This window comes from Gossypium arboreum, chromosome 8 (genome assembly GCF_025698485.1).
Source record: "Gossypium arboreum isolate Shixiya-1 chromosome 8, ASM2569848v2, whole genome shotgun sequence".
In the NCBI taxonomy this organism is placed as follows: Eukaryota; Viridiplantae; Streptophyta; class Magnoliopsida; order Malvales; family Malvaceae; genus Gossypium; species Gossypium arboreum.
Window position 1 is genome coordinate 138,638,625 of NC_069077.1, and position 71,908 is coordinate 138,710,532.

At 32.3% G+C, this 71,908-nt stretch overlaps 6 protein-coding genes across 12 annotated transcripts in view; 5 read left to right on the forward strand and 1 right to left on the reverse strand.

The window, feature by feature from the left end:
* Positions 1-934: 934 nt before the first annotated feature.
* LOC108468571 (eukaryotic translation initiation factor 4G-like) lies at positions 935-8,788 on the reverse strand. The gene is made up of 10 exons (XM_017769453.2): positions 8,466-8,788; positions 8,125-8,365; positions 7,844-7,977; positions 7,590-7,739; positions 7,339-7,406; positions 7,194-7,250; positions 5,548-6,972; positions 2,439-5,461; positions 1,604-1,798; positions 935-1,474 (listed from the first exon to the last, which is right to left on the reverse strand). Exons 2-10 carry the CDS (start codon positions 8,298-8,300, stop codon positions 1,144-1,146), a joined length of 5,559 nt encoding a protein of 1,852 aa, XP_017624942.1. The 5' UTR covers positions 8,301-8,365; positions 8,466-8,788; the 3' UTR covers positions 935-1,143.
* Positions 8,789-30,661: 21,873 nt separating this feature from the next.
* Positions 30,662-33,650, forward strand: LOC108469087 (probable serine/threonine-protein kinase PBL19). Its single transcript, XM_017769977.2, has 4 exons — positions 30,662-31,395; positions 32,368-32,628; positions 32,740-32,862; positions 32,953-33,650. The coding sequence occupies exons 1-4, from the start codon at positions 31,042-31,044 to the stop codon at positions 33,493-33,495; spliced, it is 1,281 nt and encodes a 426-aa protein (XP_017625466.1). The 5' UTR covers positions 30,662-31,041; the 3' UTR covers positions 33,496-33,650.
* A 1,816-nt stretch (positions 33,651-35,466) lies between these two features.
* On the forward strand, positions 35,467-38,566 carry LOC108467551 (ras-related protein RABH1b-like). Its single transcript, XM_017768207.2, has 6 exons — positions 35,467-35,884; positions 36,063-36,133; positions 36,823-36,911; positions 37,046-37,157; positions 37,351-37,441; positions 38,100-38,566. Exons 1-6 carry the CDS (start codon positions 35,768-35,770, stop codon positions 38,244-38,246), a joined length of 627 nt encoding a protein of 208 aa, XP_017623696.1. The 5' UTR covers positions 35,467-35,767; the 3' UTR covers positions 38,247-38,566.
* Positions 38,567-40,922: 2,356 nt separating this feature from the next.
* LOC108468569 (cation/H(+) antiporter 28-like) lies at positions 40,923-45,407 on the forward strand. The gene is made up of 4 exons (XM_017769452.2): positions 40,923-41,216; positions 41,327-42,325; positions 43,192-43,782; positions 44,640-45,407. The coding sequence occupies exons 1-4, from the start codon at positions 41,016-41,018 to the stop codon at positions 45,246-45,248; spliced, it is 2,400 nt and encodes a 799-aa protein (XP_017624941.1). The 5' UTR covers positions 40,923-41,015; the 3' UTR covers positions 45,249-45,407.
* Positions 45,408-52,380: 6,973 nt separating this feature from the next.
* LOC108470146 (uncharacterized) lies at positions 52,381-59,158 on the forward strand. Of its 6 annotated transcripts, XR_001869273.2 has the most exons (15): positions 52,381-52,473; positions 52,589-52,904; positions 53,911-54,088; positions 54,198-54,247; positions 54,337-54,429; positions 54,513-54,601; positions 54,720-54,798; positions 55,031-55,113; positions 55,593-55,671; positions 55,772-56,486; positions 56,843-56,917; positions 57,050-57,692; positions 58,010-58,177; positions 58,319-58,433; positions 58,508-59,158. XR_001869273.2 is itself a non-coding variant. In XM_017771387.2 (14 exons), the coding sequence occupies exons 1-13, from the start codon at positions 52,442-52,444 to the stop codon at positions 58,149-58,151; spliced, it is 2,574 nt and encodes an 857-aa protein (XP_017626876.1). In that variant the 5' UTR covers positions 52,381-52,441; the 3' UTR covers positions 58,152-58,177; positions 58,319-59,158. The 6 variants fall into 6 exon arrangements, 2 of the variants coding, with proteins under 2 accessions (XP_017626876.1, XP_017626877.1); XR_008287208.1 differs by having other exon boundaries at positions 58,010-58,616; positions 58,691-59,158; XR_008287209.1 differs by having other exon boundaries at positions 58,010-58,616; positions 58,707-59,158.
* A 10,243-nt stretch (positions 59,159-69,401) lies between these two features.
* The window catches only part of LOC108470229 (zinc finger CCCH domain-containing protein 30-like), a 3,855-nt gene continuing 1,348 nt past the window's right edge, over positions 69,402-71,908 (forward strand). The window contains exons 1-2 of one of the 2 annotated variants that reach the window (XM_017771511.2): positions 69,402-69,764; positions 70,697-71,908. The exon at positions 70,697-71,908 is cut by the window's right edge and continues 1,348 nt beyond it. In XM_017771511.2, the coding sequence (XP_017627000.1) occupies positions 70,708-71,908 (1,201 nt within the window). In that variant the 5' untranslated portion in view covers positions 69,402-69,764; positions 70,697-70,707. Of the gene's footprint in view, positions 69,765-70,272; positions 70,417-70,696 lie in introns of those variants that run through there. The other variant, XM_053031380.1, reaches the window with a different exon arrangement.

Below are 71,908 nucleotides of genomic sequence, written 5' to 3' on the forward strand. Positions count from 1 at the left end.
GGCTCATTTGACTCTTTTCAAATAGCTTTATGTTTTATACTGTCGTCTTCATACATGCCTTGATCTCTCATGGAGAAGCTGTAATTTACATGTCTGCAGTTCCATGCCTGACATGAAAGATGGATAGAGTATAAAAGCATGTGTTCATAATACATGATGATGCAGATGGAACCATTTTTCTAGTTCCCATCTGATCTTTGAGTACAGTTTTGTAAAGATGAGCTAGATCATGTAACATAAGTGCTGATGAGCAGGTGGTGAAACCACATCATGTCAATGCTCTAGGGGAACTAAATTGGTTTTTCAATGAAGACAATCATGCATACATGTCTTAAATTTTTTTTTTTTTTTTATACTAGTTTGTCAGAGTTGAGTAAATGTTAATTTGCTGCTTCGGCTGCAGGCAACAGTCATATGCAACAGATACTTGCTTAACCTGTACACTTCGTAGGTATCATTTTAGCACTCCGATGTCATGTAATAAAAAACTCTGGACATGATTTGTACATATGATTAGGCAAACCCTAACAGTTGTGATGTGGTTTTAGATAGCTGAATTCTTAGTTTCAATAATCTAAAGATATCAATTTTAGTGATCAAAGATCAAATCTGACAGACCTCAAATATAAAATAAGTTGCTGAAGAGAAGAGAATACCAGTTCGTTTCTTTTCCTTTGTTGGATGAACTCTTGGTTCTTGTAGTAAAAAATCAAGTTCTGCATCAGATAGCAATCCTAATAAAAATTCAAGTTTGAATGATCAGAGATCAAACCTGACAACCAGGATGCTCAATTCTGTCTTAGGTTGTTTTTAAAATGCTGAACTCTTAGTTGTCGTAATCAAAGATCGAATTCCTGTGTTAAAAGATCAAACCTGACAATCTCAAATATCAAAAAAGTAAGTTGAGGCAGAGAAAGAGAATGGCAACTCTGGATGCTAAATTCTGATCTTTCTTAATTACAGTGAAATATTTTCAAGAAGTATAATTAATGTAAAAAATATGGAGAAGAAGAATCCCATATGTAAAACCCCAGCCACGCACATAAAAAGAATTTTTTTGCGACTAGACTAAAGCGCTAGACATGAATTTCTTTCTAGTAACAAAATACAGAGGGGCATCAGTCACTAATCTATACTAAACAATTAAATAAACTTTTCTAAAATGCTTGATTTGTTAGAATGTGGAGGTCGAAAGTCCTCCAATCGCAGACACGAACTTGCTCGAATTTCATTCAAGACAGTTTCTCCTTTCTCTGTGTTAATTACCCCCAAGGTGCTTCCAAGAACATCAGCAGCCAGCCCTGTTTCTAGTAGACGCCCTGGCTCCTCTCCCCCATCATATATTAAACGTCCAATCTCACTCAGGGTAACCACATTTTCTACTATGATTTTGGCAAGGATATGACCAAGAAATTCAGCAGCTTTCGGAGCATCATTCACTACATCCTCCAATGTGCTGAGAACAGATTCAAACCTAAATGGACAAAAAAAAAAAAAAACTCATAAAATAATGACCTCTGAAGGTTATAACCAATCAATAGATATCTACGTTAAATGGATACTTCATTCTCCCTAGGTACATATTGTTAAATAATTCTCATACCCTTTAACAAGTTGATCTTGGCTCAACACACCATCATGGGACCTTGCCAGATTGACAAGTAGCTTTGCCAAAAGATGCCGTTCCATATCTTTCCTCTCGAAAGAGTCTGTTACCCAAAGAGCAATCATTGTCGGATGGAAGCTCTGAGAGTTCAAATCTTTGATGCACAAAGCAACTTCTTTCTCATCCCTAGCACTGAAAGAATTAAAAGAGAAAAGTGCTCAGTACTTGATAAAAGCAACCTGATATTAACATCAAAGGCTGAATAAAAAAAGGAGGGCAGCAGTATAAACATGAAATATGTACTAAAATTCTTAAGTTTACCATCAACGACTGCACTACTTAGCTTAAATCGGGCCATCAGAATCAGTATCAAAATCATGGAAGATATAACCAACATACTTTGATTTTTTATTTTTTTTTAAAGACTCAATTTAAATCAAAATCCTATTAAGTTCCAGAAATTAGATAACTTACTATAACTTTTCAAGTTCACCATCATCAACTGCAGTACGCATTTAAATCAAGGCATCAGTATCAATATTAAAATCATGTAATTAGCCACATATTTTCAGTAAAACAACTTTCAAAACTCAATGTCCTTTGAGTTTTACAAACAACTAAAACTCTTGAAAATTTTGCTTCTAAATAAGTGACAAGACTGCATTGGAACAATTTAGTTGTAGTCACATCATTAGATTAACTACCAGCATATTTGATATTAAAGATCCTAAAGCCAAACACATTTTAGGAGCAGTTTTATATTTCAAGTTTCTGCCTGACTAAAATGTATAGTCCATAAATGCAAATGAATGTATTTGCATTTACATACATTTAAGGAGTATTTTGAGCGAAGCCTGATGTTTGGCCTCGTGCAGGAGATGCTGCAAGAGGTCTATTTGGGTTCCTCAAATCCCTATTACTGAAACTCATGCCAGGTTCCTGGGAACTCAACTGGTCATAAGCAGCTGGCGCTGCAAATCTCTCTCTCATATCTCTTGGCATGAATTCCTCTCTAGAACCATAATTAGCCCGCTCTGGTAGAGAACTAAAACCATTCAAACCAGCAGCCAATCTTCTTGAATCTCCAGAAATAGGAGAAACATCAGCTAAGGGAGTACTTGGCATTGCTGGCGGTCCTCTAAAATCCATCCCTCTAGCTAGGCCACGCTGATGGCCCAAAGCAATAGAATCATCACCGACTGGTCTTTGAGGCAAGGGAACTAACAAATTCCTAGTCTCAATACGCAGCCTGTCATCCATGCGAGCATCCTGAGCCCCAAAACCACGGAGCTGAGTTGGTGACCCACGGAAACTACCTACCTGAGGACCAGGAGAAGATAACACAGATGCTCGTGGGCCAAAATCCGAGGGTGCCCTTCTTGCAGCAGGATTGATGCCCGGACCATGAGCAAGCCTACTGGCTTGTGCTTGTCGCTCTTGAGCGACATCTCTGTGCACTTCTTCAATCTTTTTAGGCCCGTCAACTTTCCTCCTCTGCTGCCACTTATTCTTTCTCAGATCAATAGCATCTTTCAACATGAACCTAACCCTAGAAGATAATTTCACATTGTTTGACAACTTAGCCATCCTCTCAAAATAGGCATCCATAGACACCTTTGCTTTGGGATGGTCTATCATTTCTCCAATCGTACTCATTAATTTGCACAAAGCCTCAATATCTTCTTCATCAGGATTCTCATATTCACCAAGTAATTTCTTGATGCATTCATGCATGATTTTCTCAGTTAACATTTTCTTCTTGTACACCTCTCCAATAAGTCTGATGTTACCCAACATTCGTCTCCGTGCCTTGATTCTCTTCTCCTCTCTTTCCTCCTCAGACCGTTTAGCCTCACCCACTTCCTCAACTTTATTTGCTTCTTCTTGCTCTCTCTCCCCTCTTTCAAATTCCTCCTGGCACTTGTTCAGCAGCAATCTCTTGAAAGTAATCTTTTCATTGCCTTCACTAAAATCAGGCAACTCTCCTGCCAGATGATAACAGAAGTTCGCATACATTTCACAGAAAGTAGGCTCCATCAAAGCTTTGTCAAAGATTTGTGAGATGACACCTGTGAGTGTAACTGCATTGTCAATGTTCACTGCTTTTACTTGCTCAAAGAGTTTCTCAAAGTTTTGGGGAGTTAGTTTGTTCAAAATGGCTTTTAGTTGCCTTTGCTTTAAGGTTTCCTCATCAGTAACTTTACCCATTTCATACTTTCTTGCAGCTCTGTGCATCATCTGTAATGGTGTTTGTGGTGAAGAAATCAACCCCTTCTGCGAATAGTTAGCAACAGGCTGCCACCTGTCAGTATCAGGACTATTTCTTGGCATCCCTCCTTGCAGACCCATAGGGTGCATTGGTCCAGCAAGGATCCCTCCAACAAATGGCAGCGATGTTTGAGCTCGTGGGTGCCTTACAATGCCAAAGTTACCTCCCTGGGCAGGCTGAAAACTTGCAGCAGCACCATAACTAGGATCAAGACGCATATCCCTTCCTGACCTAAAAGAACCAGATAGTTTCACACATCTCTCGTTATCAACCATTCCACTACCACGTCGATCTAATCGAGATCCACTAGATTGCCTATCCATTTTTCTTCTAGGACTAGGATATGAATCACGATCAACAAGGTGCGAGCCATTGACATTGGGAGTCATCAAGGGCGCAATATCTGAAGCAATCTCAAAACCTTGTGGAAGATCAGTACACTGCTCGGCAAACTTAAGAAGGAAATCTCTGGAATACTTCTTTGATATATTCCCACTTCCATCTTTCTCGATATTTATTAACCCTTCATGAGCCTTCTCGCCATTATTAGAAGTTTCTAATTTTGGTGCACAGCTGTCAGCAGCATCTTCCCAATCATCAAGTTGAGCCTTATCCTGTGCAAGTTTCTCACTTCCTGTAGAATCCACCTGAGGGGACTCATGAGATACCAGCTTCAAATCAACCCCAGTGCAATTGCTCTCTGCACTTGCTGAAGGTACGACTGTCTCTTTCTTTTCCTCGGGAATTTTAAAAGCTATGTAGCGATCAGAAGTTGTCCCGGCAGCATCAGCCTTCTCAAGAAATTCTTGTCTTTTTTTCCTCCATCTAACTGAAGTACTCTTTGTCCTACTGAGATCTGGTGCAGGTTTGTCCTTTGAACTAGGTACAGGAACACCACCTCCTTCATATTTTGATGATGAATCGAAGAGACCAGTAGTTGTGACCAGAGTAGACTGCTGGTCAGATGCACCAGATTTAGTAACAGTGACCTCATTGCTATCGACGGCTTTTGCAGATGCATTGGAACCAAAGGTGATTACAACATGTGAACTTTCAAGATCTGTAGATTTGGATACTTTAGAGGAAGAAAAATCCATACTATCAGAGACTCTCTTATTTTCAATGCTAGCCCCAACGTCTTCATCAAGCATTGGACGTGCAGTAACAAAGGTAGGAACAATATAACTGGTAGTTGATACCTCCAAAGCAGAATTCTGATCGGATTCAAGCTCCATAGATTTCAAGGGATCCTTAATTCTATTAATTTCAGGTTTCAGTTGCTCATCAAGCTTGGAAGAACCATCTATATTAGCATGCTGAACCACGTCCAAGCAATCAACATTACTGCCAGTACCAGAAACTTCAGATGAATCAAAGGTTAAGCCGTCTCTCTTCCTGTCTGTCCTCAGATCTATAGAAGAAGTTGAAGAACCATTAATTGATAACTTCTTGGTAGGTTGTGGCAAAACATAAGCAGCTGATGATGATGTTAAAGCTGTTTTGGCCCTTATAGTGTCAGAGACTGCACTGTCGGAGGAAATACTGTGTTCTGCAGTGTGGGAAGCCGAGTAGGATGTTGACATGGACTGTCAAACAATGTGTAAAAAAACATATAAATAGATGCAAAAAAAAAAATTACACGTGCAACAACAAATAAAGAGAATGAAAATACCTGATTTGGTGGCTGAATATGTCCTTCCTTACCCGGCTTCTTCTGATAATCTTTTACAGAGTTAGAATAGGTCAAACTGTCCCTCCCGCTGTCATTACCGACAACAACCCGGCCTGACTCCTCAGACATAGCAGCTGGAGCAGAAGATACGAACTCATCCAAGTTAGTTGCTTGAACTCTTTTTGTTGCTGTAGCTGGCAATGAATTGGATGCTAATGATTCACTTTCACATTTTGGCTGCTGTACAGAGCTCTCTTGACAAGTATCCAAATCTCTTTGAGCCTGAGATAAGCTACCGTCACTAGATGGTACTGAAGGTTTTAGTAATCCAACCTTTTCAACAGCGGGCAAATTAATTGATAAAGATGAATCTATCACCTTTTCTCCAGCAGAAACAATTGCTGGCTTGACTGTAACCAGTGTTATGCCTGATGAAGCAGAGGATGCTACATCGTGAACATCACATGCCAGTTCCACACTTGGTGATTCTAAAGTACCATGTTTAAGATTTACAGATTTATTAACTGGAAGTGAACCATGGGCAGCTGCTGAGTTCATATAAGAAATGTTTTGATGACTCTGGCCAACAGGATAATTAAATCTCAGCCCTTGGGCATTTGGTGCTACTGCTATCTGGCTACTAGACAGTTGCAGAGTATTTGGTGGTGGATAAAAGATGGAATTGGTATTGTAAGGATCGGAATAATAGTTGATTGAATGAGGAGCAAATGATGGAACTGGTTGGAATTGAGAAGGCACAATAGGATGAGACCTTGGACCTGATGACCCACTGTCTAAATATGTATCTGTTCGTTCATTAAGCCTTAATTCTTCGCGAGTCTCAGGGTGTGTAATCTTGACAGTAGTTTTTCGAGGAACACTGAATTTCCCTCCTTGCTGTTGAGGATACTGAGGGGCAATGCCCATTCCCAAGTTGCCCAATTGGGGTGCAAGCTGACCACCCAAAGGTGGCGTGAAACTCAAGCCCTGACCCTGATGCATCATTCCCTGAAGTGGCAATGGGTAAGGCGAAAGACCTGGGACTAAAAGTTGCTGCTGCATCACCTGAGGGTCATTTTCCACTGGGATTGGCATACGCACTGGCATCTGGATTGAAGTAGCACTTACACTCAGAGACTGAGATTGAATCTGTGGATTACTCACACCAAATTGCATGGGAACCTGAGGTTGGTGATGAAATGGCATTTGCATTGAGGCCATGGGAATATTAAGATGAGATGACTTCTGTGTCTGGTTCGCAGGGGGTCCTGCGGAGGCTTGTACATCTTTTTTGACCATGGGCATGGAGTGAGCCTCCCCAGAATTAGATTGGCCAGTTGCAACTGAATCTTTTCTTGGTAGCTGCTGCCAAGGAACAGTAGTGGGCAAATTTGACACAGATTTAACAGAAGAACCATGGCATGCCTGCAGGTAAAAATGCCATTTAAATATATAAGTGAATTCCTAAGACTCCAAAACTATATCAGTTAAAAAGCATCAGATCATGAACATGGTAGACCAACAAATGTGATGGCCCCAAATATCTTGTATTCATATTATACTTGGTTTCTACAGAGTATTCTGCAGTGTAACATTTCATGGTTCTTGAAAACTAAGCTGCATCTTTTTTATGGAAAGAGACAAACCTGATCGCGTTTCTGCTCATCCAAATTTGGGGGTGCTGAGCTAGTTTGTGCTGGAATCTAATACAGATGAGAACACAAGACCTGCTATTAGAAACAAGGCTTCAAATGGAAAATAGATGGAACACCAACATGAATAGTTAGATACCTGCATTCCATTCATTGAACCAGGACTTATGGACCCAAACTGTAAAGAGAATGCTTGGGATGCATCTCCTGGAGTTAATCCATAAGAAACAGTTAAAAGCATATAATTAGTTACATCAGCTTAAAGCTAGAAATGATATCATGGCAAGCGAACAGCCAAAATACTACGTAAGTTGAAGATCCCCAAGTTTTCATGTAATCGAGGTAGTTTGATCTTATATACTTAGAACACCAAACAGAAAACAAACATACCCTTTGTGGGGTGTGTGGAAAAACTACTGTCAGAACTCAAGGAGGCAGATAGAGAAGTTGGAGCCTTCGGAACAGCTTGGGTGCTTCTCTGATTGGCAGATGATCCAACCGGCTTGGCAACACCACTTGCAACCAGCATATTGGATGCTCCTATCAACAAAAATGAACATGAATGTGAATAACATCAAGATGATCCTAATTTATTCAATTATGAATCTAAAATCGGAAACAAGCTTAGGAATTTTGAATCATACCTTGCAATTGGGGCTGTACACGTGCACCAGTTTGTATATTACGAGCAGCAGAAGCATTACTAGACTCAGTAGAATTTACAGCCGGAGTATGTACCCTGGGTTGCCCTCCTTGTGCATTGTTAGACTTCTTAAAACTATAATATCAGGATCAACCAACAGAAAAACGATCAGCAATCCACAAAATCTCATAGAAAACCCTAAATTAACTGGCAATTAAACGCAAAGAAAAAAAAACAAAGCAGAAGTCGAAAGCCTAAAGCATGATGAAGAATTTTGGTTACCTTCGACTGGAAGATGAAGACGAAGAAAGAGACGATGAAGGGGCGGGACCACCGCCAGCCCCCTCACCGTAAACGCCTGAGGAGGTCCGCTGCTGCTGATTAGAGCTGGCGGATCGCCCTAATTTTCTGTACTGTTGTTGCTCACTTTTATCTGACCTTGATTGCTTGAAGGACATATATTCCACCCTTGACTCCTCCTAATTCCCCTCTTTTTTTCCCTTTTTTTTTTTAATTTCAATATCTGCATCCAAACAGATTGAAAAAATCCAAATGCGACATTATAAGAAGAATGCAATGAGAATTGAATAATTAGGGTTCGATCGGCTGAAGAGAGTGCGTACCTTTGATATTCAAAAGAGTGTGCGATACACACAACACAGCAGTACAAGCAGGATAGAATTAGAATAGCGAATGTCGGTTTATTTAATAAAAATTTTAAAAAAATTTTAACTTGTTTATTTAATTATTTAATATTTAATTTAATTGAGGGCTAATATATATATATATATGACAAATGAGGGCTAATATATTCATCAAACATGGCAGGGAACCTTGTTGGAGGTTGCCAAAGGTGGAACGTACGAATGGTGTAAGGACGTTGGAGACTGGTCACTCCTCATAGGATTTGTTCGATAGATTGAAATTTGTTCAACTGTTGAAGCTTAGCTATGTTGAAGCTGAGCTATGGGAAGCATACGATGGATTATGACAAGCTTAGAATAAGGGAGCAAGGAAGGTGATTATTTTGATAGTTTAGAGGTTGTTCATATGTTATTGAATCTTATGTTAGAGATTTTACATTTTGCAATAGCTCGAAATGTCAATTATTTGATATAAAATCAATGCGAAGCGAAGATACAACATGTCTAGAAGGAAGGAAATAAAGCAACAAATATATTAGCTAGATAGGCCTCTAATAAGGAGATAGGATTCAACAGTTTCTTACAACCACCTGGTTATGTTTTAAATCTTATTCATAATTATCTAAAGGGTTTGACTAGGCAGTATTTGAATGTAAAAGTTCATTTTTGTCTTTTTTTTACCAAAAAATATATATATTATTTGGTATTTGAGCTTTGCTTAAATGTTTAATTTTGTATTTGAGTTTTTTTAGTATTTTTTTTTTTTTGCCTGAATGAATTACTTTAGTTTGGTTTAATGTTGAACCTAATATTTGAGTTTTTTTACCCTAATTAAGTACTATTGAGGGGGTTGACTACTTCGAGAGAAGCTTTCCAAGTGTCATCTACAAGACAGTCGATTGGACACTCAACAATGTCAATATTGTCCCCGTGGTTGGGGTTTTGTCTCCTTCCTCCATCGAAAGCCTAGTAAGATTGATAAGGGAAAGCGGCTAGATTAGTGGAGATAGGACTTACAAGACTTGGAGGAGATATCAATATAGTGTGTGATTGATTTTGTAATCACCTACATGTGAGGTAACTCAAACCACCAATCTAAGGGATATAAACCACATACTTACAAGTATGGTACCATTTGAGCTACATGAACCATACATGGCTCTCAACGAATGAGGGAGACAAAACCGCGACACGAGCAATATCTTGGCATTGTTGGAGACTCGACTAGTTGCTCGATGGAAAATACTTCAAAAAATTCTCCCGAATGAATCGACACCCTCAACCAGTACCTATGTCTTTTTTACTAAAGCATGCATGTCAAACATTCATTGGGCCAATTGATATCATTTGGTTTGGTACCAAATTGAACACTAGCACCAAATCTAGGTGCAATTTTGGGACAAATAAAACTCAAGTACCAAATGGTATATTAACTTTTTAGTTAAAAATAAATAATTTAAAAAACAATCCAACCAAATGACTAAATAATTAATGATCTATTTTTTAATAGGTTAAAATATGTCATACGTCCTCGTACTTTTTAAAAATTTAGAGTTTAGTCATATTTTTATTTTAGGAATTTAGTTCCAAAAAATTAGGCATGTTTAAAAAAAAATTAGGGTTCTAAGTCATTTCATTTGAAATTTAGGGAAATAGATTGATTTTGGGATATGTGGCAAAAATGTTCCAGCAGAAAGCATTTTCGAGTGAAATAAGAGGAGAGAGGGGGAAAGCGCCCTCTCTACTGCCATGTCACCCAAATGATTTCTACATTAAACTTAAAAAAAAAATAGTTAGCTTGAATTCTGAAAAGCCAAAAATCTCGCAATAAAGTTTTCTGAGAACCCAAAAATTTCGGGATAAAGTATTCTGAAAACTCGATAATCCTAGTATAAAGTTTTCTGAAAACCAGATTTACGTCCCATCTTTTTTGTGGCAGAACAAGAATATTATCTTAAAAACTTTTCAGAAAAATGCTTCTTAAAAGAAACATTTTTTTGACTTGTCATGTCCAATCTTTTTCAACGTTTTGAAATATGTTTCATATTCGGTGGTAGAGTTTCCTATAAAATGAATATTGATATGGAGAAGTTTTCATTGTTAAATTTCGAGCAGAATATTTGCATGTTAAGGATAATATTGTTAATATTAAAAATCTGAAGTTCAAAAAAATCGACCCAATAAAATAAATTAGTTTTAGTAAGTAAATTTGGTGTCGTTGTTTGAATTTGGTTAATGAGTACTTATTTTTGTATAATGTTTTCGTTTTAATTTTATATTAAACATGTGAAACAGGTTTTATTTTTTGAAGATAAGTAGACGAATTAGAGTCGTTATTTATTATGACGGTCAAATTTGTGACACCAAAATTAGGGTTGTTTTGTATCAGTCCAATCTACAGAATTGACTTTCAATCAAAGCATCAAATTGAACGAGTTGTTGTCAAGAGTTAGAAGGAAACTCTTGATTTCAAGCCAGATGAGAAATTAAAGCTTGAAATATAGATATCTAAGGTTAATGAACCCTATTAGAGACGATACATTTGAGCTCAAAAGCGACATGAATGCCGAGTTGATGTTTGATATGCATTGCTCAACTAGAAATGTTATATTTGAGCTATATGCTCAGTTTGTCGATGTAGAGGAAGGTGGTCTGAGTTCGACAATAGCTCAAGTTAAATTGTTTTCGGAACAAGAAGTAAAAAGTCCAACCACACAATTGTTCGATGGTTTCACGATATTGTTACAAAGCTCGCATCAAGGAATGCCAAAATCATTCTTGGGAAGGCATTCCTCGATTTCAGCCCTTAATTTCAACTTTGGCGTACAATCGGGGTTAGTAGGTACCTTGAACGCAGAGACCTCGATACGACATTTTGTGAGTGCTTTTGATTTCAACTTTAGAACATCGATATTCTATGTTGGAAACACTTATGTGGGTATGCCATTAAGTTACACAAGTCAACAATCCATAAGTAATATTGGTCTTAACGTAGGGCTAATAAGAACGGATGATATTTTCCCTACAACCTATACCGATGAAGGGACATCCAATCCTAGACATGAAATCATAATTGGGGTTGATAACAAAAAGAAAGTTGAAATTGATGACAATTCAATCCTGGAGTTCGGGCCAGATGGTTCAGAAATTGCATTATTTTCTGAACCGGAGAACATTCCTATTGAACCAAAAGAGAGTGATTTTGGCAGTGAAGGTCTGGACAATACTGGAGGAATCCAACTAGCTTTTATGGTGTATGAACCTCCACCCCACGTGCTTAATGTCGACATTAATGCTAAAGATGAGTTAGAATTTCCAGAACTTCCTCATAGAAGATCAAACCATGTGAGTTATTTTACAAATTTTGATGATTTACAAGTTGGAATAGAGTTTTCCTCCAAAGATGTTGTTGTTGATGCAGTAAAGCGGTATAACATAAACATAGGGTCAATTTCCATTTTACAAAACCACAATCCAAAAAAAAAGAGTTGAAGTGCGCAATGCATGAAAGTAGATTTCTATAGAAAATCATGACATCAATGAAAAAGATGGAGTTTTGGACAATAAAAAAATATAACGTTCCACATACTTGTGTTGTTGCAGGTATGTCACAGGATCATCCAATATTAGATTCTAACCATATCTCTGACATTGCCTTACCTATGGCAAAATATTTGTGTTATTGCAGGTATGTCACAAGATTATCAGAAATTGGATTCAGACATTAACTTTGACATTGCCTTACCTATGGTCAAAGTGAATCCTCAAATTCTCATGCTGGTTTTGATTGCTAATACCGTAGTGAGTATAATTACACTGTGTTGTACTACAAGGCATGGGTTGCAAAACAGAAGGCAATTGAAAATATGTATAACGATGAGATAAATCATATAATAATGTGTGGTAATGATTGAAGGTACTGAATCAATACGTCTCAAGTACTGTCATCGATCTATAAATGGAACCTGCGTATCATAAAAATCGAATGGTTCAAGATAACAGAAATTTCCATCGTCTTTTTTGGACATCCAAGCCATGCATTGAAACATTTCGGTACCTTAAGTCATTAGTAAAATTGAAGGCACATTCATGTACGGGAGATATAACTATCATTTGTTGTTGGTTGTTGCATAGGACAATAATCAGAAAATATTGCCAATGGCTTTTGCAATTGTTGAACAAGAAACAAGTAATGCTTGGGACTTCTTATTGACTAACTTGAAAATGCATGTTGATTCGCAACCCGATATATGCGTTATTTCTGATAGGGCACAAGGAATACAAGTTGTGATTGATCGATGTGGAAGCCTATGAGATTGTGCACACCATAGGTATTGTATACGTCCTATCGGGTCAAATTAAATGGGCCAATTTCACAAGGATGATGAGCGATAATATGTTATTAACATGGGTACATAGTGAATATTATTTTATATATCATTCTGTGACATATACATTGTTTGTATTCATGGATATATTCTTTATTTTCTTTGATAGGGTATGAGTTTATCCAACATCAATTCCATGGAATGTTGGAGAATTTGCAAGCAATAAACAAAAAAGGGGTTGAATACCTCGATAGGATACCCAATAAACAATGGACTCAATCATATGATGGAGGTTTACAGTAACGGCATATGACAACGAACCTAGCGGAATGCATAAATTCAGTATTGAATGGGATGTGCCATTTGTTGATAACATCAATGGTAAAAAAAAAACATTTTCTGCTTATCAGCCTTGTTTCCAAAGTGAGCGGAAAAACATGTTGGACAAATAAATGGCAAACACATTTGGTATGAAAAAGTGAGAAAAATATGCCGAAAAATTCAATAAGAGCAAATTCTATATCTGCAGTGTATTACTCGAGTCTGAATGAAATATTTTAGGTTAAGGAGTTCCATAAACCTAACAAGGGTATCATCAAGAGATCGTACCATGTATACCTAACACAAGGACCTGTGACTATAGGAGATTTCAAACCTGTGACTATAGGAGATTTCAAACACTATGTTTTTCATGTGCACATGCAATCTCGGTACATTTGGATTGCATGAACTATGTTGATGAAGTGTACAAACTAAAACAAATATATAAAGTATTGAAATCTACATTTGTATTACATGAACTATGTTGATGATTGTCTATTTCGAATGTTCCATTCGAATTTCTTCCTAATATTAAGGTGCGTCGCAAGCCAAAAGGTCGATCGAAATCTAGTCAAATATGCAATAATATGGATAATTGGGAAAAGATAGACCAATTGAGCATTTGCGGCTTTTGTAGAAACCCAAGACATAGTAAGAAAACGTGTCCACATTTGGGGGCAACGTTCAGGCAAGGGTCGAATTAAAAATTAATTAATTAAGCTATATTTTTACATTTTTTATAAACATACAAAAACTAAATATCTTCAAGCTCATTGATTTAACAATAATTGAATATCTTGAAGCTCATTTGGTATAACCAAATGACTCGCATCATTGTTTCACCGATTCAAATAATATTTTATTCCAAAAATATAATAAAAAAATATGATAATTGAATTATTAAATGAATCTCACCTTATTACGAATGAGAATTGATAAGGGAAGTTGACTTGAGGACGTAAAAATGGTAAGTGGTACCATGTCCATGACTGCAGGAGTATATAACCATCAATTTTAATTTGTTGTGATTCAGTTTCTCGACGCATCTCTTAATACAATGTAGCCAAGACAATTGATCCCCAAGTGAGTCGCCCAAATTATTTTAGGTTGATTGGTTGCAGGAACCACCTTAAATATATCAGATTTTGAAATTTATCTAGCATTAGAAGACCCCTGGTTAACTTCAGTATGAATACCTGTAACATCCCAATATAGGGCCTAGTCGGAACAGTGATTTTGAGACCACGAATCCGAGGCTAAGAAAATTATTTTATTTATATTTTAGTGTAAATTATTTTATTTATATTTTAGTGTACTAGCATAATTATATAGATACATAAAAATTTTGATAAATTAATTTTAGCGATTTTGAGTCCAATTGTGAAAAATGACTAAATCGCATTAAGTGTAAAAGTCCAAATTTGATAGAAAAAGAGTGTTAATTTGTCGTGGACTAATTTTGTAGGCTTTTAAAGGGCAATTAACCCCTTAAAGACAAGGGTGACCGGCCATAGTAGTATAGGGGACAAAAGTTTTGGTTTAGGTGAATTAGGTGGACCTATTTGACTTGAAATATTATAATAAAAAAAAAAGATGATATCATACTTCATCTTCTCCATTGTTCCACCAAAAATTTCAGCAAAGAGATGGGTTTTTGAAGCTTTAAATTTCAGCAACTCATTACTCACACAAGTAAGTGATTTCCTTGATAATTTTTGTACTTTTGGAATCCCCTTTGCATTAGCTTTCTTTTGAGGGGACTATGTTACAAAATGGTAAATGTTCTACGAAGTTGCCATGAAAGGTTTCATGAGGTTTGCTAAGTTTTGGTGGAAAAATATGAGTCTTAGTTGTCAAATAAACAACTTTTATGAAATGTGTTAGCATAAAAACACCTAATTGAACCATTTTGCAAAGTTTGTGAAATTGGTAATAAATGTATGATATAGATGGAATTGTAAGATGCCATAAGCATAAATATTATTAGGCTAGGCTTGAATGATTAGAAAATGCGATGAAAATCGAATTACGAGCCCAAGGGAAAATCATAATTTTAGTAAGGTTTAGGGACAAATTGCTCATTTTGCCCTAGGATGAGATAGGGATTACAAAGGAATTAAATAATGTATTGATATAGTTATTTTACTGATTTAGACCTAGATAAACCAAATCCAAAAGTTGACCGAGGGAAACGAAAGGTTTCGGAGTGATCAAAGCCCAAATCCGAAACAATCACCAGGTAAGTTCGAATAGCTCAAAGTAGACTCTAATGTACTTAAAATGTATATTATTGATTGTATAAATGTGGTAAATGCCTATTGCGTGATAATTTATGAGATTTGATTAAGTAAGTAAAATGCATGTAAGAATGTCCCGGTTGAATGAATAGGGTTACTCGATGGAACATCTCGAAAATGAATTGACTGTGACAAGGATCTAGCCCGGACAGGTGATCTTAAAATGATCTAGCCTTCCGAAAAATATGTGTGCCTTAAGGATTTAACCCGGACGGGTAATCCGAAGTAGGGTCTGAATTTAGCCTAGACTGGTAATTCAGATCTGAGTTCATTAGAGTATATGTTGTTATAAGGGAATTTAGCTTGAACTGGTAATCCCAACATTTACTCTATGAGTTTGTATTACGGGGAATTTAGCCTGATTTGGCAATTCCACCGTAAGATGTGAGGTTCGCTGGAGTGCGTACTCGAAATAACCCCTTGTATGAATTGACGGGAAATGAGATGTCCATCGAAAAACCAAGAAATTCAATAGGACTAACATCAGATTTAAATTGGGAATAATGATGTGATGAGCTCATCTAGATATACTATTACCTTGCCATGCCATGAGACTAACTTAGTGGTTGAGTGCATGTGATATGAAATTTATTCTATACTTGTTTGGATGGAGTATTTACTATGGCTATATGTTAAATAGTCGGTAAGTTTACTTTCCCATTATCCGGACTTATTAAGCATGTTAATGCTTACCCTCTTTTTATTCTCTCCTGTTTTACAGTACTTGTGGACTCTTGAGGATTGGAAGACTATTGGAGCGTTAATCACACTATCGACTTAATCCTATTTTAGGTATTTGTGAAAGCTTTTATTTTGTTATAATGGCATGTATAGGGCTAGACTAGGATGTTTGATTTAATGAGAAATTGGTTATATATTTTGGCTTAAGTCAAAAGCCCTTCATTTTGTATCAAGCCTAGAATAGTGGCTAATATTCATTTTGGTAAATGCTTATAATGTTCTTTCTATGGATGAATTGGCGTCCATTGTGATAAAATTAGTATATTGAAATGATCTTGTGTAGGTTGTGTATAATAGGTGACAAATGGTTTGGAAATGGGCTCTTTTGTCCACACGGGCAAGACACACGGGCATGTGTCTAGGCCGTGTGTGACACACGGCTTACTCCCATGGGTGTGTGTTATGGCCGTGCGTCCCTTGCACTTAAAATTTTTAAGTCATTATTTTACACGGGCAGGCCACACGGACGTGTGCCATGGCCGTGTATTAAAGTTAGTATTGTACACGGGCGTGCGTCATGGCCGTGTTTTAAAGTCAGTGTTGCACACGAGCTAAGGGCATGGGCATGTCCCAAACCACACGAGCGTTCGTGACCACATGGTCCATACCCACACGGGCGTGTGGAGCCTTAAAGCATGAATTTTCCAAGTTTTTTTGAGCCCTTGGTTTGACCCCGAACCACTTTGAATGTATGTTTTGAGACTCTTAAGCCAAATTAAGGGACAGGTTACTTATAGAACGAAAAGTTTTAAATTGATCAAAATTTTATGGCCCGATTTCTTAAGATTGGTTGAGTTTAAGTTTGGTAGCACCTCAAACCCTGTTCCAGCGCTGGATACGGGTGAGAGGTGTTACAATACCTGAACGAATTATTGTCTTTCAACCACACTAAAAGAGTTGTTAAGATGTGAGAATTTATTTTCTAATCATTTCATATCTATCCAGTTACCACTAAACTTGTCTGACATATTTCCCAATAGTTGGTAGCAAATTGCGCTTCAATCACCAACGGGCACAACCCCCGTAACGACTGGCCCATCAACCGGTAGGCCGAGTTGTAATGTCACATGCTCGAGTGTAATCATATACTCATCACACGGAATATGTAATGTATATGTTTCAGGTCTTCATCTTTTCAGCAAAACACTGATAAGTGCAGGCTCCAATTTAGTCCCGCCGGACATATAGGACACATGTAAGAATCTCACCTCTTCCAAGTATTGTTCACTAACACGCGGTGCTCTTGCACTTAAATTGTGTATATATGTTTCAATAATTCAATTTTTTTCTTGATTATATAAACATAATTAACAACTTAATAATTATATTAATTAAAATAAAAAAATATAATAAGATTTTTTTACCATTTATAATTGGACGTTGAAAATTTTTTTATGATACAAACGAATTAGAAGCGTTAACATTTTTAAAATCTTTAAGATGATGAAAATCGAATAAAATCTAAGCAATTGCAAACGGTTAAGATAGAAAATTGATAGAAGAAGAAACTGAGAGAAATTTGAAAGATCGGAATAGAAATTTAAGAATAAAAGAGTCGAGAGAGTTAAGAGAATGGATGAATAAGATTGAATGAAAAAATTGAAAGTGCAAAAGGTGCATATAGAAAAAAAATTAGTTGTTGGGGATTTTTTTTCAATAGTTGTTGGTTCCAATGGTTTAAAAATCATTGTCCTTGATTTTTTAACTATTGTCGTTCCTATAGTTAACATATATATTTTTTATTTTTTAAAATAAATCCTATGTAGGGTTTCGGGTGTCATGTGACACCTGTGTACCGCAAAACTACTTATTTCTTTAAATTAAAAAAAAAAAAGCCTAAAATCCTAAATATTTTTAAAAAGTGGCATATATGCCTAATTTTTCCATTTAGTTCTTCTATCTTTTAGATTTCAAAATTCAAGTTTAACTATTATCTTGTTATATTTTGTTGTTAAATTTAAGTTAATTACAACATCATTTTGTAATTATATGGCTAACAAGTGAATTTTTTTATTTCAAAATATTCACATTAACAAAATTAACAATATTAACAGTTAAACTTAAAATTTGAAATCTACAAAATAAAATAAAATTTCTAAATATAAAAATATAATAACTAAATTTTAAAATCTTAAAAATATATAAACTTATGACTTATTTTTGTTAATACATTATTTAAATTCAACTGAATTAATCACATGAATTAAAACTAACGCGCATTGAACACAAGCCCAATCTAATAAATTTATTAAACCCATTGCTCTACCTTAAACCCACCATGTTACCGAATTAATCGATTATCCACATCCATCGATTTAATTTAAATAATATCAATGAAATTTGTTGCGATAAATCATTCGGTTATTTTCAATTAAAATTAAAATTAATTAGATATAATGATAAATTTAGCCCTCAATATTTATATCTTTTGTCAAATTATCTCTTATTATTGTTTGAGCAAAATTTAATCATTAACTTTAAAAAACAGTCAAATTGTTTTTTAACGAAAACTTGATTAAAATATTAATTTTTAACAATATTAGCCTAACAATTACTTTGAAACCCTACATATACTTCATACTCACATGACATTATTTATTTTTTGTCACTTTAATAAATAATTTAAAATTATAAAATAAAAATAATACAAAATATATGTCGATTGACATGTTAAAAATTAATATTTTTATTAAAAAATAATTTGATTTTTATAAAAAATTATGATTAAATTCGACTATTTTTAAAATATTAAAATTTAATTTAATTCAAAAATAATAATAACCAAGAACATGTCATCATGCCTCTTTTATCAAAGGCTAGGGAATGGATGGTTGATATTTGAATAGGAGACCTAATCCTAAATTATTCATTGGTAATTAATAAATCAACATTCAACCTACCAAATCAATTTTGTTTTAATATTGAACCGACCAACTCAACACCCTTCAAACAGTATGGATCACATGACTCTTTTTTTTTTATACTATATTTGTGCGATGTACCAATTTATTTAATGTTTTGTATGGTTTTTTTTTTTTATTTTATAAGATATTTGTGTTCACGTGATTTAAATTATTTAAATATTTTTCATAGTAATTAAAGAAAAAAATAATTTTATATAATTATTTTTTCCTTTTAAATTTAATGTACAGTTATAGGTTGTGTATTTAAAAGGGATAGTTCATATGGTTCAATGGTTTGATATAATGGTTTGATATAAGATTTATATTTAGGGTGAATTTGGGCGAGCGGTACGTTTACTTGCGATTAGTGTAAAAAATAGTGGTAACGGTGATATTAGATGCTATAACATGAGACAAAAAATAAGCTAAACGCATCGCATCCAATCGCCCATCCAAATCCACCATTAATTAACTAGAATATATATAAAGTAAAAAAATATTTGAAAATTTACTCTATTCTATTTTAGAGTATATTATTTGGATGGTCACTCAACTTCAAAAATTTTAAATTTCATCATTTACATTTTAAAATTTTAAAATTTTAATCGCCCACCGTTGAAATACTTAATAGTAATACTGACTTAATTTTTTAATTAGGTAAACGCACCAATTATCCTTAAATTTTAATTAAAATTATGTTTTGGTAACCCAATTTTTAAAAGTTACATAATGATCAAATTGTTACATTTTGATCCTCACTTATTAACAAAAAAATCTAAATAAAAATTTCAAACCGAGAATAATTATCAAATTTTGAGTCAAAAAATATTTAACCCATTAATTTTTATTACTTCGTATTTTAAATAAAGAACATCGTTGAACAAAATATACAACTAGGAAAATGAAAGTCAAAATCTAAGTGGACCCTACACCGAAATCATTCACTCGTGTCTGCTTGTGAAGATATGCTTTTTCTTCTTCTTTTTCTATAGGTAGTCTACAAATAAAATTAATTTCTTCAAAAAAATAAATTTATTTAATATAAATCAAAATATATTTAGATTTAGATTAAAATAAATTTGGATAAACATCAAATCTAAAATCATTACGAAAAATTTAATTCTTAATAATTATGTATTTTGTTAATTTGACATTTGTTACATATTTATAATCATTGACTCGAAATTTAGGTATAGTTCAAATCGCTTACCCACAATCTGGTTGGGCCTTATACCAGTTGAATGCACGCAGGTCTTGTAGTGGAGGTCCGCTAGAAGAGCTTCCAAGGGTAATTTGCAGTCCTAATTTGCATATATTAAGGAGTTCGTGTGTGGAGGTTACGAATTATAGTAAGCAAACTAGAATAGTACACGTTTCTAGCATACATAGAGCATACCAAGAATGCCAACTTTATGAATAGTAATCATGTGTATAAATATTCAATTATCCCCTTCAATGAGACACAACGGAAAATACTCAACATCCTTTATTTTTAGCTAAATTTGATTCTCAACATTTTAAAAATAGTCAATTTTCTATTTTTTAACAAAAATAATGACTAAAATGTTAAAATTTTAAATATGAAAACATGTGTGGCAATTTATTTGTACTTCATGTTATTTTTCGTTTTGAATTTTTATGATTTTTTATAACTTCAATTTTATTTTTTTAAATTTATATGTTTTAAATTATTTGTTCTTGTTGTCCTAAAGTATATATGTATTGCCATGCCAACATAGTTAAAAAGTTAATATTTTAATCAACATTTTCGTTAAAACCAAACTACGACCTTTTCTAAAAAATAAATGATTAAATTCAATAAAAAAAGTAAGAACTAATTTAACAAAAATTATAAACATTGGATAATAAATTGATCAAACTGCGAAATTTAAACTCAAAATAATCTTTTAAAAAAAATCAAACATGACATTTACTTCCCAATATTTGATGTTTTTCTTAATTTTCTTCTTTGTTATTTTAAATGGTGAAAGGGATTTATGTCCTAAAAAAACACTCTTTAGAAAATGGTCAAATTTGGAGGCTCATTTGCTATTTAGCCATTTATGGTGGGTTTTTTTGCTATAGAAAATAGATTGAAACAGACAAGACAGAATTTGGTTTTAATTAAATAAAAGTAAAATATTGACTTATTGAATAGTTTATTTATATTCTTAAACGCGCAAACTATAAAAATAGTAACTTTTGTTTGTCTCAGATTACATTTTAGTCATTTATGTTTGAAATGTTATGTTTTAGTCACTTACGTTATTGTTTTGTTACGAAGTGGTCATTCTACCCTTAAACTCTGTTACCTCCCTAACGACAGTCCTACATGACAGTCTAAATGAGTTTTAAATGTCAATTTAGATACCTAGTTGTTAGGATGAAAACCCATTTGAACTACCAGTAGGGCTGCCATTAAGGAGGTAATGAAGCTTAACGGTAGAGTAACCACTTCGTAACAAAAAAATAACGTAACTGACTAAAACGTAATATTTCAAACATAAGTAACTAAAATGTAATATGAGATAAATAAAAGTGATTATTTTTATTGTTTACTCTTTTATTTAAAGCTCCATTCAAATTGGAAGAATTTAAATAGAAAAGTATAAAAATAATTGGATAAAAATAGATTTATTTAAAATATGAATAGTGCTGAAGTTTAAATATTTAAAGTCTAAGTTAAATTTATGATATGTTATTTTTATATATATTATAGTATGAAAAATATATTAATGTTCTGATATGAATACTAAAAATATGTAGAGTATGTCTCATATTTCAGCATAAATAATGTGTGACGTCATGACGTTGTGACGTATTCCTCAATTCTTTCGGCTTTACTTTTTTTAGTTAAACATTGTTTTAGTTTCTTGCTTAAACTTTGATTAGTGTAGATTATTTCAATATTATTTGACCTACAAATTTATCCTATAAATAAATCTTCTACAACCCTAAAAAGATTAACCCGTAACACATTTAAGTATTAGTTTTTACAAGCTTTCAGAGAATTTTGTATTTAAGTTTTGAGGGTTTTTATTTTCAAGTTTTAGGGTTTAATTTTTATCTCTGTCTTTGTACTCTTCGTTGTTGCCGATTTAGTGAAATTGTTTTTGCCTATGATTTTTTATCCTCTTTAGAGGAGTTTTCCACTTAAAATATTTGTAATTGATCTTTTCAATTTCTTCGTTATTTTTCTTTTTCGTTACTTACACGTCCCCAAACAAAATATATATGTTAAACTGTGTATATTTAGATCTTTAATAAAAGAATGTATATATAATGGTAACAATATATAAATTATTAAATATTAATTAAAATTAATTATATTTTTAAAATGGATAAATATCAAAATTTGCATAAACTTTGATTTAATATGCAATTTAATACATAAATTTTGATTTTGTGCAATTATAAATATGAATATTAGACTGTGATTCAAATGTACATATAAAACGCTAATTTTGATTCAATCGTATACGTTTAAAAAACAAACATACCAATTTACATTTATATTATAAATATGTAAAAGTAAAATGAAGTTATACCGATAATTGTTTTAGTTGTTTGTGAAGATTGAATCAAATCAACATTTCATGTATAAAATTATACAAAATCAAAGTTTTATGTATGACATTACATATTAGACTAAAATTCATGTATAATTTTGAGATTTGTCCCTTTCGAAAATAAAAAGGGCTAACTACATAATTAGTCACCAAATTATGGGTGAATGTTCATTTTGGTCACTTAACTAAAAAAAAAAAAAGTTACAACTTGGTCATTGAACTATTCTAAAGTTTTCTTTTAAGTCACTGCGCTATTAAAATTGATGCTATATGGCTTTCGTTATTTGCACTGTCTGTACTAATAAAAAACTCTCATTCCTAATCTTTTCTATAATTCAGTTTTTTTCATGAAATAGTTTTAGACGTCACAAATTTGCAAACCAAAATTCAAGCACATTTTTTTCTTAGATCACCGATACTGACAGTCAGATCGATTTGGATCTAAGGTATGTTCTTCTACTCGTCAATGGATATTGATCCACCATATTGATTATCGTTTTGAGCTCATTAGTGAAACTTAAAAAAAAAAAAACCTTAACAGCCATATGATCTAATTAAAATTTTTGAACAATTAAATAAAACTTTCAAATACTTCAATAATTAAATTATATTTTTTAATTAAGTGATATCATTAAATTTAGATAAATATGTACCAATGTAATTCAACTCCAACTTGAATACTTAGAGACGTAATTGCATGACTTTATTGGTTTTGAAGATTAAATTTTCAAAGGACAGGCAAGTTTACCTACTTTTGCTGATTTTTAATTGAGAGATGCGATTTCCTTCTACACATTTCCATTGATGGGAATTGTGGTTCTAGTTTTGTGTGTTTTCAGTCTTTTTTTTTTGGGTTTGGTTAAATTTATTTATTTTCATTAAAATATATTATGTATTTAGTATTAAAAATATTTCTAATTTTCAAATAAAATTTAACTATTAAATAATTTATGTAAAATGTTTTGAATAAAATAGTCATAATAATAAAATATTACATTAAAATAATTATAAACATGAAATTTTAAGTTTTAATTTAAATATACACATTTGAAAAACATTGCAAAATTTGAGATTCAATTAGATTACTTAAAAACTAAAATCAAACATCTAATAATAATTATGATCATAATATCATGATCTCATACATACATATAACATAAATCGTATGAAATGCATACGTATGCATATTTATACATATATTTATTTCTATAACATAACATAACATATAAATTATACAAAACTAAACTTACTTTCCATATTTCTAAGCTTACCCATACGAATATATATACTAAAATTTACGTCTTGCCTACATAATGCCCTCGGGTTCAATTTTAGAGCCCTCAATCGGCCCCTAATCTGATCTTAAAATTGGTCAAAAAGGCTAACATAGTCTACTTACACAAGCTGTGTAATCGCACATAGCCGTGTGATGCTAGACAGTTTTGAAAAACTTTTAATAATTTATATAATTAAATTATTTACACCAATAAATTAAACAAATTAATTATATTAATAAATTATTAGTCTAACTGATTCTACCATTAATCCGATAATTTGTGGAAAGGTCGGAAAAAAACGATGAAAAAGATGATTTTATGGGGTTCCTTTTGTCGTTTTGGGATAATAAAACCCGTGTCCTTGTTGAATCAGGGAAAGTCAACTCTAAACTTAATATCTGTTACCTAAGTCCCTTGTTACGGTTGGGAAGTGAAATTCAATGAATTTTAGGCTTAATATTTAGATTGGTCCTTAAATTTGGCAACTGTTCTCATATTAGTTCCTAAACTTCTTTTGGATCATATTGGCCCCTAAAATTAACAACTGTTACGTAGATTAGCCTTTACAATTAAGGGATAAATCTCAAAATCATATATGAACTATGGTTTAATATACATTCGTATACATGAACTTTGAATTTTGTACAATTTTGTACATGAAAATTTGATTTGATATAATTCTTGTAAATTATTAACACAATTATTGATATAACATTATCTTATGTTTGTATATTGCATACATAAATAATTATATTTATCCAATATAAAATAAATTAATGTATTTATTTTTTTAAATGTGCATGATTAAATCAAAATTAAAGTTTCAAATATACATTTGAACTATAATTAGAGTTTCACGTGTATAATTACACCAAATTAAAGTTCATGCATACAATTACACATTAAATCAAAATTCATGTATAATTTTGAGATTTATCTCTACAATTAATGCCGTTAACTTTTTTATTTATGGCAAAACCAATCAATCTTATAGTGACACGTGTATAAATAAATAAATTGTTTATATCATTTAACTTAATAAAATAAAATATATATAAAAATATAAAAAATTATATAAATTATTTTAAGAATTATAATAAAATATTCAAAAATAATTTCATTACGATGTCTTCTAGCTTTTCATGATGTTTTTGATTCCTCTCTTCATCATCCATCTAGAAGTCGAGAATCAATTCCCTCTAACTAACCACTCACTCATCTCTTCACCAAATGGAGGTCAATTTTGAGCCCAAGGTTTCGAGCACTTACCAACAACAATTTCATCTCCAAATATTTGTAAATCCACATTCAATTTTTTTTGTCCGAAAATATGCAAAAAATCCTGAAGTAAAAAGGTATCATTATAAATGCCTAATAAAAAATCTAGAAGAAATTCAAGCCATTTGGCTTCTTATTTTTTGTTTTGTTCAAGGCGGTGCCAGCTTCTTGGGTTGGCTGTCGCCCGCTTTTTTCCTTTCTCATCAACCATTTCTTTCTTTCTTCTTCTTATTTTTTATGTTTTTTCTCTTTTCAGTTTGCAAATTTATTTCATAGATACAATTGTTATTTTCACAAGTTGTAATGGACAGATGACGGTGCTTATCATCTGCTAAAACTCCACCTGCCACTAATAGTTTTTTATTGAAAAGTGGGTGGCTATTCGTCAACTTCTTAATTTGTTTCTATTTTGAGAGTATTTTAGAATAATAAATTATTTTACGTGCTGATTTGGACTCGTGTTGTTTTAAGTTCTATATATTTTTTTGTTTATTTTTCAATTATTTAATAAGTCTTCAGTTTTAGAAGTTTTTGTTTACTATTGTAGCACGTTGTTTAGTTTTGCTTATACATGTAATATTAGTTTTACAAGTGATTTTAGGGATGATTTTATTGTCATCCTCTCTAGTTTGGTGAATGCTCTATTCTTTTTGTCGATTTTTGCTTGCAGCTTTGGACCATCTGGGGCTGATTTCCTTATCGTATTAAGTGCTTGCAATCACTCTTGATATGTCGTGTTTAAGTTGTGACAAAACCAATTGTCAACGTGTCATAATCTTCTATTAATGCCGAGACTAAAGCCTTTGTTATGTTGATGAAGCTTGTCCTTCACCATCTACGACGAATATTTGCTATTTTTTTCTGAATTGTATGGTTCCATTCATTGAATGAATTAATGGATTTACCTTTCAAAAAAAATTCTAAATGAAATAAAGAAAATATATTAAATTGAGAAAAAAACCCCAAAAAATTCACATTTTATATATTTTTAAACTCGTATTTTCTGGGTTTTCATTTTCTTTATACAAAGTTTGATTTGTATGAACTTTCTTTTTCTTTTCCATTATTTTCCTTCAATTTAGCTTTTCTTTCTATTTTTTATTCGTGAAAACTCATTTCATGGCTTCAACCCACAGCAAATCAGATTTTTTCTCTTGGTTTTATTATTTTCTTATTTAAAAAAAGAGATAAAGATTACGTAGAATCATAGTTTATAAAAAAAATAGGAGAAATGAGAGGGATGTCTAGAAGAAGAAAACCAGAGATTTGCAATGCAAAAATAAAAATTCAAGATTAAAATATTATTTAAAAATATTTCAAAATAAATATTTGTATATGTTTATAACTATATAGATAAATAAACAACCCATGTTACAATGATATTGGTCCACGTCACTAAAACTTTTAAAAAGTAAATGGGGTCAACCTTAAGGACTAATGTAAGTAACGGTTGTCAATTTCAGAGACTCGTATGATCCAAAAAAAAGTCCAAGAGCTAATATGAGAAAAGTTGCCGAGTTTAGGGGCCAAACAATTTATTAAGCCTAAATTTTATTATTAGTCCATATGTTTTGTATAATTACAAATTTATTTTTTATATTTTAATTTGGTCATTTTTAGTTTATATTTTGAATAAAAAGACCCATTCAGTCCTTCTCAATTTTGATATTGAGCAAATTGGTCCCTCAAAAAAATTAGAGTAATTTAATCTCTATCAATTTTAAATATGAGGAAATAAGGACAATTAATCGCGACGTTAATTTTTTGGGTCAATTTTACATAAATTTGATTGGTATAATAACAAATTTAGCTCATAATTTGCATATTCTATCAATTTAGTCGTGATTTAACAAATTGAACCTACAATATTTTTGTAAATGTGTAAATGATGAGGCTAAATTTGTTGATTTTTTTAGAATGAGGACAAAATTAACAAAATATGCAAACATCAAGGCTAAATTTGTATTATACCAATCAAAATTATGCACAATTTAATAAATACATTAATGACGTGATTAATTGTCCTTAATTGCTCACTTTTAAAATTGACAGTGATTAAATTGCTCCAATTTTTTTTTTTGAATGAGACTAACTTGCTCAATTTTGAATTTGAAAGGGTAAGGAGAGGTCTTTTTACCTATATTTTTAAAATTTGAAATTTCAATGTTGATCAAATTGTAGTTGTTAAATTTTGTTATTTCCAATATCTTATGCGTTAAACATATTGCCATGTGTGTGATGTTATATATTCACAGAAAGCGAAGTTATTTTAATTAATGAATTTAACGAATATCGCTTGAGTCAATATCAAATTTTCAAAATTTAAAAAGCAGTATGATTAAAAATAATCAAATTGGAAAACAAAGACTAAACTCACAAAATTAAAAATAATCAAATTGGAGAACAAAGACTAAACTCACAACTTACAGGACCAACAACATAATTTGACCTAACTGATGTAACTGTATTGTTTGGACCAAGACTGCAATTTCAAAATCGAAGTCTATAATTGACTAATTCGAATAGTACAATAACTAAAATTGACCAAATTAAAGCATATGGACTAAATCCATAACATACATATAGTACAAGACTAATAGTAAGATTTGACCGAAATTTTTCAGCTGATTTGACAAAAAGTGTTTTCAACTAGAAATTTTTTTTTTGCAAATCACCTGAAAATACTTCCATTCAAAAATTGATCTAATCTCATAATTTTTTCAAAAAACGATCTACTTACGTAATTTTTTTTTACATTTTTGAGTAAATTAATTTAAAATTTGTTGTAAAAATCTAATAATAGTCGATATTTTCACCTAATGATTTCATTTCCATGTCATAATTTCTTTATAAAAAAGCTAGGTGTAGCATTGGAAAACTCATTCAACCAAACCCGAAATCAAGTAAAAACAAGTCACTGTTCGATTGTAGAGAAAAAAACTATTCATTTCAGAGAGAAAAAAATTAAAGAGTGAATTTGAGTTGAAACTTGGATCCATTAATAGGAATTTGTTGTAAATTTTAATAATATTTGATATTTATTATTCACAAGAAAAGTTGATGTAAGATTGGTGTTTATAATTTTAATGGAAGTGATTAAAATAAATAAACTATGTAATATGAGTGTCCATTTTTAAATTCCTTTTAATGCTTAAAATAATTTTTTTTTGAAAATCGAGTGACTATTTATGTAATTTATTCTTTTTTTCAAGATCCCAAAACTTCAATTTTTCAACAAAATAAAAAAAATTTAAATATCGAATCAGTATAAACATGGGAGATTTTTTATTTTAATGTTTCTATTATAAAAAATAAAAAATATTTTTAAAATATAAAAATAAAAAGATACAAAAAATTAATCAAACAAAGGATTGAATTAAAAGAGAGGGGTGCAACACAATGACTTTCCATGAAGTCACCCATTTTAGTATTACTCTCGCCTAAATATGCTTAACTACGGAATTCTGATGTGATTCGGTGCATTAATGTTGGTCTAATCGCATTCTAATGTAATATGGAAAACCGAAATAAAATTGTTATTTTTGAATAAACTAATTATTATTGATTGATGAAATGGTTGGGGTATTTTCATTGATGAAATATTAGATAGATAAATTCAACATTTGATAGCTACAACGTCGAAATTTTAATTTCCATATTCGTTCAATGAACAATGTAAATTTCATGTGAGTTTAGCAATTTGACTCTTCTCAGTTTCAACTCTTTTAAACTTTGAATTCTTCCATCTCCAAACAATATTAAATAAATAGAGTTTATATCATTAGTTTTTTTAATAGCATGAGAATTAAAAGATTATCACTGTTTGGGTCTTAGTTTGATTAGTATCAATGTAGGAGGACATGGGTTTGAGTGCGCTTCAGTGTATTATTTTCTTATTTATGGGTTGGGGAGGGCCTATGAATAGCTCTAGGTACTGTGTCAAAAAGAACAGTTATGATCAGAATCAGTAATAAGATTGTTCAAAAAAAATTATCATCCTTTTTTTTTGTTTAATTTTGTAATATTTTTATTAAGAACAAACCATGAGCTTAAGCAACGAAATTAAAAAATTTCTTTTAGGATTCGAGAAGTGATGAAACCAGTTAGATAATTTATTTTTGACTTGATCGGTCCATCCAGTTTGATTGAATAAATTATTAAAAATAAAGAATAGAAAAAAATTATTCAACCGGTTCGACTGATGGTTCAATCGACCTTTATTTCAGATCAATACCCTGATCGATTCTTGGTATTGTCTGCTTTTGAAAACAATGAGTCAAGGTTGATGTATTGATACTTTAATTACCTAAGTTTGAGTTCTATCATATAAAAATGTCTAAATAATTTCGAGTTTAAGTTCCACAATTTACAAGCTTTGTTCGAGTATAATTCAGTTTTCAATTTGTTGTGCTTCATATTGAATTAATTTTAGTTTTAATTGATCGGACATGCATAATTTGCGATGTAGTTTGTTATTGGAAACTCTTTAATGAACGTTAAATTATGTTATTAGTCATTATACTATGTATAAGTTGTGAATTTAATCCATGTACATTAATTTGGTTATTTATAATCTCTATCCATTTTAGAATTTAAAAATTTTAGTATTGATTGAACGACAACGGTAACCACTAAACTTATTAATTTAAATTTTGTTATTTCTAAAATTCTACATGATAAACATATCATATATATAATATCATGTCAGTTTGTTATTTTCAAATAATACATAACAAAAGTCAATTAATAGATTTAGTATTATTGTTTCATCGGGACTAAAATTTCAAAAATTGAAAATTATAGATCTGAAAATGACCAAATCGAGAAATATAGACTAAATTCATAACTTATACATAAAAGACTAATAGCAAAATTAAACCAAACATATTTAACTAATACCGTTTGAGCCAAAATTGAAATTTTAAAATTTGAAAAAAAACACAAGGACTTAAATTAACCAATTTGAAAAATACATGACTAAAATTTACCAAACTAGAATTTAAGAACAAAATCCACAATTAATTTAAAATACAAGCACTAATAACAAAATTTGACCCAAAAAATTCAGAATAAATAGGGTAAACTGTACTAGTAGTCACCCAACTATTAATAAATTTATTTTTTAGTCACCAAACTATGAAATGTTGCAAAGTGGTTATCCAACTATTCAAATTTGTCTTTTTTTATCACTAACGGGCTAACGTAAAAATAGAAACACCAAAAAATTCAGGATAGTTGGGCGACCAAAAAAGAATTTACTAATAGTTAGGTGATCATTTTATAACTTTTCATAGTTAGGTGACCAAAAAATAAATTTACAAATAATTAGGTGACTATTTTGTAACTTTTCATAGTTATATGACTAAAAGAGAAATTTACTAATAGTTGGGTGACGAGTAGTGTAGTTTACCCCAAAAGTATAGCATAAATGCATAATATCGCGGTGGTCAAAACTATCAGATTTTCAAACTACCAATAGAAAGAAGAAATCGAACTGAAAATCTTCATTTTCATAATATGAAAACTGTCTGCTAAAAACAGTGGATTGCTCAAAAGCATAATCCAGTTCCAATGAGGTAAAAAGTAAAAGCATAAAACCGCCATTAATTTAAAGCTTTGCTTATAATTTCGCCTCTTTGTTTAGTTTACCATCGTGGGTCTCTTCAACTTCCATTCACCATATTCACTTCATTTCTAAACCCAATTTTGATTCTCCCTTTCTGTTTTTTCACCATTGACGATTCATTCCTTCGATTGGGTTTTGCTTAATTTTCCCATTTCTAGGGAGATACAGCCCCGTAATCGGGTTTAAAATCTGGGTTTTCTCTTTGTTTTTAGCTTATGAAATTCCGTGGAATGAAGTGTTTTTACTATTTCAAGCGCAAGTCTCGAAGCAAGGGGAAAATATCAGCCCCGGAGGAACATTCAGGGGTTGATACGGTCACCAAGTTTTCATCATGCTCGACAGCTTCGCCGCGGAGTATACCGGAGTTGTACGAAACGAAAGGTCACTGTTTGCGGGTATTCTCTTTCTCAGAGCTTAAACAAGCCACTCATGGTTTTAATTCGTTGCTTAAGATTGGCGAAGGCGGCTTTGGGTGTGTCTATAAAGGTGCGATCAAGCCTGCTGATGGAAAAGGTGAACCTGCCGTGGTTGCTATTAAAAAGCTTAGCAAGAATGGCTTGCAGTTGCAGGTATGGTTTCTTTTTTTCTTTTCTCTGTTTGGGTAGGTAGAAAAAACAAAAATGAATTTTAATTTCCTCCTGTTTGTGAAGTTAGGCCATATGTGCTGTTATTGATGAGTAGACCTGTTAATGTCCGGATTAGTTCGAAGGTAACCACGTTTAAAATATGAGCACAACTTCAATATTTAAAACTAGAGCATTTCATTTTTTTTAAAATTTATAATATTTTATATTATATTATTTTAATATATTATATAATTTATAATTCATAAAATTTAAATTTATATATATAAACATTAAAAATGTAAAAATAATTATATAAAACTCGAGTGTACAATCGTTTCGGCTTAGCTATTTATATAGACGAGTTTAGACAAAATTTCAGTGTTCAATTTGGTACTCTCAATTAAGTATCCATGTTTTATCTACGGAAGCACACGTGTCATCGGGGGCTAAACCTAAATTTTTTTTGGGAGAATCATTATTAAGTTATATATTTTATGATAGCTAAAATATAATTTTATTATTTTAATAGTTTATATATTTATAATTAAAATTGATCATTTTGGGATTGTAATTTTATTATTTATTAAATTAAAATATTATAAAATTTAAAGGTTCAAAAGTGAAAATTTCTATTTTAGGGTCCGGGATCTTGCCACCCTAGCACCGCCTATGGGTGTCAATATAAGTTGATGTTTACTTGTGAGAGAGTTGCAAAAATTTAAGTAAAGAGTGCTTGACAGTTTTATCATTATATGTATCTTACTTTGGGAAGCCATTAAATGGTTTGACTTTCATTTTATTATAGAACTTATGATTCAACCATCAATTATGGGATTCAATTTGCCAATCATTCAAAAACTGTTAAGGTCCTGTTTGGTGACGAGGAAAATGGAAGAGAAAAAAACTGTTTTCTTTCAACATTTCTTGTGTTTTGTGTTTGATCATCAAAGAGAAATGGATTTTCAATCTGTATAGGGACATAAACAATGGGTGGCTGAAGTTCAATTTCTCGGTGTCGTCGAGCATCCGAATCTCGTCAAGCTCGTAGGATACTGTGCTGTCAACGGAGAAAGAGAGATTCAGCGTCTTCTGGTATACGAGTTTATGCAAAACAAGAGCTTAGAAGATCATCTTTTTGGTCAGGCATTCCCGACGCTTTCTTGGGAAACAAGATTACGGATAATGCTCGGAGCAGCCGAAGGATTAGCTTATCTGCATGAGGGTTTAGAAGTTCAGGTTCCTGTCTAAAACATGACCTTTGTTTTGCTGGTCATCGGTTTCTGATTGTCTGCAATGTTACCTTCGGGATTTGAATTTACGGTTCTTTTGTTCTCACAATGATGCTAGGTGATATATCGAGATTTCAAAGCTTCAAATGTCTTACTCGATGAGAACTTCAATCCAAAGCTTTCGGACTTTGGGCTCGCAAGGGAGGGGCCAATGGCCGGGCATACACACGTTTCAACGGCCGTTAGTATTCGCTATTCTTTCTCTTTTTGAGGCTAATTTGCAGTGCTGATGATGGTAATAAGCTTTGTTTGTTTGTTCTTTTCTCTTCAGGTAGTCGGGACTTATGGTTATGCAGCTCCTGATTACATCGAGACCGGACATCTTACTGATAAGAGTGATGTATGGAGCTTCGGTGTGGTATTATATGAGATTCTTACTGGTAGGCGGTCGTTAGAAAGAGGTCGTGCGAAACCGGAGCAGAAACTCTTGAATTGGGTGAAACTCTTCCCTGTGGACGGTAAGAAGTTCGGGTCAATAATGGATCCTCGACTCGAAAACCGGTTTTCAATCGGTGCAGCTAGAGACATTGCCAAGTTAGCAAACAGTTGTTTATCGAGAAGTCACAAAGACAGGCCGAAGATGAGCTGTGTGGTAGATAGACTGAAGCAGATAATCCAAGCTCCAATTGAAGTCTATGATGAGGATCTAGAGAGCCCTGAGGTATCTGATACCGAACCGGAAAACAAATCGAACCAATCGAATGTTTCCGAATCGTGGAAAAGGCGGATGGCACACCTTGCAAAACTTGGTGAACATGTAGAAGGTGCAAGTGGGAGGAGATTGATGATGTTGCAGAGGGCCAAAGTGCCTTGAACTTCCCTCATTTTCTAATGGTAGATTAGTCCATCACTCCAAGTGTTAACTCTACCTGTATAAATATATATATTATATAATTTTCGTGTCCGTTTTACAGTTCATAAATGCTAATTAATTTAGAGTTCATAATTATTTTCGTATTTGAGGTTAAATATTCTCTTCTTACGAGTGGAAGCGATTGACAACTCTTCCTAATTAATGCATGTATAAGAAAATAGAGGCAAAACAAAAAAAATAAAATTTAGGAGGTTAAAATTAAATTGTAACTTTTACGATATTAAAAATATAATTTCACTATTTTAATAGTCTATATATTTATAATTTTAAAAGATTAAATCAAATTTTATCATTTTAAATGGTCAAAATGTAATTTTATCTTCACTAATTTAAAATTTTAAAGGGTTTAAATAAAAATTTTTCATTTTAAAAAGGTCGAGGCCCTTACCAACCCCTTAGCTACCCTCCTGTAATAAAATATATTTATTAAAAATATATAAAAATATATTACAATATATATGTTAAATATTTAAAATTATAAAAAATGAAATTTGATTTTTTTAAAAGTAGATATGAAATAGGGTGGATGAATTTTTTTGAAAAATATACAACTTTTAGACCTTTTATATGTTAAGTTATTTTTTCGAGTTTGAATGTTTATCTAAAATTTGGAAAGGTTTAAGCAAAAAATTTAAGTCGGTTTAAAATCTAGATTGGACTCAAGATTCAACATTTAAGGCTCGATCCTAGTTCGAGGCTTTTTTAAAAGTTTGTGATATTTTATATGTAATCTATAATACATAAAAATTAAATCTATATACTATTATGATGTAAACATTGAAAAAATGATAAGATAACTACATATAAAAATTTTAATAAATAAAAAAAATTGTTAAATATTAAATTAAAATAATATAAATATATTTTTAATTTTTTAAATAATATAAATGAGTTTAAAATAGTTTTAGATTAATTATTTACAAATATGAGTAGAGTTAGATAAACTTTTAAACCCATATTTCGAGTAGGGAGAAGTTTATATAAGTATAAATTATGTTAATATCATGCATAATCTCGATCTGACCTATTAATACTACTAGTACTCTCTGAAGAGTTAAACGACAGGCTACAAATATGTTTTATTTTTAAACATAATAATTTATTCAACCTTCCGACTTAAAAAAAAAAATCATTTTAGGCTAGAGGTGTGCATAGGTCGGGCTACTCGGCCCGGCCCGAAGGTCCTCCCGAAAAATGGGAGGGTTCGGGTAAAAATATAGGCCCGAAATATTGGTTTGAGCAAAAAAAGAGACCCGTTTAAAAAACGGGTAGGGCCTCAGGTAAAACTTTTTTGGCCCAGGCCCAGCCCGAATTATATACTAAATATATATTTTATTTTTAATCATATTTAAATTTTATTTTCAATTTTAATTTAACCACTTTTTATTATATTTTTTTATTGTTTTAAGAATTATTTTAGTCTCATTTTTTATTTGTTTCTTGTTTTAATATTTATTTTTATATTTTTAAATGTATTTGATTTATTATATTTTAAAATTTTTTATTTAATGAAATAAGCTAAAAAAATTTAATATGGGTCGGCCAGGTTAAGCTTAACAATTTTATTTTAGGCCGGACTTGGATAAATTTTTAGGCTCATATTTTAGCTCGGGAAGGGCCTAGGCCTAGAAAACGGGCCTAAAATTTTGTCTGAGCCCAGCTCGGGCCATGCACACCTCTATTTTAGGCTTCAATTTAATTTTTTGCCTTCTTTTTAGCCCTTAAATTTATTTTTTTTTGTAAAATTACCCTTAATGAAAAATTTAATATTTTTTTAGTTTTGTTGACGTAAATTTTAATTAATTTTTTAAAATTTAATTGATAAAATTTTCAATAGTACTTTAAAAAATATTAATTATTGAAATTAATATTAAGACGAACAACTCTGTAAAGCGGGGAAACTTGGAAAGGTCCGTCCGATCTGGCTTGGATCGGCTCACAACGTTTTTAAAAAGAAAAAAATTGAAAACTACGAACATCATTTTCGCCTCAGTATAAATATACACTGAAACAATAAATTAACCACCAAAAAATATTATTAAAAATATAAAATAAAATAAAATAAAAGACGCTAGGGATCTCGATCTCGATCCCGATCCCAATCTCATTCTCTCCGGCGACACCTTTCTCTAACCGTTTCCGGTGAGATCTCGAGGTTGGATCCGATCTCGACCCGATTCATAGTGTCTCTTTGACCTAGATCCGAACCACCATGGCTCCAGTTTCTGCTTTGGCCAAATACAAACTTGTTTTCTTGGGAGATCAATCTGTCGGGAAAACCAGCATCATCACTCGCTTTATGTACGATAAATTCGATAATACTTACCAGGTATTTCTCTCAATTTTCTTTTTTTGACTATCCTCTCTGTTTTCTTTGCGTTCTGATTGCAAAATCACCTTGGATCTGATTCGTTCTTCCTTTGACTCTTTGTTTTTTTTTCAATTTTTTTGGTATATGATTGGATTTTAATTTCTAAGGTTATATGTGTCTCGAATTTGTTAAACAGGCTACCATTGGTATTGACTTTCTATCGAAAACAATGTACCTCGAAGATCGGACAGTTCGGTTGCAGCTCTGGTAAGACTTTGAATTTTATCTACTGTGTTATGGATTTTGTTAAAATGTGCCTGTAGCTCCTGTACTTCACGAAAATTAGGAATTTTATCTACTGTGTTATGGATTGGGTTTGGGATCGGGAATTTAGTTCCTGTATTTGTATTTCGATTGCTAGGGACTAAATTCCTAATTATCGAAAAAGTGCAGGGACTATAGGCATATTTTAGCCTATGGATTTTTATGAGGTTATGTCTAAGCTTTGCGTGCTATTTTATACCCAATTCAGCTTCTTTTAGTTCGATGCATGTTTATATTTCTCTTCCAATCCTTGCTTCGTTTATATATGTAGTTGGTGTGATCCTTTACTAGAGAATGCATTTTGTTGTATATCGTAATCGGCATCGAACTATATTATCAGCATTTCTAAATTTTGGTTTGTCTCATCAAGGGTGCATTAGTGTTTAGACATTAGACGCTGATTGCCAATTTTTGGTTTCATCTTTTAGGTGGGTAGTTTACTGCCAGGTTTTTTAAGTGTTGTAATATGATGTAATTAGTAACACTGTTACCTAGGATTTAATACAGGGTATATTGATGAAACACTTTCTCTTGGGTGTTTATTCTTTCTATTCATTGATAAGCTTTCTTTGTTCAAAATTTTTGTCAAGATTGGTATCTTTAATCTTTATCTGCTTAAAACGTTATTACAGGGATACTGCTGGACAGGAAAGATTCAGGAGTCTTATTCCAAGTTACATTAGGGATTCCTCTGTGGCAGTCATCGTCTATGATGTTGCCAGTATGTTATCATTTTACTTTCTTGTTCTGCTATGGAATCTTCTTGTATTGTATATTTGTTGTATGTTTCTGCATGTTTGCATGGGCAAACATCCCCATTTTGTGAGATTGCCGACTTTAATTTTGATGGTGTAGGTAGGCAGTCCTTCCAAAATACTACAAAATGGATTGAAGAGGTACGAACCGAGCGCGGTAGTGATGTTATTATTGTGCTTGTTGGGAACAAAACTGATCTTGTGGACAAAAGGTAATATTAAGTTGTTATCATGGTTGGACTTTCTTCTGAAAACAAGATAGACCATTAGTTTTCATTAGTCATTACTTTAAGGTAAATTCAAAGAAGGGAACTTATTGACCTTAGAAATTTACCCTGATTCATTCCTTAATATTACTGCTTGACTTTTGTTCCCTCATTGTGCATTTTATGGTTGATTTGACAGGCAAGTCTCAGTTGAGGAAGCCGAAGCCAAGGCTCGTGACCTCAACGTAATGTTTATTGAAACTAGTGCCAAGGCTGGCTTCAATATCAAGGTAAACCATTCTTAACTATCATTAATATTCCTGTAAATATTATATTTGACTACGTGTCTAATTATACTGGTTAGGCATAGAACAATGTCTTACGGTGTTGGCTGCCCTTTTGTTTTGCCATGATAGTATGAAGTGAGACCAGTCTTCAATTCAATGAAATAGGGGAGAAGCCAGAAATTTTTTATTAGGGGGCCAAGATTGAATTATAAATTGGGAGGGGGGGGGGAGTATATTTTTACAATTTAATTAACTAACAAGTTCACAAATTTGGAGGACCAAAAGAAGAATTTTATCAAACCAAGGGGGGCCAAGGCCCCTGCCTGCCCCCTTGGTGCTGCCCCTGACTTAAAGTTTGATCAGTCTTTTCATTTCTCACTTCTGCATCAACTCCATCTTATTTAATGGAATCACATTGGTTCTTCAATTGCATGACAAGTATTGCAAGCATTGATTGACTAAGTTACTTGGACTTGGGTGTGAAAGTAGAACAATTTTTCAAAGTTTTGTCATGTATTTGAAGATCTTATCTTCGTATTCATATCCAAGTAATTCTCGGATGTGGGTACTTCAAGAAAAATGAAGAGTTGGAGCGAAATGCAAACTCATCTACATGAAAGTCCTCTCCGTATCTCTCACTCTCTGTTTCATCTCTATACAGGCTCTTTTTCGGAAGATCGCAGCCGCTTTACCTGGAATGGAAACACTTTCTTCAACAAAACAAGAAGACATGGTCGACGTCAATCTTAAGTCTACAAACGCAAATTCATCTCAGTCGCAGCAAGAAGCAGGAGGATGTGCCTGCTGAGGATACATACATACATTACACTCACTCACACACATCATTTGATCCGAGGTATGTATGGTTTTCTCAACATTTAGTGTTTTCTGTAAAAAGAAAAAAAAGAAATCTGTTCTCTCCCACCCCCTTTTTGGTAGCATTGGGCATATTTGGATTTGATGGAATGTTTTGAAGCATAAAAGTTGCTTGAGAGAGAAGATTCTTAAATTTTACCAATGGTAGTTAGGCTTGTCCTAACCTGTCCTATATGTGTACGGTTCTTGTTATCTCTTACAATTGTGCCAAATTTGATGTTACTCGTATATTTCAGTTTTGTGGCTTTTTTACTTCGTTTCTTTTTTCTCCCTTTTGAAATTTTAATTAATGTATAATAATTTGAATGCTAACAAAAGGGGGAGAAACTATTGAATTTGATCATTTTATTTTAGGTATATATTATTTTAATATTTTTAAAACAATGAACAATGGAGAAACCATCTTTAACAATGAACAACAAAGAATTATCTGAAGGAGAACAAAGTTTACCAAGTTTTCACAAATTGAAAATTTGTTGATAGAGTTTGTAATTTGATGGAAGAAACTGTTTGTAATTTTGCTACAACTAGGAGCTGACAATGGTTGGAAATATGCTCTTTTTTTTATGTCTGTATATTATATAAAATTTTGAATTCATTTATTATTTGCAAATAATATCTAAATCTGAAATTTGAAATTAAATACTCTATTATCTGTTGGATATTTACACAAATTCAATATTTTTTATACTCGAATCTAGGAATATTTGAATTCAAATCCACTAAATTTTATATATAAAATCAAAATTATAACATTTTATAACCAATTCGTAACCATTATCTAGATAAGCAATCCAATTTTAAATAAGGTATCTATCCGCATTAATAATCAACAGTTATTTTAAAATATAAAACTCTATCTAGATCCCAAAAACCAGATCACAAATATTTTTGCAATTTAAGATGTATTCCATGCCCAAATCAATTATGGTTTGATAGTTTGAGTTTACTCTCTTGATTTATTGATTTATATGTCGGGGAATTAGGTAATATCACATTATCAAAAATAATAAAGGAAGGATACATCTAAAGTCGCGCTCGAACTAATTTTATATATGACATTTTTATTTTATTTAATTTTGACAAATTAATAACACCGTTATTAATATAACATCATCTTACGTTTAATATTTTATATATAAGTGATTATATTTATCTAATATAAAAGTAAATTGATGTTTTTTTTTAAATACGTGTAATTAAATCAAAAGTAAATATGCATAAACCCCAAGCAAAAATTCTTATGTAAAATTTTACCAAACCAAAATTTATATATCTATACATTTAACTAAAATTCATGTCTATTTTGATATTCTATATTTATTATTAGAAACATTTAATGAGTGTAATACTGACCATTGTCGTTATGTATGCTTAGTTGCGTGAAATGCATCATGTGACTAATTTATTAACATACATAAATTTGTGGTTAGTATGTTGTGAATAAATTATAAACTAAGGATTTAAGTGAAAATAATAAAAGTTTTGAAAATTATTTCATATTTTTAGTGAAAATAATAAAAGTTTTGTTTCATCAATGAATTTGAATATTTATCTAAAATAATTAGTTTATTTTATTTTTATAAAATAATTTATTTTATTTTTATAACGAGACATCTAGCTAGTTCAAAAGTACCGTGCAACAATGTGTTTTTGATAAAGTTACAAGGAAAAGCATTGACTCCTGGGTGTGGAGAAGCATTCTACATGGTAATAACTAGGTTTATGTAAACAAGGGATGGATTGGCAATTAAGGAGTGGAAATGACCTGTGATTACAAGAAAGTACTGGTGGGGTAAGAAATGGTACAAGCGGGAGTGTTGTGTTAACAAAACTGGTAATAACTAGGGGAAGGGAATGGGATGAAATGACAAGAGGACGGCACAACACATTACAGGAATGGACAACGACAGACTGGAAATCACTCATATTATTTTCATGGAAAACTCGTCTGCAAACTTTACCTTGTAAGGAAGATTTGGGAATTTTGACATAACATGCAATTTGTATGGACAACAAAAAAGAATCGTATGAACATCTCAATATGATCATTAGAAAGAACTATTGATCCTCTAATCCTTGAAGATGTTCAATAAGCGATGATTTGCATCTTATGGAATATCTGGGTACATAAGAGTCCAAACTTTGACGGGACAATGGAAACAAGCTTTTCAGGAAGAACAAGGTAGAAGCCAATAAATAAAACTACAAGAATTGTGGGATACGGTGTGGCTTATGCTGTTTTCAACAGACAAGGTCTAAGAATATCAAATTTTTGTTGCAAACTACAAGGAATGGTGGATATACAATACAGGCATTACTGTTCATCGTTGATTGATGCAAGTAGGATTAATCTAATTAAGGCTATACACAAGAAGACACAAGCAGTGTTGATTGGTGTTTTCAACCGATAGCAGAGAACAATGCAAAACTCGTGCTGCGACTGGAGAAAAGACACATCATTCACATGTCTGAATTTCCTCAATTTACTCCTCCATTTACTCCTCTATAGAGGGCAACAATTTACATCCATTCACTCAATCTTGGTTAAACTTAATCACAATAAATTAAATATTTCTAATTTTGCATTTCCATTTTTTTTACAGAAAATAAACCAACAATTTGAAGAAAACAACCCCAGACGATATTCATTCTTCATTCGATTCGGATTTCGAGAAAGAAAAAAGATACACACACAAAAATGTCGTCGAAATCCTCACGAAGACCACCGCAGTCACACGGACCATCCCCCTCGCACAAGCAATGTTTAAAATTCGTAGCCACCAGCATGATGAGCGGATTCGGGAAGTTTGTTGCTATCATTTCCGCTTTTCTTCTTAGCAGGATTTTGCACCATTTCTTAAAGCCATTTTCTCAACCTCAGATAACTTCCGATTTCTTAGTATGTTTCTTTCACTTTTTACCCTCTCTAAGATAAAAAAGATTTCAGTTTAATCCTTTTTAAGTTTTTTCTTGTTGAAATAATAAGTTGATACAATGATAAAATTGCAGATAGGGATGGTTCTTGCAACGATACCTGTGGTACATGAGACGTTCGGAGATATATCGGTTATGAATTTGGACAACATTGTGGACTTTGGGATGATATTATACACCTTTGTTTTGGGTCTAGAAATGGACCCTTACGTGATCTTCAAGGCACCATCACGCCCTGCAATAGTGGCCTATGCTGGCATGCTATCAACATGCATATTAACATGCCTTTTAACCCCGTGGTTACATTATGGGACCAAAGATACTAACATGATCACATTAACCATCTCCCTCTCCATTACCCTCTCCGGTAGCGGTTCCCACGTATTGACCCGACTCATAACCAACCTCAAGATTGGCAAATCCGACATCGGGAAGCTAGCCGTTGTAGCCGGGGTTCACTCCGATATGATAACCATGTTCTTCTACTCCATACTTTTTGTGCTCTTTCCGTTGGAAAAGATATCCAGCACGAAAGGAGAGATTAAACATGTTGTTAAGATGATTTTGGGCATCTTGATCCAGAGCATCATCGCGGCAAAAGTGTCGCCGTTTTTCTTCAATTGGATTAACAACGAAAACCCCGAAGGGAAAGCGCTTAAGGGCTCGCACCTAGTGCTCTCTATGGCATTCATGGCAGTCATATGCAGTTGTGCAACTTGGTTCGGTTACAACCCTTTCTTTAGTGCATTTCTGGCCGGACTTTTTTTGCCGACCGAAGGGCGGATATCGAAATGGGCGATCAGCAAGATCAATTACTTGTTGAGCTTGCTTTTTTACCCTCTTCTCTTCTTTTGGGTGGGGCTTAAGATTGATTTCTCTGACTTCCAAGGTGGCCAGATAGGGACATGGGGAAGGTTTTTTGTTCTTATATTTATTGTAGTTGTCGGAAAAGTCTTCGGAACTATCTGCGGTGGAGTACTGTTGGGTTTTCGTTGGCCGGAATTGGCAGCCATTGGAATGCTTTTGACGGCTAAGGGTCATTTTCACGTATACCTGGCTGTTCATGCATTCAGGGTTAGTTACATCATTTCTTTTTCCTTTCAATTTTTTTGTCCGACCCTCAATGTCTGCTTGTCACATTGGGCTTTAACTATGCCCAAACTTAACTCGCATCCCTCAAAGGACTTTTCTCAACGATTAATGACGTTGATATTAGATTCATTCGTAACACTAAATTTAATTAAAATATTAAAATATTTTATATACAATAAATAATATTTAATGTATAAGCAATACATGAGTTTTATACATCATCAATAAATAGTAGCACACCACATAATTAGTTGAGGTCTTATAAATATATATTTATAACTTTAATTATACATAATTAAATAACTATTATAATTATTACATTTTTTAGGCTTTGGGTTTCAAGTTTAGAGCTTATAACTTTTTTTTTTTAATTTATGGTTTGAGTTTAGAATTTACAGTTTAAAATTTTTATAGAATAATTTTTATAAAATTTCAACCTTTAGATCTTGAGTTATATATTCGAACTAAAACCTTAGCACTTTATTTAAAACACTTATAAGAAAAACAAGTATATGCAGTTAGCTGGAATATTTTCAAAATTGAATTATCGGTCGACCAATTATGCTGTTGATTCTTTATTTAATTAATTTGATCATCAATAAACAAGAAATTAAAAACCATAAAAATTAATAAAAGTACACAAAATCATTAAAATAATTATAAACAAGTACTTTTTTATCGTAATTTTATATTATTCACTTAAAAATCGATTCAATTCTCTTACTCGAATTGATACACTAATTGATATTTGATTCAATTATTCGATTCGATCTAGTCCATCATACCATTTATTTCATTTTTGAACATAACTCTTTAATCATATATATTAATATTTAAATTATCTGTAGAGCAAGAGGATTGAGATGCCAACCTGTATATCAATAGTGATTGTGATCTTCCTTTCTATCGTCCATACACCTTTCATCGTAAAGCATATAATCCGACGTGCAAGGGCACTCGTCCCCGTTCATCGGATGAACCTCCAGTGTCTCGACCCGAAAACCGAACTCAAGATCCTGCTCTGCGTCCACGGATCTCACAACTTACCTTCTGCCATTAACTTATTGGCCATCTCCAGGGGCAGACCCAACCCGGGCCTCAACGTTTACGTCACCGACATGGTGGAGCTGTCAGATAAACTGGCGTCCACGCTGGAAAAAGAAGAAGGGACTAATAACATGGTCCTGACCGACAAATCAATGATCGAGATGAGGGAACAAATCACCCAAGCATTTCAAGCTTACGTCGATGAGGATGGGACTGGTATTACGCTGGGACGGTCGCATGCGCTTGCGACGTTTAATGGCATGTCGAGGGAACTCATTGTTTTGGCCGAAGACTTTATGGTTTCGCTTATTTTGTTGCCGTTTCATAAGAGATTGAATCCTGACGGTACTCATGATCCAGGCAGCCTTGGTTTTAGATATGTCAATCGTAAGGTAACTAATTAAACGCTTTTCTTTTTACTTGCATGGCATGAATAAAGTTGGGTCGGGTTAGTTTTAGATGGAATTAATTCTAATAATTTTAAGTTTGAATTATTTTTGGGTATGAGTTATTTGAGTATGGCAATTGAGTTTTTGGATTGAATTTTTCCGAATTTTATTATTTGGGTTTATTGCTCAAATTTAGGTTGTTTTAAATTGTTTAAGTTAGTTTTAGGTTTAAGGTAATTTTAGTTTCCGAGATGAGTTTTTCTAGTTAGATTATTTCGACATTTATCATTGACACTCATGTTTGGATGATTTTGAGTTAGATTATTTTAAGTTTCTTAAGGGATTTTTGATTCCTTTAGTAGAAATTTTTAAAGTATTATTTATACGAAACTAATATATCTCTCTAACACATTTTATATTATCTTAAGTTAAAGTTTTATGTTTTAATTTTATTGAGAGTAACACATAGTTCAAGAAATGAGAATGCCTTATCAAAATAAATTGTGATTAGACACTGTTTAAGACTTAAGTTCAAACTCTACCTATCACAAATAGTGACCGTTTCTTTTGTAGGTGATTGATTGATTGCCGTGCATGGCACACAACTCGATTCAGTGAAGTGTTTTCTACTCTATGAGTGACAAACCCCCCGACATAAGATAATAACAAATATGTTAAGAGATTCGACTACTTTGAGTGGACTAACCCTTTGAAAACTCTTCCTAAAAATATAAAAAATCCCTCATGATTCATATAATCCTCTAAAAGAAATAAAATAAAAAAACATGTCTAACATGTAGCTATATCTAACACTAAAACCGAGGAATTGAATTAACTATTAATTTCTGGTTTTGCAACAGTTGCTTAGACATGCCCCATGTTCAATCGGGATCTTGGTGGAGAGAGGATCCGGGTTTGCAGATAGAATCTCGAAATCATCCGAATGCAAAGTGGCGATCATTTTCATCGGTGGCAAAGACGACCGAGAAGCCCTGTCGTATGCGGGTCGGGTTGCATGGCATCCAGGAGTAAAGCTAACAGTCATACGATTCCTCGTCGACAAGAACTCGGAGAACGCGCCGAGGAGGGTAAGCAACCGAGCAAGCACAGCGGAGGAAGAAGAAGAAATGAAGCTCGACGACGAGAGCTTCGCCGATTTCTACGAGAAATACGTAGCCGGCGGTAAAGTGGCTTACATGGAGAAACACTTAGCCAATTCATCGGAAACTTACACTAATCTCAAGTCATTGAAAGGGCAATATACACTGATCATAGTGGGACGAGGTGGGCGAGTGAACACGATATTGACACTGGGACTCAATGACTGGCAGCAGTGCCCGGAGTTGGGTTCGGTCGGGGACGTGTTATCCGGGTCGGGTTTTGAATGCGAATCATCCGTTTTGATTATCCAACAGCATAGATTGAAAGGACAACTAGATGGGTTAAGTGATGATTTCTCCATTATGTAAAAAATATCGATAAAACAAGTAAACAAAAAAGAGAGATGGAGAGAGTGAGCCTAGAATTCATAGGTGTTTAAACTTTTAGGATGATGAAAAAACAAACCTTTTTTTTTTTGTTGTAAAAAATGTAAATTATTGATTTATAGGATGATAAATACATACAAATTTTTTATCAACAATTAAATTTTAATTTAGATTATGGGATTTCACATTCCAGTTAACTGAATATAAAATTTTAAAATAATCAATTGATGTGTATAATAGGGGTTGGCTCGAAGGCTCGTTCGAAAAATAGGAGGAATTTGATAAAAATATAAGCCTGAAAAAAGGGTTTGGACAAAAAATAATATCCACTTAGAAAATAGACTGAGCCTCGAGTAAGTTTTTTTTATTTGGGCCCAACCTGACCCGAATTTACAAAAAAAAATTCTACTGTTTTGCTGTTGTTTTCTCATTTTCTAACCAATTGTTTTACTATTATTTCACTAATATGTTGCTACTATTTTGTTATTGTTTTATTATTAATTTTACTACTATTTTAGAAGTATTTACTTGTTAAGTTGCATTTATCTTAATGTTATTTAAGTATAAAGACTTTTTTTAAATTTATTTCAATTTGTTGGAAAACATTTATTTTCATAATTTTAGTATATTTGGTGTATTATATTTTTAAAAAAATTATCTATTTTTTAAAAAATTAATCTGAGTAGACCAAGTCGGGCTCAAGTTTCACATTTTTATCCGAGCTGGGCTTGAACAAAAATTTAAGCCCATTTTTTGGGTCGGGTCGAGCCCAAACCTATCAATTGAACCTAAAATTTTATTACGGTCTAACCCGAATCTGGCCTGACTCGGCCCATGGACAACTCTAATAGGCATAAAGACAATGATATTATCATTGTTTTTTTAACGAGTTTACAAATATAATTATAAATGCACTACAAGTTATAAATAATATATGTTTGATTAATTGGAATTAGAATCTATTTTTGTATTTTATATGTTAGTTTTATAATCTACGTTCGGGGTTTGTGGTTCTCCTTCTAAAAAATTTTGAATCTAATCTAACACAAAGCACAACATACTAAAAATTAGAATATTTTCGAATTTAGACCAATTAAAATCAATATAGACATAATTCATGATGCAACAAGCAAGAAATGAATCCCTTATAAGCACGGTATATTCAATTAGACAAGTAAAACATTAACTCAACAAGTGAATACGTATACATATCAAAAAACATTCAAATGAACCTAAATCAACTTAAGACCTTAGGTACATGCCACTTATTATTAACATATTTAAACTATACAAACTTGTTGAATCGAGAGTTGATTTTGGATGTTGATTGCTTTAACACTTCAAGATCTATAGTACCTGCACACAGAAATAAACAAATTGTACGTTGAGCAATAAAGCTCAGTGGTGGTTACATGATTTAAATAAAAAATACAATAGAAAATAAGATGTCAAGTATGGTCAAAATGTAATCTAGTTATCAGTTATTTCAATTTGCAATTCATGTCTCATGTACCAAGTCTCATACCATAATTCATTTAACATAATATCGATGCACATATCATAATCTCCTATCATCAAATCACATTACAAAGTTCTTTTAGTTTTCTCATTTTTATCTCCAATCCATTGATTCATTTTATATCCACATTGCATTCAAGGCTCAATTTAACTAGTTCGTATGATCTTTCACGTGTTATCTTTAATTATTTTATCAACAATATGCAAAATTCCCATCCATTATTAGCATTTCAAATTAAATATCATCTAGAATTGTATATGTTTTCATGATCCTTATTAATTGGACATAGACTTAAGACAAATACATGGATCATCTAACTATCACACCAATTTTTTTGGCACCCAATGCCTCACTGGTATGTCCGAAGTATAATTTGTGTCCGTGCCTCATCGATATAAATCGAAGTAAAGTGCTTCACACCTCATTAGAACATTTGAAGTATAGTTTGAGCTTTGTGCCTCCTCGATATAAACTGAGGTATCGTCCCAGACACTAATCCTATAACATGCCAACTATACCTGACTCTGCCCGAGACAGTTAATAGGGAGATATATATTCATGCTTAAATTTATAGTTTTATATACTTCTAAATATATCATGCTTAATTCACTTTTGTCCATATCATTTTATATCATCACATATTTCATAATTTACCAATCATACAATACTCGCTAAATTCATGAGAGAAGTAGAGATACTACTTTAATCAAGCTAGTTTAACAAGTCATATGGCTATAGGTATATGTATTGAATTCAAATCATAGAAGCACAAATCGTAATCGCTACTCTTCTACGGCCCTCCCTTTTCCTTTCTCTCTGAATGGCCCGATATCGTCTTTATATACGTTCGATAATTCAATTATAAAGCCAATATTAGTTTCCATTCATTCACATGAAAACATATACAAATTAGGCTCAAAATTAGATTTTGTATCTTTCATTAGGAACTAATATTTCATAACTTGATACGTCAAATTAGGCTTTTTAAAACACTCGAGGAGCTTATTCTCAAGCAATTTAAGTATATTTTCTATATTTTTGTTGATTTTTAGTTTTCACTATTAATAAATGTTTTTGTTTAGTTTTATTCCTTTTGAGACCCAAATTGGCGAAATAATGTCATGAGGGACCTAACAAGGTGTTTGAATTAGTGTAGGGAGACAATAATGGCTCAACCTTGAGGAAAACAATATTTAACATTGGTGTCGCAACAGAAATGCCATGAAAGTCACGACAACGAGTCCCTTTTCCTTTAGGGTGCAAAACTTCAACAAGAAATCAACCTGGAGCCAACTGTTGAAAGAGTTGCGACAATAAGGGCATGATGTCACGACACCAAACCTCCAAGGTCATGATATCCCTAAAGGTGTTGAATTGAAAAAATCATGGTCACCACTAGTGATGTCCTGACATCGATTAGTGGATGTCACGACACTAAGAACCTCCCACAACCATTAGTGCACCACTGACGAGAGTGTTGCGACACCAAAGCTTAGGTGTCACGACACCGATGTCTGACTGAGTGAAAATGTTGTAAGGGTAGTCTTTTGTCCAACACCATCCCGAGCAAATACACAACTTTTAGGGGCATTTTTGTCAAGATTTTAGAATTGAACTTAGTTCATAAAAGACACTGTTGGCTAAAAACTAAATGAGCCAACTTTATTTTTCATCATTCTAAGCTTAAGTAGTTGTCTTCTTCTCCATTGTTAGGTTTAAGTCATTACTTTTCTGAGCTTAGTTAGTTTGGTTAGTTTTTACTGTAGCTTTCTTTTATTTCCTTTGCAATTTAGTACTCAAATTACCTTGTATTTTGATTTCCATTCAAATCCCTTAATATATTTCAGTTTCCTATTTGAGTATGTTTATTTTAATGAGTTATTTGAGTATGTGTTGGACTGTTATTTGCATGAGAATGGTGTTGGGTAACTAAATCTATGGTAGTTGGTTGATAGAAATGTTGTTTGGTTAGTTTTTGGTACAAGGACTAAATTGTAAAAATTGGACTAAATCAAATAGACTTCAAAACTTAGAATTGACACCTCTAGGTGAATATTTAGGTAGGTGAGATCGAGAGGGGAGCCTTCCGAGAACCAATTTGGTTGTCCCAAGTTAGTTTAGTGCGATTGAAAGATAAACCTAACTAAATAGTTTAATTTAGTAAAATGGTGTCCGAGAGGTAAAATTGAACCAATTAGATGTTTAAGCCTTTTAGATCCCTAATCCAAAAACTAATCAACAACATGAAAGCCAACCAACCACTTGTGTTCATTGAATTGTTAATCATATAATTTTCAACATTTTCAATTTAGTTTTTCTTAACGTTAGATAGTTGATTATTGTAATTACCCCTTAAATATGATTTGTCGTAATATTTTACTTAGTGAGTAGTTTAGCTAGACTTCGTATTTGCATGCTTGTTTCCATTAATCACTTTGTCCCAGGACGCTCATGGGTTCTATCCTTGGAATACTCGAGTGTTCCATTATAACACTATAAATATTACAACTGACCTATCGCACTTGCAATACATTGCTAGATTATTGATTTTATTTGTGTTAATTCATAGTCCCAAGGCATGCACGTCGAGGTTCGATCAGGGACCTTATACTTTTTATCTATAGCATAATTTTTCAGCAACTTTCATTTTATTTAATTTGGTCCCTAATGTCAAAATTAACTAAGTCCTTAGTTCTAAGCTAATTTCACTATCTTCCAATACAATTTTAGTAAAATCTAAGTTCAACAACTAGATATCTACCATTATGAAGCTCAATTTCATTAATCTCCAACAATGATAACTTGATGTACTTAGAATTTACAAAATCTAAAGCATGGTGTGATGAAATAAGCTTTGACGATTAAAATTTGATCAAAATTACAAGGAAATTGATCACTTACTTGAAAAATTTTGAGGACCGAATGCTAGAGAGCTAAACAAGGTTTTTTCTTCTTTTCTTTCTCAAATTGGACAGCACAATAATGAAATAAATATGAATTTTTTTCTTTTAGCTTTCACTTAATATATATGTGTGTGATAATTATCTACTTAATTAAGCTTAATTAGTTTTCAGTTTAACCATTTAAACATATTCAACCCATTAATTAACCTTTCTTATCATAAGGGAGTGGATTACCATCAATTTCCAGTAACTCTTTTCAACTTAATGGTTAAATAACCGTTTGGTCCTTTGACTAATTGGTAATTTGGTCCTTAAGCATTTTCCAATTTAGAATTTAATGGTGATTGAACTTTTATAATTTAGCCCTTGATCTTTAACTAATGCTTTTCTCAGTTAAATTACTTAACTGATATTTAATATATTATCATATCAACTCTGTAAATCATCCTATTTTATCCTTACGATCTCAGTTGACGGAAATGGGGTTTCGAAATCGTATTTTTTGACACAACTTAAAGTTGGTTGTTACATGATGCAAGAGATTGGCCAGCGTGTTTCACATGGCTTGAAATTGCACAAAACTTGTAGATAAAAAAAGTAGCCCACAAAACTTAGATCATACCCTTGTTCTTCTTCAATTATTTCCACCGGTAAACTCCAATGGGCCTTCTCCTCCTCCTCCTCAATCCACAGCCCTGCCAAATCCACTTCCATTAGTAGTTTGGAAATCAAAACTACAACCAAAACCTAATAAAAAAAAAAAAGACTAAAACAACCAACATGCTATCCCAAATAGGTGAACAAAACGTGCTATCACAAGCATACTCTTTAACAATAAGTCCATTCTTTCTTCTTCTTTTTTTTTTTGACATACCAAATCATCATTTTCAAAAGTCTATTCTTTTTTTTTTCTAACACCATATTGGATGACTTTCCTTATGATCACATGTATTGTAATCATTTAAAAATTTATTTTTATTCCTTATATGATCAAATAATAAGTTTTTTCTATAATCATTTGACAAATTGTGAATGAAGTTTTAATTTCACATGCAAGGGTATTTTAAAAATAAAAATATTAAAAGAATTTAAAGAAAATTACTGAAAAATTTAGACTCTATTAAGAAAGTTCAAAGTGTGGCACATATCTTTTTAAGATATTATAAAAATAAATATTAAATATTAAAAAGAGATATGTGATCATATTTGAAGCTTGCTTTTGGAGTAAAAATATTTCACTCTTATATTATCAAATACTAAATGGATGAGTTTGGTAATTAGATTTGAGGGTTCACATTGAAGATCAATTTATCAAATAACGTGCAAGTGAAGCTTTGAGGCATCTATGAAGGTTCGTGGGTAGCTAAGTTTGTTGGAACCAAGAAGCTGATAGTCAAACTTAATGCAATATTAGTTGTCCAATTCCTAACTAAACCACCTAATGAGTGTCATCTGTTTGAAAACCTAATTGATGACTGTTTGACGTTGATAAATGAAGGTTGAGTGATTGAAATTCAACATATTTTTCGAGAAGGTAATATATATGCAAATCACTTGACAAAATTGACGCAAAGTTTCAATATGGGGTTGGCTTGGTTCGTTACTCCTCAGGAGAGTCTCCTATCCTTTTTATAAGTTGACACTTACAGAAAAGGGCTAATTAGAGTTTTGTTTTTCCTTTCAATCTTTTGTACCAAACAAAAATTAGTATCAAATACTAACAAAAAATTTTAAAAACTAGATCTATGATACTCATGCTAGATTTTTAATCTTGTTGTGGAGTTAAAATTTTTACCCACAATATATCAAATAATAAGTTTCTTTTAGTTACCAACAATCTTTTGGCCTAATAACAAGAGTATTACATTATAGACATGCCTGAGTTTAGCCCCTATTAAACCTATTTTCCAACCCAAGTTATAATTTTTTTTAATTATTTAGCATTTTGTTTAGGATAAAAAGCAAAATTGTCTAAAACATAGATTATTATTGGCTTAAGGAGACTACATGGCCTTAAAACCTTGATGTCAATTTTTCATTTGTAGGTTTCCTTTTACTTTGGTTGAGCTAGATGTACCCTAACCTTACCCTCTCCTCTGTGTTAAAAAAAAAGGCAAATTAATACTTAAGGTCACCAAATTATTAGTAAGTTTACATTTTTGTCACTAAACTATTTAAAAATTTTTATTTAAGTCATCGGGCTATTAAAATGTTGTTGCATGACTTTCTTTGTTTACATCGCTTATACCAATCGAAAGCTTTTATTCCCCTTCTTTTTTACAATTTAGTTTTTTCCCTAAATGTAATGAATTTACGAACTAAAATCTAAACAACTTTATTATTTGATCTCTTTCATTGATCGTCAGATCGACTTGGATTGAAGTTACGTTCTCCTACTCGTCAATAGATATTAATCCATTATACTAATCATTGAATTGTCGCTTGAAGCTCGCTAATCAGACTTTAAAAAAAAATTTAACAATCCTATGAATTAAATAAAAGCTTTTAAATAGTTTATAAGTATTTTATAAATTTTAAAAGTTTAGGTACGGAATGATAAATTTACTAATGACCATGTAGTTTAACACAAATTCACAAACCATGCTGACAGAACCTGCCTGTCTGTGTATCAGACGACGTCGTTTTCGTATTACCCGTTTATTATTTTAATAATAATAAAAAGCAGCCAGATCGATAAATCTTCCAAAAACTCAAAATTTTTTTTTTTCAAAAATTCCCAACAATCTCTTACTATGGCCTTTCACGTAGCTTGCCCAATTACATGGTTACAATATATATATTTTTCATACACTTTGCCATTATTTCTCTCCTTTTTGAACTTGCTTTTTAACGCGCTCTCGTTGTATTAATGCATATGTTTTCTCTTTGTTTTTTTGTAGTCGGCGAATTTGCTTTTGTTCGCTAGGGTTTCCTCGGAATCTCCATTCTCCCGATTCCAAGCATGACTTCTTGCAGGAACTGATTCGAGTGGAGGCGTTTTTGAAAGATCCATTGGGCGTTTCGGTTTCTCCAGAAAGGACTGTGCAGGTTCGCGTACCTAAAGTAACGCCGGTTCCGGCTGGGGATGGAGGAGATGGCGTTGATGCCGTGGAGGATTCGGCCTCGGTTTTGGCGGCTCAGTCAAAGAGGCTCGTGCTTCAGAGAAAAGCTGCTGCTGAGGTTTATGCTAGGAAGGTTGAGCCGGGTGATATTGCGGTAATAACAATATGCTTGCATTTGACTCTATGTGCGTGTTTAGGTATATGTTTATGTGCATCTGTACGGTGTACATTAAGTTTGGCATATGAAATTTTGATCTCGTTCGAGTTTGATTTAGTGGAGTGTAAATTTTGTTGTCATTTAGGGGTTAAGGTGTTCAATTTCAGTTTATTTTGCTGTCGTGTTTGTGCCGAGTTCTGCTTTCTCCGGTCCATTCTACTGGTTCTTTAAAATTACTGTATCAGTATTTGTATGTCTTGTTTTAATGGTATTTATAATATGATTGGTCGTTGATATTTATACTTTAAGTATGCATTTTGTAGAAATTTTAAGATTACTGTTATTCTGCTTTTGGGAACTTGGAATTCAAAATTTGGATTTGTATTTCATTTTCTATAAAAATTGTAATAATTAAATGCATACATGAAGAGTAAGCTACTTGGGTTTCAATGTAATATCTATTTTGAGAGTATAAAAAGCATTAATTTGTTAAATTTATAAATTCCTTAGGAATTTCAAAATCAATACTAAATAGTCACTTGACAAATCCATAGATTTTGATAATTAATCATGAATTTAATAAATTTATATGTATTATGACTTAATTTAGACTATTTTTGAAATCCAGATTCTGAAATCCAAGTTCCCAAACGCTATCTTATTGAAATTGAGCTAGATTTTGGGTTTGTTTGTGATTGTCCAACAGTCATTTGTTAATACGTTATTAACTTTATATTTCAAAATATAAGTATATATTTTGCATGTATTTGTGAAACTATGAATGCAAATTACTAGCAAATAAAGGATTTCGTGGTTTGATATTTTAGTTTGTTGTTGTTTTGGGTTGGCTTGTATACTTACTCTCTGACTGGAAACAAACCTTTGTTGAATGAGAACAGGAAAGGAAAGTAGTAGGGGCCTTTATTTGGTCTCTACTTTTTATTTTATGCAGTGTTCCTTCTTTGTGGCATTCTAGAAGTGATGGTTTTCACTTTCTTTACAGGTTGCATCAATAGATTCTGCTCTACAAGAGCAAGGCCAGTCAAACAAAACTGTAACTTGTCACATGTGCTTTTCGGGTGAAAATGAAGGAAGTGAGAGGGCAAGAAGGATGCTCGCATGTCGAAATTGTGGCAAGAAGTACCATAGAAGCTGCTTGAAATCTTGGGTTCAACATAGAGGTACTAAAGTTTATTGTGCTATATAACTATGGCTCAGTAGAGAGGCACTAATTTTTACTGCTCTGTTATCTTCTATCACTGCAGTCTTATACATTTGGCATTGTTGCAGATTTGTTTCATTGGAGTTCCTGGACTTGCCCCTATTGTCGAACCTGTGAGGTATTTATCTTGCACATAAGTACCAATTTGCACCGAATAGTGTTCAAATCTTTTGGTTGCACTGATTACTACTAATTTCCTTTCTTTAGGTGTGCCGAAGTACTGGAGATCCAACTAAGCTCATGTTTTGCAAAAGGTGTGATGGTGCATACCATTGCTATTGTCAACATCCATCACACAAGGTTGAGTTTCTATTGCTTATTGCAGAGATTTCTTAATATCTTGTTTAAAAGAGAACAGCTCATATAATCCCTAGATTATGCAGAATGTTACCTCTGGGCCATATTTGTGCCCAAAGCATACAAAGTGTCACAGCTGTGGATCCAATGTCCCCGGAAATGGTTCAAGTGTGCGGTACGACTGCTAACCCTTAGACAAGAAGCTTTCACCCCTAAATGTTTCTTCTTTCTGTGCACATTAATGCTCTTAGTATTAATATTTTGGTTTTATCATTTTCTTACAAATCGCACAGGTGGTTCTTGGAATACACTTGTTGTGATGCTTGTGGAAGGTTGTTTGTGAAGGGAAATTATTGCCCTGTATGTTTGAAGGTAAATTCATTCTTCCAATAAATATTATTATTATTATTATTATTATTTTTTCATATATCCCCTAGCTTAAGGAAAGAACCCACTTCCCCTAAAACTTGTTTCTTGATAGAAATGACCGAAAAATGGATTCTGAACTACTTTATTTGATTGATTATAGCATCCATGTGAAAGCTAATAGGCTTCTTAAGTTTTCTAGAAATATGAACTTACTAGACATTTTGTAACTATACAGGTTTATAGAGACTCAGAATCGACACCCATGGTCTGCTGTGATGTTTGCCAGCGCTGGGTGCACTGCGAGTGTGATGGCATCAGGTTCGTTGCTGTGTACTTTAAGAAACTCCAACCTAATTTCTGCTCTGTTATCTTGTTTATTGCATGCTTTTGGTTGTTGATTATTTTGGTTGGGGTAGTTGCAGTCAAATATGCTACTGAGTTTGACAGTTATAGATGTTTATGGATTTGTGTTATGCTTTGTATTTTAACCTGCATCAAGTCCATCAGGCTTATTCCTTGTAACTGTATAAGGTCAAAAAGGATGGTTGAATTTCTCAATTTTTTTTTTTTTCTGTAAAATGCCATTTTCATGAGTTGTTTCCTTACCAATCTAGTGAAACAAGCAAAGCAAGTGCATATTGTCTTGAAATTTCTACTCTAGCTCTTTCATTCCTCTCCAAACCAAAAAATATTTCCTATTCGTATTGAATAAATCCTGAAAGACTTTTATGGTTTCAGCTTTTCAGCACCCGCACAAATTTTGGATCATTATTTATTTATCAATAAATGTTTTGCAGTGATGAAAAATATCTTCAGTTCCAAGTAGATGCAAATCTCCAGTATAAATGTGCAGCATGTCGTGGGGAGTGCTACCAGGTAGCTATGTATTGCAGTGTGCTTTTTTCCCTCTTCTTTCTCAGGAGGGAGAGAGGTATTCTTTTCAACTTATGAATTGTTGTTATAAACGTGTAACCAGGTTACAGATCTTGAGGATGCTGTTCAAGAGCTTTGGAAGAGGAGAGACAGAACTGATCAGGACCTTATTGCTAGCTTGAGGGCTGCTGCAGGGCTGCCAACTCAAGAAGAAATATTCTCTATCTCTCCATATTCTGATGATGAGGAAAATGGTCCTGTGATGTTTAAAAAAGAATTTGTGCGTTCCCCGAAGTTCTCTCTCAAAGGGATAGCTGACAAGCTTCTGAAGAAGAACAAGGAATATGGAAAGGAGTCTTCAAGCAAAAAATATCTTAAGAAAAAGACATACCAGGCATCTTTAATTAGCAAAGGAGAGTCACAGCTGAGTTTTGAAGGGAATCAGGATATTCAATCTCAAGGATATAGTGTGAGTGAGTACAGGATCGATGAAGTTGCAATCCAGAGAGATGAAGGACAAAATATTTCTTCTCCTGTTACTGAAACGTGTTCTACTAATCAGCCAGGGATTTTGAAAAACAAGCTGGTAGATGAGGTGATGGTTAGTGATGAAGATAGAAAATCACGTGTACTTAAAATTAAAAGTAACAAGCCACATGATTTAGATAGTGGAGATGATAAACATGATAGCAAGTCAAATACTTTGAAAGCAAAGAAGTTAGTCATAAATCTAGGTTCACGAAAAATAAATGTTACCAATTCCCCAAAGCCTGATGCTTCAAACTCTCAAAGAGAACGAGATGTGATTTCTTACAATGGTATGCTCTGACTCACTCTTTCTATGAGATAACTTGCACTGCATGATGATCACATTTTCCTACAATCTAGTATTCATCATTTCCTTCTATGTTGCTATCACTCTAGTAACCTTCTAGATTGCTACTTATCATTTCTAACTACACCCTAAAATCTGCGTTTGCTGTAATGAACTGTTTTTTGCTCATTTACTTTAATCTTAGTTAAGTTTAGGTTTTTGTTGAGCCCTTTTTATTTCTTATAAGATTGCACTTATAAAATAAACAAGATATTAAATCACATGCAATTTACTGGTCCCTTCTGGTTGAGAGATTAATCTAAAAACTGTTATGCCTTCTCTTGTTTGACTGATTGTTAGGTGTTCAAGATGCAAATAAACAGAGTTACAAGTTTATGCTGGATAAGCATGACAATACTGCTAAATCTGGTGATGGTAATATAGCAATCATGATCTATTGCTGTGATATTAAAAAGTTCTGTTTTGCTGCCGTTATTGAACATCTGGAAATTTGTTTTCTTTTAAGGTTATGATAATTGAAACAGTGGGAAATTTTTCTTTTTGCAGGATACAAAGTTTATCAATCCAAGTCAAGAAGGGTGAAAACTGCGGGAAAAGAAGGGAATGTGATGAAGTTTGGAAAAATTAAGCCAGAATCTCCTGAACTGGGGCCCAAAGTCGGTGCAGCAAGCAGTTCTGATGGATATGAAATTGGCCCTCCTGAACAGCCACGAGTTGCATCTGGAAAAGGAAGCATTGATGTAACTAGGCTTGATGCTGCACCGTCAGGTGAGGCGTCCATCCTAAGAGGGGGCAAGGTGATGTTGAGAAAGTGCTTCGAAGACAGGGCTGATACGAATGGTGAAAGTAATGAAGATTTTGGTCACACACCTGTCTTGAAATCTTTTCCAAAAGATTCCAAACTGTCTCTCAAGTTTAAATTGAAGAAACCTGATCTTGATAATCAGAATTCTAAGGTTCATCCTGTGGAAGAAAAAAGTTCTATAAAGGGCCAAAGGTCAAAAAGGCAGAGACCATCAACCTTTGTGGAAAAATCGTTGTTTAATGTAGATGAAGATCTTGATGTCACACACACGCATCAAAACAGCATAATGGATGGCATGATGGATGCTAATTGGATATTAAAGAAGTTGGGTAAAGATGCAATTGGAAAGAAAGTTGAGATTCATCACGCCTCTGACAATTCATGGTAAGATTTGGCTTCTCTTTGCCACAGAAAAAACCAGGAGGCAAGACCTGGGTACCATGGGCTTTTGATTTTAAGATCTTTTGCTCCTGATTAATCTATGTCCCTTAACTACACATCCCTTATTTAGTTCTGTATGCAACTGATGAAACATGTAAACTTCAATTTGAGTTTCAAAAGTAGAAAGAATATGTCAAGCTGCAAGTGAATAATAATTTTAGCTCCAGCCAAACTATAATGCTTTAATAATTCTATATTGTATATTCTTTAGGTACATTCCCTGAATTTAATCCTTAACTTTTTTGAAATTGAACAAGCAGGCATAAAGGAGCTGTTCATGACATCATTGAAGGCACATCCACAGTATCTGTGATGCTAGATGATGGTAGAGTAAAAAGCTTGGAACTTGGGAAGCAAGGCATTCGTTTTGTTCTTCAAAAACAAAAGAGAAGCAAATTTTGAAACTGAACGGTCTAATCTAATTCTTTGTGAGTGGATTGTGGAGATTTTTCCATTTCTGGATGTGGCGGTGCTCAGGCAGTTGCTGTTCTTTTCTTTATATTAATTTTCCTCAGCTTTGCACTGATGCTACTTTATATCATCGGGATGCCTTTTTACTGCACTTGCAGATGAAAACAAATAACTTAAGCAACCCATTCAACCACAGTTGGGGGTGGTAGGTCCCATAGCAACCAGAATCCATCACGAGCATCTGGATCCAAGCCTCTTGGATGGCGAAGAAATGTAAGCCTTTGCATGCCTTCTTTACAGCTTCCTGAGCCTCATCTTCACTTGTAGTTATAGGAGATTTCTTGAAGGTTGCATGAACATAGCTGGTAGAATTTCCAAAAGATAGGATCAGGCAAACACCTGTGGTGTTGACTTCTACCGAACAGACTTCCAGTCCAGATTTCGTCAAAGCTGCAAGTAAGACATTTTGATCAAGTCTTAATAAAGTTTGAAGAAGTACCCGTAACTGAATTCTGAATGCAATTTTTGAGAAACCAATGCTTCTAGAGGAGCTGGACAGACCAAATGAGAGTTCAACAATGATGGAAGCGATTTGATATTCGCAGCAGCAGTGGCAGCCACTGCAGTTGCTCAGTTGCTGGGATGCAGTGGGGGAAGGCGCTAAAACCTGGCACAGCAGAGGCTGAGTAGTATGCTTCTGTTTGTCACCATGCCAACTACCAAGATCTTTTTAACAAGTGGGGCTCTGCTGATAGTTTGGTGGTGGCCTATTCACTATGGCTGAATGGCACAACTTATTAGTGCTTGTAATTTCATAATCTTGGAAAAACTTAAATTTCTTTGTTACTAGTTCTGATGATCACAGTCTGCTGAGAAGGGGATTTTGAAGGCATAAAAGAAAGAGTATATATATGTATATGAACTAAATTAAGCATGTATAACATTAAATAAGTATCCATATATATAAATCGTAAAGTATGAATTTACGTAAGTAAGAAGCAAGCATTTCATATTAAGATTAATTTATGAAGGCAGTTTGGTTTGGCATCTTCTTCTTAGGCAGAGATTGATGAAGATCAGCAAGGTGGAAAAACATTTCCCCGGTAAGACAATATAATATTAGTGCATGAAGCTTCTGCAGTATGTTCTTTATCTTCTTGTGATGATGTTATAGCTACATTTTGCAAAAAAATCTCCTGACAAGGAAACCTCCTGCTGCAATTGAATTTCAGGGCAACATTGGAGGCACTTGTTCCTCTGATGTTTTCGTAAATCACATTGCTCACTTGCACTGCTGATACCTGCTTTTATAGATCATATACATGCATGCATGCATACATACATACATACATTGCCATTAACACCTGCTCTGCTCTTTTCTTCTGAATCCGATGTTCATGGTTTTAAGAGTTTTTCTTATTACCTTATAGGGGCATGGCATTTTATGATGATCACAGTAGTTTTGATCTATGATTATAGGATTGCTCACGTTATGCACCATTATATTCTGAAATTTGATGTTTTTAGCATACCCTGATCCTCCCTACAGTAACAACATAGAATCCTTGAAAAGCATACCAGAGTTGCCAAATTTTTTTCTAACTTCTTTTATTCATTCTTGATTAAGAAAATCCAAGTGCTCTTTTTCTTACTGAAGTTTGCTTAGTTCTAGCTGAAACCATTTTTATTTACAAAACTACTTAGATATGCGTCTCTTATGTGTATGTTGATTTTTTTTTATTTAGATTTTTTTGTATTTAAAGGGTTTGCCTAGATATGTGTGGGACAGTTTATCAAACATATAGGTTTTAGTCTTCCAAAGAAAATTAAGATGTTACCTGCCAAGTCTTTATTCTAACTCCATTGGTGGTATCTGAAATTGTTGCTCTATTCACTATTACATTAGATACATAAGCTGCAGAATTTCTAGCTCCTAAGCTCCCAATGCTGCAAATAGTGTTAATTTACCATGCATTTGCATAGTTGTAGAAACAAATAAGCTGAAATCAATCAGGTAAAAGGTTTTGTTTTGAGGAGTGTTGAATTAGCTAGATGACCTGATTCCATGTCCTGGTCCACAAGTTATGTCTGTGGCTTGCACATTTTGCGAGCCGCTCACAACAGAGATACAATCATCACCTTCAAATATAGCACCAAACGAATAGATCAGCATAGAATTTGCATAATTGTTTAGAAGATTTGCATGAATGCTTTGATTTAACTACTGGTTTACCAGTTTTGATGACACAGTTCTTAATGTGTATGTTGTGGGTTTCAGACACATGGATTCCATCCGTGTTGGGGCTGTTCCCAGGAGCAATTACGGAAAGGTTGAGAGCTTTTACATTGACACATTTGTTAAATGAAAGATGCATTTGTTGAGCATTTCGGATCCGCAGCCCTGTTACTCTCAGATTACTGCATTGGCTAAAGGTTAGCGCCTGCAAAAGCACAGTTTTGTTTTAATATACTTCATGTGCACAATATGTAACGATCGGGATTCGGACATTTTCTCTCACATCATTGCATGTATTGAGATTTGGTTATCACCCCTTGATTCGAGTGCTCTAAGAAATACTTTTGATGTAAGCATACAAGGGGAGACAACCGAATTTGGTTACGTGAAGTGATACAGGGTAGATGTTCAAATCCCGGTCATTACACAAGGAATAAACAAACATATCTCGAATTCAATGAGAAAGGACGTGAATTTACAGTTGGTGCTTCCTTGCAAGGCTGAAAAATAATGGAAAAAAATGTTAGCTGTTTTATTGATAAAATTGAAAAGAAAAAATAATAACTTGAAATTTTGATGTAAAAGCAAGTGACATACAAGGGCTATGTTAATTTTGCAAGAATTTTGCCAACATGTTCTGCCATTGCCATTGATGATGCCTCCACCTTCTACCCTTAAATTCTGAACATTAACAAAGTAAAGCCATCGTCGTCTTCCATGTGCTTTATAATCCGAGTGATGGACATTGGCTTTAATTGTTCCATGGATCTATCATGTAAAAAAGATAATCATCATTTAATGTTTCAATTATAATGTATCAGTCCATTTTATGTTTACATGGATGTACTAGTGCATGGGATATTTAAGGCAAGCATGCATGTATGCATGAATCCATGGCCATGCATGCTATTTTGCATAAACTCACCTTCACTATGAGGAGAGTTGCAGGGTCCAAAGAAATCAATTGGCTTAAGATGATAAATTTTGTTCTTAGGGACCACCACAATAGCTCCTTGAGAAGAGTTACAAGCTAACTCCCAAGCCTCCTTAAATGCCTAAACCAAAGAAAAAGAAAAAATAGTTGTTGAATGTCAATCACTAAATTCTCGGCTGAATCTTGGATTTGACTTGCAGTCCAAACAAGATGTTATGATTGTTATTTTGTGATTTTTATTTTCACTACCATTTTTATTTATTATAAGGTACGAGTCCAACATGGTTTAATCAAGTAAGTAAAAAATAAAATAAAATAAAATAAAATAAATCAACAACGGTCCATGTAAATTAATCTTATCAATGTTGGTGGTTGCCCTTTCTATTTCCACCTATTTTAAAGTTTAAATTGAAGTTTTTTAATATGTGACCTCAATACTTGTTGATATATACTTGTTGATATATACATTGAAAGTTTTAGTGAGTTTTATAAGTTTTTGCTTTTAAATTAAAATAATAATTCAAAACTTTAAAAGTTTAAACCAAAAATAATAATTGAAAAGCTATTTAAATATTAATATTTATTTAGAAATACCAATTTTACTTTTTATCAGAATTTTTACAAAAGTAGTTTTTTAATTACTTTATCTAGTGGTACTTGGGTCCTAACTTATTCGTGTCATTCAATATCATATTTCATGAATGTTCTTAAAATGTAATTCATTATTCATTAGGTTTGCAATCACAAATTAAAAAAGAAAGCTTAACATTAAAAAGGGTTTGAATTATTGTCGAATTGAGTGGGAAAGGTTTGAATTATTGTCGAATTGAGTGGGAAAGAATTCAACGTTACTTAATTGGAATATTAGTTTGATTATTGTGATTTGTAAACCAAAAAAATAATGTTTGAAAGCTTTCTCCTTATTTCGAGGTTTGGTATAGTCGGAACTCAATATAATTATTGAACACCAATTGATTTAAATAAAAGATTTAATAAAAGAGTCTAAAAAGAAAAACAAAATTTAAGTGACTACTGAATACAAAAAGATTTGATATGATTACGAATACCAAATGAAATAATAATTCTAATGTTTTGATATGATTATTGAATACCAATAAATTTAAATAAAAGAGTTAAAAAGAAAAAAGAAAAACAAAATTCAAGTGAAATCATAATTCTGAAATGACTACTAACACTAAAGGATTTAAATAAAAGGGTCCAAAAAAAAATATAAAGTCGAAATGAAGCCACAATTCTAATGATATTGAACATCAAAAGATTTAAATAAAAGGGTCCAAAAAAAATAAAATTAAAGTGAAATCATAACTCTAATGCTTTGATATGATTGCTTAACACCAAAAGATTTTTTTTTTTTAAAATAAAAATAATAATACCGAAGTAAAACCACAACTCTAATATTTCTTTCATAATATGTACCTGCGAATCGTCAATTCCATTAGCCTTAGCTCCAAAATCATCGACATTGATTTCCTTGAGAGTGACCCTATCAATCCTCGACCAAACTTCATTATTGTTGATGGGATTAACTTTGTCTTGTTGGTTGTAGGTTGTTGGGCGGCTATAAACATGAGTTTGTCGAACATCACTGTGAAATGGGTCCTCTCTGTAACTCCCAAAACAAGATGTGGACAAACAGATGAATGTAATGAAAAGTGGGACACAAAGGGTTTTTAACCACATTATCAGACAAATGTCGAAAGGAGCTATCACTTGAACATGTTAGTCATGTAACTCACTATATTTATAATATAAATAATAGAGACGAAAGTGGAGGTTTTGGGTGCTAAATTTCTTCAACTAATGAAGAAAAGAGATGGAAAGTGGGGGAAGTTAAGTTAGTTGGAAAGGATTACTTTGTGCTTCTTTATCAACTTACATACATACATCCCTTGCTTTCTACTGAATTCTTCTTCATACATATGTAACTCAATGATGTGTTGACTTCATTTGCTTCAAATAACTACATCATATACATTTAGATTTGTTATACACAAGTAATAACCAACCTAAAATTCAGATAAGATTCGGGTCACTTACCCACGACCCGACCAGGACCTACCAGATGGATGCGCACAAGACGCACAGTGAGAGGACAACTAGGGGAGCTCGCGGTATCAGCTCGCATGAGTCGAGGGGATCTCACAGTCCTAGCTCACATAGACCGAAGGAGTTCACATGGAGGGGATTGCGAGATCTAGCATGCAAGTTGGAACGATACACGTGCTCAACATTCCTAAGGTCTGCTCAAAATGTCAGTCCTATGAATAATTGGGTCAAGTCAATGAGATACAGAGAAAATTGTTCAACAAGATATATTAATTTTTAAAGGATATTTTACCATTTAATCAATGGGGCCAAGATCCCTTCTTGCCGTTAGCCTTTATTCCTTTCATGTCATTTTGTGTATCGGGATTTGGTCGTCACACCCACTTATTTTTACATCCAAAGTATTATATTCTTTGAACACTCTCTATCCCTTTAAGATCTTATCATCTAAAAGTATTTCATCTTAATTCAAACTCTTTTTTAAAAAAAAAATCATTCCATGTAAGAATTGTCTACATAAATAAACATACATATACTTATACACTAGATTATATCTTACTACTACACGGGTAAAAAAAAAAACTTAATGTATTTTAAAAATGGCATAATGTCGAATTTAGCCCTTAACAGTTATATCTTTTATCAATTTGATCCTTATTCTTTTTTTTTAGTTAAATTTGTTCTTCAACATTTTAAAAACAGTCAAATTTAACTATCAACCTTTTAAAAAAGAGTTGATATGATGTTTTTCGAACGAGAATACTAACTAAAATATTAAATTTTTAAACACAACAGCCTACATGACAATCCATATGTGCTCCATGCTAATTCTTTTTTGAATTTTTATAATTTTTGAATTATTTGTTGACATGAGATATAAGACAAATGATATTATGTTAATATGATATGCACATGGACCACCATGTGAGTTGTCACGCTAACAATGTTAAAAATTAATGTTTTAGTTATAATTTCCGTTAAAAAAAGCAATTTTACTCTTTTTTGAAAAGTTAAAGGACCAAATTTAGTTCAAAATAAAATAAAAGTCAAATTGATAAAAAAATATAAACATTGAGAATTTAATTTATTATTATGCATTTTATAATAAATGACAGTTTTATTGAAATTACTACCTTTTATATGAGAGGTAATTGTTTAATTTTAAAATATATTAGATAAAAAAACTTAAAAGGAAAAATAATCTTATAATAATGTTTATTAATTTATATAAAAAATAGTTTTCATTCTTTTCTGTGTTTGATAAATTAAGAAAAATATATTAATTTTTATAAGCATTGAATTTATATTATAAAATTGTTTGATATATGAGTAAAATTTAAAGGAATGAATATTCTTGATTTTTGAAAATTTATTATTTCATCCACTGTTAAATGATAACAAAAGACTAAGAGTGAGTTTGGATGGATAGTACGTTTATCTGCGGTTAGTGTAAAAACAGCAGTGGCGGTGAGATTAGATACTGTAGCATGAGAGCACCGCCCATCCAAACCCACAATAACAATGCATTTATACATAAAATTTTTGGGTGATCAAAATAGGAATGATCCTTATTTAAAATGACTAATGGGTAATTTACCCTTTTTTTAGAGTAACTAATGTGAAAATACATTATTAGACTTTTGTTACCATTTAATTGTGGAGTAACTAATTTGATCAATTTTTTTGAGTCATCAAATTAACAAAAAATAATAATAATAACCAAAATAAAAACACCATCATTTAAAGTGTAGTTTACCTGAAATTAATTCACTTAAGTCCTTAATTTTGACTATAAGCTAAGCTAATTGTTTAATTTAATCAATAAGTGTTTAGAAAAAATTCCGTAAATTTTTTTAAAATATTTGGACTGAATTATACTACGGAGGACTTTACTTAAATATCACATTTAATTCGAATAAAATTATATTTAGATTGTAAAATGTACGAGGACACCTTTGACTATACTAAAAAAAATTTCTATGTCAAACATTGTAATATGTTTTTGCTTATAATCGCACTTTCTAAACCCACTATAAGATGATATTACGATGGTGTTCGGTTTATGAAATATAAGATTATCTTTGATAATAGGATTATCGAATGAAAATTTAATTAGAACATTATTGGGTCTGTTGTATTATCTTATTCTATTTATTTAGTTAAAATGTAAAATTTTATTGTTCGAATGATAAAACGCAAGATTATGTAAGAGCATATTTACTAAATTATCCTATTAAAGGTTTTTTTATTTATTTATTGTTGACTACATAAAGGTTGAAGGTCATAATATTTTATTTTTCTCGATAATTAAGGTTTCTCTCAACTTCTAATAATAAATAAATACATCTGAAATATTACTTGAAGAATATATTAAAGCACGGTAGAATTTGATTCATTTGTTATAATTATTAGGTTAAATAGATAATATATGTCGATTTTTTTAATTAACTAAATAGGTCGTTTTTAGAGAAAGTGTGTGTGAAAGCGTATCTAGTTAAGTGAGCTTTCCTGTTGACATGTCAGAGAAAAGCGCGCCCAGTTCGAAGCGATTTTCAATAATTACAAAGAAAACGCGTCCAGTTGGGCAAGTTTTCCTGCCAACTATGGGTGCGCTTTCACACTCTCTCTTAAAAAACGACCTATTTGATCAATTAAAAAATCGACATACCTATTTAATATTTCACTTTGTTTAGGTAAAATGAAATAAATTCATTAAAAGAAATAAATTCATTAAAAATGGGGTAAAATTGTAAAAAAAATATGTTAGATTAGAGTTCATACAATTTTTTAGTCGATTGTTTGGTTTGATTCTTAATTCTTTTTTCCGATTTGCATCAAATTCTCTCTAGTATCGATTATATGACACCAATTGAATTGATCCAACCACTAATTATCGGAAATTTACATTTACATTAAATATTACATTAATCAGATAATTAATTTTAAAAGTTGATCACAAAGTTTAAAATTAAGTCAAAGAATGAGATGTACCAAACATTATTAGAAATTCAAATCCATTACCCAAATTTAGTTTTATGATTCATTGTATCAGACACAATGTTTTCAGATCAAATCAGTTGAATCGAGAATTAATTAGAATATCGATCTAAACAAAGATAAAAATCAATTAACTTATGAATTAATACTGATCAGTTGAATAAGTTAAACAAATTATATAAATCAACGATTAAATCAATTGAATCAAATTTTATATTTTTATAAATTTTAATAATTTATTTAATTACCTAAAAATTATCTAAACATTAATTAAACAAGAAGAATTTTTGAAATTTGAAATTGGAATAATTATCATGCTGTTTAAGTCAATAAAATATAATTTTTTAAATAATTACTACTATAATTAATATATGATTATAAAAAGGATACATAAAATACATTTAAGGCAATACAGTATAATGGTGGGGTACTTCATCAAATCCTCAATATTATATGAAAGTTCCCAACAGAGGGAACTAAGACAAGAGCAGCCAAAAATATGTTAGCCTCACCACCACCATTATCTCCCACGTGGCAATTTTGATTTGATATAATTTCAAAATAATCCGAATTCGATTAGAGCTTATATAGATCGGATCGGGTCGAGTCGGATCAGTGTTAAAATTAGGCTTATTTTTTAGGTTTGGTCTGGCCTGACTCGAAAAATGGGTCAAAAATTTTATTCAAATCCGATCCGCCTGTATTAATTTTTTTTAAATCTTTATATAAAAATAAGTTTAAAAATGTGATACATCAAATACACAAAAAATATTAAAATAAATATTTTCCTATAAATTGAAAAAATATATATAGAAAAAATCTTTATACTTACATAATACTAACATAGTTACAATTTAACAAGTAAATGTCTAAGGTCTTGCCTGAGGCCCAAATTGTTTTCTAAGTCTTATTTTTTTGTCCAAGCCCATTTTTCGGGCCTATATTTTTAGCCAAACCTTCCCACTTTTCAGACGGGCCTTTGAGCTTGGGCAGATGACTCGACCCATGATTTGGTCTAATTTCGATGATTAATCATCATGTTACCCTGAAATACATGGCAACAGAATGTTGCACGTTTTGGCCACATGGCTATGTCTTAGAGCCACACAATCTAAGTTTTGTCCCCTGTTTTCACTTTTCATTTTTTACTTAAATTTTTGTAAAAGTTTCAATTTAGTCAAAATTTATCCCCGAATTGTTTTAAATGTTTCATATGCTCAATTTAAGCTCGGATTTGATCGAATAGCATGAAAACGATCATAACTTTTATTTTAAAATGGATTATCTAGTTATTTATGACAAACAGTGAATAATGTTATTGTTTTACTGTTGTAATACCTATAGCTTGGGTCGGGTGATCGGGCTAGGTATAAGGTGTTGTAATTTTTTTAGTTAAGTTATAAAAATAAAAAAAATATTAATAATTAAATGATTAATGGTGTAATTTATCTATTTTTCCTTTTTATAAATTGAATATACTAATTATTGGATTTAAATTAAATCTTAAGCATAAACATACATTAAGTATTGAATACTTATTATTTGGATTTTGTTTATTTTTGTTATAATTTATTCAGATACCCAATATTTATCTTATAATTCTGTTTTTTTTCAGACAATTTATTTGATTTCAAATATTCAATATTTGAATATTTATATGATAATTTAATTAATTTAAATTTAAATTTAAATTCAAATAATAATACTTGATTTACAACTGAAAATAAACATATTCAAATTTTAAGACAAATTTTTAAATTTAAATTTTATAAAATTATAGATATTCAACTTATTTTTATATCCAATTTGTAATTGAGTAAAACCGAATTCAATTATAACAAGCTCGAGCTTACTCAAATTTTATATCTAAAATTACTACTTCAACTTCAACTTCAACTTCAATTTCAATTCAAGATAAAATAACACTTAAATTCGGTTATTTTAATAATTTAAATTATTTAAATTAAAAGTGATAGCGGTTTGATTCAGATGGATTTTGTTCGGTTATCTTACGGTATTATATTTTTTTAGAAATAAATATCGAAATTAACCAAATCAAATCGAATTCCATGAATCGTTTGATTCATCAATTGGTAATTTTTTTAAATTATATAATAATTTAAATAGAAAATATTCTTATATTATAAAAATAAAATTAGTTATAAAATAAATTAAAAATAACGATAAGTTTAGTTTGGATAATTACAATTTTTATCTAATGAATTACAAACCGAACTTAGCTAAATATTTTAAATAATGATCGAATTGAAATTGAATGAAAACTTAACTAAACACCATGGTTCAAATTTTTTTTTTGAAAGGGTACATGTTTGAAATAATCCAGACTAAAATCTACTAAATCGAGCTAAAACCCACAAATAATAATAAATGATGTGCTTAGAAGCTAATATACATAATTGTGTATGATCTATTTCGGATTTGAGTATTTAGAACTCGAAGGCATCCGCTTTTGACAATTGTGTCAAGGCCTCATCAACTTAAAAAAAGAAGAAGTTATAAACTGGTCATTATACTATTCAAAAGTTTTCATTCAAGTCATTGGGTTGTTAAAATCATTGTTGTATGAAACATATTTGAATGTTACGGATCTATGAAACAAAATCCAAACGACTTTTTTCTTCAATTATCGACATTGATCATCAGATCAACTTGAATATAAAAGTATGTTTTTTTACTTGATAATTATTGATTCATCATACCAATTGTCAAATAGTTTCTTACTGGCCGTACATTTAAAGAAAACTTAAAAATTCAGTGACCTAAATAAAAATTTTCAAATAATGCAATAATTATTTTATAAATTTCTAAAATTGAATAGTAAAACGTAAACTTATTAATAATTTAGAAACATGAAATTTATCAAAAAATATTTTTTAATTTAAATCCAGCTAAAATAATTTATGAAGAACCCAATCATTCTTTTTTTTTTTTAAATATTTTTTTCTCACCAAAACCATAAATAAATTCGCATTTTTTCTCCTCATTTTTCCATTTCTAGACGTTACTTTCTCTCTGCACTTTCTTTCCCTCTCATTACTCTCTCTCCAAAAAAGCAAAAAAAAAAAAAAAGCTTTCAAATAGTTCTTTTTTTCTTGGTAGCATCAATGGGGATGATATATTTATGCAAATAAAATTATTTTTGTTGTTCAATAAAATCCCCTTTTTCTTTTATTGTATCTATAGCCTTTGATAATTGATCTCTTTAGATCCTTAAAATCATCTCTCAAATGCTTTCCACAACTTAAGCTATATATATATATATACCCTTTTTTTTCCCTTAGATCTGTTTCAAGCTTTCCCTTTGCTTTGCTTACGAGATTTTGAGCTTCAACTTGTATTTTTCTTATTGGTAAGTTTGTTTATAACTTTGATTTTTGTTATCAGCTGATTTGCATTTCGATTAATTTTTCTAATGGTTGAAAATTGAGAAAATTGAAGCTTCGTTGTAATGGGTTTTCTGTTTTAGTAAAGTTAGAAGTGATTTAGCTAATTTTTTCCCCTTTTGTTTTTTTGACATTTATTGATATTTAATTGAGCAACGCTAGATTTATTAATTTTTGACAATATTATTGACTTAAAGCTTGATTAATACTATGGATTATGGGTGAATTTGTAATCACTAGCAAAATATTCACTAAATCTCTTTTTGATTTTATTCTTGCTTTGTTTGCATATTATGTCTTTTTTTTTAAAAAAAAGGAAAAAAGAAAGAAAATTCCATAAACAATGCCGTATAGTTCTTGTCATAGTCTCGTTTTCATGATTAAAAAAAAAATTCTTTTTATCTTGAGAATAAGAATAATTGGCTTTCTTAATTTTCTGTCTTTTATCTTAGATTATTCCATATTATGATCGGATCTGTCATCTGACAGAACATTAAGATTCTTATAGCTACTAATGTAGTAATGTGAACAAAAGTTTTAGAATGTCTTGTTGGTTTTTTTTTTTTTTTTGGTGAAATTCAATAGCTAGATTAGTGGACTTTGCCTACTAAAAATATGGTAAAAAGCTAGTGAAAATCAAATTAGAAATATATATTTTTTGTGTTGCATGTTCTTCATTAAAGGATGAAGCAATTCTACTGTATAATCTTATATTCCTTGTTCATTTAAAGGTTTCATTTGATTGATTTATGTTTGTTTCTTGTTTCTTTTGCTTTTGCTATTTTTAATGGTCATTTTCCAGAGATATTTTATGTGCACATGTGGTTTAACGATCTTAGCAATTTCATCCTTGAATTTGATATGATAGGTTATTTATTCTTTGTTCATGAATTTGCAGCTAATCGAAGCATGTGCGTTGGTCCGGAGCATTCAAAATCTGGAGATATGAATCACTTAACTGTGAAAACTGAGGACTCTTTTTCTAGCTTACTTGAGCTTGCTTCTAATAATGATGTCGAGGGAATTAAGCAATCTATAGAGAAGGATGTTTCTTCGATCGATGAGGTTGGACTTTGGTATTGTCGTGAAAAAGGCTCAAACCGAATAGTTGCAAAGCATAGAACTCCATTAATGGTTGCTGCTACCTATGGCAGTGTTGATGTTGTTAAGCTTATATTGACTCACTCAGAGGCTGTCAACCTATCGTGTGGTACAGACAAAAGTACTGCCCTTCATTGTGCTGCCTCTAGCGGATCTCTTCATGCTATCGATGTTGCTAATCTACTTTTATCAGCTGGTGCTGATACAAATTCTTCTGATGCCAATGGCTGTCGACCTGCTGATGTTGTTGTAGTACATCCAAAGCTCCAAAGCATGAGAGCCGTTATGGAAGAACTTCTTTCGGGACATGTTTCTGATGACTCTTTTGGGAAGCAGAATTTACGGATATCCATTGATAACCCTACTTCTGGCTTGCCACCCCTTTCTTCGTCACCGGAGAATCGATCATCACCCTCTCCTTCGCACCTAGCATCTTCGCCAACGGCTTCGAAGTTTGTTGATATACCTGTTAACTCTACAACAGAGAGGAAAGAGTACCCTGTTGATCCATCTCTCCCTGATATCAAGAACAGTGTTTACGCAGCTGATGAGTTCCGCATGTTTTCATTCAAGATCCGTCCTTGTTCGAGAGCATACTCTCATGATTGGACGGAGTGTCCATTTGTTCATCCAGGAGAGAATGCACGGAGAAGGGACCCACGCAAGTACCACTACAGCTGTGTGCCATGCCCTGATTTCAGAAAAGGGGCTTGTAGACGAGGTGATATGTGTGAATATGCTCATGGAGTTTTTGAATGTTGGCTACATCCAGCACAATACCGCACTCGGATGTGCAAGGATGGCACAAGTTGTGATAGGCGGGTATGCTTTTTCGCCCACACTGCTGAGGAACTCCGCCCACTGTATGTCTCGACTGGCTCAGCCGTTCCCTCTCCACGCTCATCTGCATCCACTGCTAGTGTCATGGACATGGCTGCTGTTATGAGCCTTTTACCTGGTTCACCCTCATCAGTATCTGCCTTATCCCCTTCACCATTCAATCAGCCTA

Bases quoted from the DNA above. Each gene is read 5' to 3' on its own strand.
- LOC108468571 (XM_017769453.2), bottom strand. From the start codon at position 8,300: ATGTCCTTCAAGCAATCAAGGTCAGATAAAAGTGAGCAACAACAGTAC. The intron at 7,978-8,124 runs GTAACCAAAATT...CTGATATTATAG, and splicing joins TCTTCATCTTCCAGTCGAAG to TTTTAAGAAGTCTAACAATG. The intron at 1,475-1,603 runs GTATGAGAATTA...TTGTCCATTTAG, and splicing joins CAAGATCAACTTGTTAAAGG to GTTTGAATCTGTTCTCAGCA.
- LOC108469087 (XM_017769977.2), top strand. From the start codon at position 31,042: ATGAAATTCCGTGGAATGAAGTGTTTTTACTATTTCAAGCGCAAGTCT. The intron at 31,396-32,367 runs GTATGGTTTCTT...CAATCTGTATAG, and splicing joins AGAATGGCTTGCAGTTGCAG to GGACATAAACAATGGGTGGC. The intron at 32,629-32,739 runs GTTCCTGTCTAA...CAATGATGCTAG, and splicing joins ATGAGGGTTTAGAAGTTCAG to GTGATATATCGAGATTTCAA.
- LOC108467551 (XM_017768207.2), top strand. From the start codon at position 35,768: ATGGCTCCAGTTTCTGCTTTGGCCAAATACAAACTTGTTTTCTTGGGA. The intron at 36,912-37,045 runs GTATGTTATCAT...TTGATGGTGTAG, and splicing joins CATCGTCTATGATGTTGCCA to GTAGGCAGTCCTTCCAAAAT. The intron at 37,158-37,350 runs GTAATATTAAGT...TTGATTTGACAG, and splicing joins ACTGATCTTGTGGACAAAAG to GCAAGTCTCAGTTGAGGAAG.
- LOC108468569 (XM_017769452.2), top strand. From the start codon at position 41,016: ATGTCGTCGAAATCCTCACGAAGACCACCGCAGTCACACGGACCATCC. The intron at 42,326-43,191 runs GTTAGTTACATC...AATTATCTGTAG, and splicing joins TGGCTGTTCATGCATTCAGG to AGCAAGAGGATTGAGATGCC. The intron at 43,783-44,639 runs GTAACTAATTAA...GTTTTGCAACAG, and splicing joins TTAGATATGTCAATCGTAAG to TTGCTTAGACATGCCCCATG.
- LOC108470146 (XM_017771387.2), top strand. From the start codon at position 52,442: ATGGCCTTTCACGTAGCTTGCCCAATTACATG. The intron at 54,248-54,336 runs GTATTTATCTTG...TCCTTTCTTTAG, and splicing joins CCTATTGTCGAACCTGTGAG to GTGTGCCGAAGTACTGGAGA. The intron at 56,487-56,842 runs GTATGCTCTGAC...ACTGATTGTTAG, and splicing joins AGATGTGATTTCTTACAATG to GTGTTCAAGATGCAAATAAA.